Source organism: Coffea arabica, chromosome 11e, assembly GCF_036785885.1.
Source record: "Coffea arabica cultivar ET-39 chromosome 11e, Coffea Arabica ET-39 HiFi, whole genome shotgun sequence".
In the NCBI taxonomy this organism is placed as follows: Eukaryota; Viridiplantae; Streptophyta; class Magnoliopsida; order Gentianales; family Rubiaceae; genus Coffea; species Coffea arabica.
Genome location: NC_092331.1, coordinates 48628840 through 48700740, shown reverse-complemented (window position 1 = coordinate 48700740; position 71901 = coordinate 48628840). Strand labels below are relative to the sequence as shown.

Sequence of the window (71901 nt, the reverse complement as noted above, 5' to 3'; positions counted from 1 at the left end):
TTTCCTTCGTTTCTTCCTCCATTGCCGCCGCCGAACCCAGCTTCCCAGCACGACCACCACCTCGCAGCTCTACCGCGCGCCAGCCCGCCGCCAACCGCCGCTGCTCCGCTTCTCCCACCCGCTACCAGCTCGCGGCCAAGCTCCTCTACCGCGCCTCCAGGCCGTCGCCCTGCTTCGCGAGCTCCACCGCACACGCCCCTCCCTCTCCAGCTCCACCTCAGCTCCACTTCACCTACAGACCACGGTCGCACTCTTCTCACCTAGCGTCCTACCACCATCGCAAGCTTCACCCCAGCTCACCGCCACCACCTCCCTCTACTCTTTCTCCACTTCACACCAGATCACGGCCAATAGCTCCTCCTCGCAGCCCCCAGCTCCTCCACTATAGCGACTCTGTGCGCTCCACCGCTGCTCCACTGCTCCACCACCCATGGCCATCTGCTTGGTGTCTCTGGCATGCAGCAGAGGTACTTGTTTTTCCCAATTTATTGGCTAATTTTCTACGGTAAATTACTTATATTTGGGGTACTATTTCTGGAATAGATCTCTAGAGTGAATTGGACACAGGCTTTGGGTTCTATGTTGAACTTTGGTTTTCGGCTCCCTGTTAAATTATTTTACTGAATTCTTGATGCCCTATGACTGTTGATTTAAGTTGCTAAATTATTCGGGCCTCTGCTGAATTGTAGTTGGCAGAGTTGTGCATTTATTTGTTCAGTCCAGCAACTATAATACTTAGTGCATTGATTGCTGATTCATGGCCGTAGTTACTATCCCAATTCATTCATTTGGGACTTCTTTTAGCCCTTGAGATTGATATTTTCTAGACCCTCTGATAGCTATTTTATTTGGAAGTTATCGGGGGTTGACTTTGGGGGTTTGCTGCTTTTGTTGGGCGATTGTTGCGATTTTGGGTTGGGCATTTAGTTGCTGTTTCTGTGCACCATCGGTTGCAATTTCTAAGAGGTTCTTGTGGCTGATTTAATTTTGCTCTGATTCCATTTTTGTTGTGCACCATTGACTATTGGGCTTTTGTGCTTAAAGTGTTGCTCCTGCTAGATCTCCGAACTGTTGCTGGAGTTACCATCATTTTCTTGGGTCAATTGCTGATTTTGGCAGGTTGAATTGGGGAATTGACTGTCCAATTGGAGGCAGTTGTTACCATTTTGGGACCAATTGTGTCTATTTTGCTGTGATTTGTGTCTAATTGTGGGTAATTTGCTTGTTAAATTGGGAGGTGCCTATAACGCTGAAATTTGCTTATTGAAGTTAGTTGCCTCTGATTGCCTTGTTTAGGAGCATTTTATCCTTTTGGTTTCCTTTACTAAGCTATTTGGAGCACTTGTTGCATGATTGGACTGCCTTGATTCTGAATTTGACTACATTTGGACCACAGGGGCTCATTGATTGCATTTGTTATTAGTGTTGAGGTATTCGTATAACCTGTGGGTGATTGAATTGTGCCTATTGTTCATTGGGTTGGTTTTAAACAAAAAATTGTTATTACTTTGAAATTCCTGTTTCCATTATCTGTTGGCAATTGTAGTCCCTTGTGATTAGAGTGACATCTAGAGATCATGGTAAGGCCAAGATCCGCTTCTAGGTTTAGGACACCTAGACACTCGCAGCCTCCTCCTACCCCAGGGGTTGACGAATGGCACCGGCTCCAAATGCAAGTTGAGCGACTAGCGACTCGGATGACCCACATTGACGTCAACCTGCATCACATGCGCAGAATTTGGCAGCATTTATGCCCCATGCAGGCCTTGATCCTCAATTTCCACCTGAACCGCCCCTGTTTTGATGACTTCAGGGAAGTACCGTTGCCCCTCTCTTTTCTTCTGCTTTTACATTATCACATTGAGGGCAATGTGTGACTTAGGTGTGGGGGGGTCAGTTTGGGTGCTAGTATTTTTAGTTTTTAGGTTCTAGAGGTTTTTCCTTTGTTTTAGTTTGATATTTATCTCCTTTTTCGTTTATTTTCTTTTCTTTTCTTTTTCTAGTGGTCAGTCTTCATATGAATACCAAGTTTGATGCTGGATTGTTGTCTCTAATTCTGCTATTGCCAAATTTATTAATAAAAAGGTATCAAGTTGATGTGGCTGAGTTCAGGAACATCTCTTTGGTGAATATCAATAATTGCTTAACTTTTTCAATTTTTGGTTAACTTTTCTAGGCATAGGGAATGATTGTTGGCATTTTTCATGTGAATTGGTCCAGTTATTAATTTTAGTTCTCCATGTCTGGAAATTTGAGGCTGGCTGCTGTTATTCTTGTGTTGCTTTTAGATATCGTGCTACATGGTTGCAAATAAGAGTGACTGTACTCCGCTAGTGGTTACTACTGAGTAACCGGGGATCTTCACCTGAAGTGTTGATTTTCGTGTCAAAAGGTAGTAGTTGCTATGAGTGCGTGGTCTCGTAGCAATTGGAGCTGAGTAACCGGGCTCCTCCATCTGGCAAATGTTGGAGTTCGCGTCAAAAGGCTCTAAGGGCTATAGACTAAGTCTTTTGTTATTAAAAAAAAAAAGAACAAAAAAAGGATTGTGCTAGTATGTGAATAAGTCAGCTTGCCGGTTTGTGATCTTAATGTCGAGATTTTGGTTAATAGCTGGACCATTTACTGATAAATGTGAGCAACCATTCCTTTTTCTTAGATTAGTTTGCTTTAAATTGGAGGAGTTGGTGGTTGGGAAGCTAACCGGAGTGGTCTTTCTTGGATCTTAATTGTGATGCGTGATACATGTTTTTCTGGGTATTTTGGCAATATGATAGTTGGAGCAATAGCCATTGTCAAATTTTGGTGTTCAAGTGTTGTTCTTATGCTTGAGGGCAAGCATGATTTAGGTGTGGGGGGAATTGATAGGGTGTTAATTGTTAGTAATTTTATTGTTAATTTCCCCTTTTATTCTTGCCAAATATTGTTTTAATTATTAATATTTACTTATATTTGGTATTGGACCCAATTTCAGGGAGTGAAGCAGAAAACTACAAAAAAGGAAGGACTTTCTGAAGATAATTGAGACTTCAAATAAGCCACAGACCTGGCCCACATGGTGATATACGCGGACTGCATTTCTTTTTTGCGGATTAGGAGTATCTTGGAGTGTTGAAGTGTTTGACTATCAAGAGGAAACTAAAGAAAGAAGGACTTCAGAGAACTTCACTTTATGTACACTCCTTTCTCAATTTGTGCGGGGACCACGGAGAGAAGAAAGGCATTAGTCATTTGAATTGAAAGGAAACAAACGTGCAAAGAGTTGTTTTTGTTCCTTATTCGTGGGGACCACTGGATAGATAGCTTTAGTCATTTCCTTTTGGCTATATAAGGACAACCGGAAGAAAGGCTACGGAGAGTTTTTTAGCATAGTTTAGTTTTATTCTTTCTTGGTTCCTTTGATGGCCAGGGCCTCAGTTAAATTGCTTGGAGATTTTCTTATGAGGCGTGACTAAGTTTTCCTAGTCGAAGGTCAATTTGAGGACTCGGTTTCGAACATCTGTGAGATCTAATTATTTTATTTATTGGTATTTGTGTGTTTCCTGATTTAATTGCTTATGCTTGTTATGTTATTTGAATGTCAAGGGCCCGATATTCGAATTAACTTAATAATCTAATGCCAAATTAATTGATTGAATCCGTAATTGTTCAATTGGTTAATACCAGTGGCAACTAGCGTGATTGGTTTCATGTTAGGGAAACGTATGATCTAACTTAAACAAACCCTCGTAGCGCGTTTGTTGGTTAGGATTGGGTTTTTCTAATTATTAGTGCAATCGGGTAATTAAATCCTATGGTCGTACTTAGGGTTATTTCTTGGTTAGGGAAATAGTTAACGGTCGTACCTTAACTATCGAGAAATTAAGGAAAGACTGGTTGTTCATCGCGTGTATGACAACTATAACCAATCTATTAATGAGTAATTGAATTATTCTTGCATCGATGATCAGTTGCATGGACTGTGTCTGAAAAGTTGTACCTTTGGTTAGAGTCATATTAGTTATTGATTAATTTCTATTTATATCTATTAGTTGTTTTATTAGTTAGTTAATTAGTTATTTTATATTCTCCAAAAACCCCCCATACTTCGGACTCTAAAAGAAATAAATTATCCCTAATTCCTGTGGATTCGACCCTGCTTATCACTATCTACAGAAATTATATTTTGTTTGAGCAGGTATTTATTATTGCACAGGTTTGACACCCTGTCAACATTTTTATACTCTCTTGTTCATAGTAAAATATTGCTCCTCCTCCGTCTGTGGACGTCGATCAATTTAATCGAACTATGTAAATTCCTGTTTTCTTATTTTATTTATTTTCGTATTGTTATTTGTCTTTTTTGGGGTTGTCAAAAATCATTTTGTCAATTTTCTGGGTCAGACCTAACAAAAGTTACTTTGGTATTGGTCATCTATAAAGTAATAAATGTTTGAAGAAAATTGTAGATAAAATAAGTACGACTGAAAGTCTTCATGGAAAGTCTGTAGAGTGATGTTTTCCTTTATCAATTGGTATCAAAATTAATGGCACGACCACTTAATTAATGGCTGGTTGAATTAGTCCATCTCCGAGAATAAACCAACCAAAATTTACAAAGTAGGATGAACATTCTTTGCTAAGCAGATCATCCAGCAATGTTCTTCATTAAACTGGACGATTTACACACGTAAAAAAGATTTAAACTTTATGTCATGAAAACTCTTTGCAATATTTGTATGAATTTATATCTCGTTCTCTGGTGAAAACCGTGTTAACACAATACGTGGGACTTGATGAACTTCCTTGCTTTGGTTTTTTTTTTTGACTTGATGAACTTTTAAATAAGCAAAACATTTTGGTGGTTCTTAAACTATAAAAAGGTTTGAGGCTAAAAGAAGAATAAATAGATCAAGAGTTTCAAATGCGCGTTTAAAATTAGAAGAAGCAAAGAAATCCTAAATAAACAGCCATCAAGATCTTTGGCGGGCACATGTAACGTTTCGAGTTGGGTAGAAAATTGGTCAATGTGTTGGGTCTAAGTCCGCTCGTCAATGAATGTCGTGACCCACCACGAAAAATTCTTATTTTCTTGTAGACAAAATCCTTAGAGGCATATTTTGTACTGAATTAATGAAAATTTTGATTCTCTATCAATTGGTTGTGAAATTGAATTTTTGATTTACGATCCTCTCTTTTGCAATCTAAATCAATTTAAAAATTTTTTACTCAAAATCACCAAACCTATTGAAAATTTGTCAAATATCATAAACTTGATAGGTTTACATTAAAGAAGCAAGTGAATTAGTTTTCCATGAGAATAACAAAATCTAAAGCTCGAAGGACAATGCTTTGAAAAAAAAAGAAGCATGAAGGACAAAATTAATGTTTAAAAAATAGTCTGCATTGCATGATGGATAGTTACCGAAAAAAAAGAGTTTTGTATAGATTTGGAAACTTTATCAAAAAAGTTTTGTATGATATCTGTTCGTTTCTCCAAAAGAACATGTAAGTATAAAATTCCTTTATTTACCTTTTTTGAGCTAATCTATATTTTTTTCTCAACGAAGGCATTCTTTGACACTAATGTGACATCATAAAGTTTTTCATGAGTAAAATATTTTAGTGGCTTTTAAATTATAGAAAAGAAGAAGCTAAAAAAAATGAATAGACCAACAACCTAGAATGCAGATATCAAACCAAGAAAAACAAAGAAAAATTCGTAAATGTATAGCCTCCAAGATCAAGACGTCCACATATGGCATTTCAAAGGGGTTAGAATAATAGGTTTGGTGGTCCAATACTTTCACTCATTGTAGGGACCTCAACCAAATTATGATCTGTTCATGTCAGCAATTATTTGGGTCATTTTAGAATAGCGCCAAGCCACCCTATCGGACAATGCCGTTAAATTCAAAATTCTATCCAAAAACCAATCCATGTATGGCCAACAGAAAAAATTACGTATCAGTTGTCTACAATTGAAAAGTCTCCAATTAGGTGGAGATTCTCTGCAATATTGCATAATGCAATTCATCTTAATCCATGGAAGTTAACCACAAGACTTTGAAAAGTTTACGAGTATAAATGGACACAGAATTAGCTTCAAAATTTGACTTAAGCTGATGATAGCTTGTCATCCAACCTGCATCTCAAATTTATTTGTGGTGAAAATTAAACAAAGAAAAATCCAGTAAAACCAGCATTTTTAGTAGGGATTTAATTCGGTCAACTAAAACTTGGCCTTTATATGCCACATAGATAAGCCATCAAGAGTCTGATCTTCAACGACATAATTATATTACTAGGTTGTCAGTAGACTGATTGATATCACGTTTAAATGGAGAAAATGGGAATCCATGCTAACTATATATATATATATATATCTTTTTCAAGTTAAATTCCAAAATAATATTAATACTTTTTCAAAACTATTCCTCGATTTAATACTCCTTGTGAGTTGTAGACTTGCAGCAGGTGAACAAAAATATAAATTATATTGCAAAAGTTTGTAATTACAAGGACATGTTGACACAACATTTCCTCAGCCTTTTTCTTTTTTTACTACCTTGTTGTCTAACCTCTGTGCTGTCTAACTTTATCCCACTATCAGTTTTTCCATCTATTCATTACTCATCCTGCACTTTTGAACATCTCTCACCTTTTTTTTTGGGTTTATTCTAACTCAAACGAATATTGTCTTCTAGATGAAGTACTAGTACTTGGTAAAATGCATAAGTTTTTATCACATAATTTCTAATGTGATTATTACACTATTTTATTGTTAAATTACGATATACTCGAGGTGATTGCAGTTAATTTGCAATTCAATGGGGACAAAATTGTGATAGTAAATTTGGTGCAACTGATAGTAAGTTTTTGCACAAAACAAGTAACCTTTATAATTTATGTAACTTGCTATCTAAATATTAAATCTTACTGGATTTTTTCTAGCTAAAATTACCTTTTTTTTTTTTCAAAAACTCGGCATTTTTTTTAACATAAAACATACTATCTTTCAAGAAAAACTTATGACTTCATTAACAAATCTTACCACTTTTTTAGTAAAATTTACTATATCATTAACAAAATCTTCTGAACTAATGAGAGTATCTAAGTTTGGTTTCGAGTCCTTGTTTAGTGTTTTCCCGAATGTCAGCTCTCTTACTTTCACCCCTCGGGCTTGGTCAGTTTTCGAGATGTATATTTGCCCTGAAGGTGATGAAATTAGGTCTCGGATGAAGGGGTTGAAAGAGATTACTGCATGTTTAGAGATTCATGATTTTGAGACTACGCTGTCATGCATTTTCTCCATTTTGGACAACTGCTCTAACCTGTTCGAAATGAAGTTATTTATCCACCGTGATGTCGTCTTTCATGTTACAAACACTCTTATTTCAAGATGTATGATCCGTTATCCAAGAGTTATATGGAGATGGGGAATGTGGAAAGAAGGTACAGAAGATGCTTGGATTCTTGATGGCGTCTTATAAGCTTTATGGGTCCCGAAGGCTTAGTTGTTAATGTCTGATTCTGGTTGGAGAATATCTGCTTTCACGCTGGTACATATTTTATTTTACCAAAATAATAAGAACTGGCTACGCTTAGTGTATGTGGCCAAATTAAACATCCACTTTCAGTGTGACATATTTGTGCGGCTTTGGTGAATCAAGATAGGCTTGTATTGGAGGGGACGTGAAGTTGGGGAGCGATGCAGCGAGGGTTCCACCTGCTTTGCATCATCCATCTGAAACTTCCTATTTTCACCACAAAGAAACTTCCTATTTTTTGTTCAAAACTTCCAATTTTTTCAAACAAAATTAATGACTTTGTTAATAAATTTTAACTTTTTTCATGTACAGTATACCAGTAAAGATCTAAATAATGATAAGCTTGGTTAGTGCTGCCAAATGGGAGTTGGCTGGTGACTTGAATAAGAACAGTAGCAATAAACACGAATAAATACCAAGAAGACGCCCCATTGGATGTTTTTTGGTACTGGATATTTGATAAAGCTACCCCACCCTAGATGCGCGGTTCGTTTAAATGCTAGTAGAAATTGCTGATAAAGACGACTACATAAAAGTCTTCACGGAAAGTTGATCACTTGCTCTCGAGTGATGTATATATTTCATTTTTCATCAGAATTATCAGTATGGACCAGTCCATCGACGACTTGGGACAGGGGTAGTTGTCAAGTTAACTATCTTGAACGGTTTTTGTTAATATATTGAATAATAAGTTAGGTCATCAATGAAAGTCCGGATACTCCGTGGAAAATCTGTACGTTTTGTGGGGGGAAAAAAAATCTTTGGAGACCAATTCTAGATTCAATTAATGGAAACGTTCATTCCCTATCAGTTGGTTGATTTACAGATTTATGGTACCACAGAACTTCCACCCTCTTTTTTGCAATTTAAATTAATATAAAATGTTTGATAGAAAATCACCAAACCAATTGAAAATTTGTCAAATGGGAATAACAAATATTTTTTGGGGTTTGAACCATTTTCATCTTTTAAGTTTCCCTGAAGACATATTTAGACCTAACAGTTTCAAATTTTCATCAATTCTATACAGTTGACAACAAATCAAATAATTTGAATACCAAAAAAAAAAAAGAATTTGGCAAATAATGAATTAAGTTTTTGTACACTGTCAGTGTAAATATTTTTTACACTAATAGTTGTAAATGTATGCTACTTTTGAAAAAATTGAATTTCAAATTTAAAATTAAATTATGTGGCATAATCCAATACAACTCGTGCATATATTGACTGTGCATAAAAAAAAATTACACCTTAGCTAAAGTATCTTTAGTCGCCCAACTCACATTTTTTCTCATTTAGTCCTTTTCCTTTTTCTCGAACGCAAAGTAGTCTTTATTAATAATTTTAGTTTCTTCCACCATCCTTCTTCTTCTTCCATCTCAAGTTCTTCAACAATTCCTTCCACTACGGATTGGGTTACCAAATTAAATTTCATCCAAATGGTTTCGGTACCTCTGGCCTTATACCCTTCTTCTCCTTGCTCATATTAATTCTTGGGCTTGGATAATTGAAGAAATACAGCTAATAATATGCATCAATAAATTTATTTATTTATATAGATGCAAGATTTTTGTTTAGTGGATTATAATTTATAGCTTTCTTGTTTCCCTGGCCAGTCATGCAAGTAAACTTTTTTTTTTTTATGCAAGTAAACGATTAAGTATTTACCTAATGACAACACAGGAAAAGCAATCTACTTAAGATGCAAAAGAACAGGGGTAAATTATGATTAAACAACCTCAAGGGGCTAATTCCTAATTTAATAGAATTGCCAATCCCTTGTGTTCTTGACGTGCTGGGAGGGTCTGGTCGTGACTCGTGAGTCGTGACTCAGCATCGGAAATTCTTACGCCGGAGGAATGTTTATTAAACAAATTTGGTTTTAAGGAAAAAGATTCCCACTTGGTGCTTTTCTGGATAATTTCGGTGATATCTCAAAACAATTGCCAAAATTGGAAAAAAAAAACAAATTTTAATAGTTGATTTGGTTATATGATTTTATTGAAGGTAATTAATGTAGAAGTGGATGTAAAAGCCATAGTTTGGAAAAAGACGTGGTTTCTTTTGGCTGATAGCATACAGCTTATGGATTCCCGGAGCATCTCTACGTGTTTTTTATTTTTGTCTTTCAACATATTAGTAACAGGGATAAAATTGTTAGCGATGGCTCTAGTGGTAGAAAGAAAAGAGTACTAGAGAATTTTCTATCACTTTCATTTTCCCTTTGGGCACTGGTTGCTGGCCTGTGATAGTGGTAATAGAGGTAACCTTGGTGGTGGTTGTGGAGGTAGAAAAATGGTAGTGTTGGTGAATTTTGGTGGTAGAGAGAATAATATAAGGCAACATAATTACCATTCTTAAAAAAAAAAGAATGGTAATTTAGAATTTTTATGTGAAATTTGTGTCTTTTCAAAGATCTTGTTACCAAAAAAAATAAGTACTAGAGTGGTTAGCGTAATTGTTGAATTTAAAAGGGAGCTAGGTGAAATCTTCAGAGATCTTAGAAGAAGTTTCAAAAATTTTCCCGTTTTTTATTCACTTTATCCTTGTGATATTGTTTAAATATTTACCCTTGAACTTCTCATTTTTCCAATAGTCTCCCTCTAATTTAATTGTGTTGTTCGTATTTATCCTGATAATTGGAAATTCAATGCAAAAGGTGACAATTGAAAAAAAAAATCAATATTCTAGAGTATAAACATCAATGTTTTCTAATTTCTAAGAACTTTTATGCTAGTAACAAATAGAAATAATGGGTATTGTTTGTCAAAAGAATTTGCGGAAACATCAATGTTCTTAGGTTGTGGTGTTAAAGTAAAAACCAAAATATCAATGTTCTAAAATCGCTTTTTATAGGTGAACTTGAATAAAGTTACCTTTTAGCTTCCAGTTGTACATGAACAAAAAAAAAAAAAAAAATCCTCAATTGGGTTTGAAGTCGCTGCTCATTGGGGGATGGCAGCAATTGACTTTAGATGATTTGCAGCTGAACCACCAACTAAAGATTTGGAATATTTTCTGGAATTCCAGGCCCATGAATTTACGGCTCCATTTCACCATAATGAGTCGATTTTTTGGCCCAACCTGAACATGGCTCTACACAATCCTCCTCTACATTCAACTGCACGGGCCCTAAAACTCTATGTCAAAACTACTAAGGTAATGATTTTGTCCTTCTCTATTACTAATTACTATCGATAAATTAATAAAATGGCAACTCCTGTAAATGTTGAATAACGGGCCTCACAAGAAGCAAATTTTGTCTAGTTCATACTAGTTCGTGCAATTATTAGGATCACTAGGTGAGGCAAAAGAATTAATTAAAGAATAACAAACTAGTTAGAGCAAAAGAATTAATTATAGAATAATGGGATTTTTTTAATTGAAGTTAGCTGGAAGACTTGGATATATATAGCAGTGTTGGATAAGTACAGAACTTAGAAGTAGCAAGTATGTCAACATGGACGGTTTCGAGGATGAGATGGCAATAAAATACTTCGTCATGTAAGGACAAAATTGGAATAACAAATAATGATAATTGTTTTTAACACAAATTATAACTATTTGGCAAAAAAAAAACTCTTGAAAATACTTGCAAAACCTCTGATATTAAATTGCACATAATTAGTAACATAATTTAAGAGTAATTACATTTATTAAACAATTTTACAATCTCTAGTTGTTAGAGGGGGAGGGATGGATTGGATGGTAAGCGGGAACGAAGTACAAATAAGAGATCTTGGATTCAACACTTTCTACTTACATTAAAATAGAAAAATACAATAAAAATAAAATAAAGTAAGAAAATCTCTAGTTACTATGTTTGATCAAACAATGTTACAATGGCGCAACAACGTAGTCTGTTTACGATGGGAAGTTTTAAAGAAGTTGACGGTTGATTTTTTTCTTTGCTTTTGTAGATAGAAAAGCGTATTTTAGGAAAATCAAAGCAATTGATAAATGCTCATAGTAAATTTTGAGGTAAATAGGGTCTTAAACTTAGCAATTCAGCTGTTTAATTTTTATACAAGATATTGGGCAACTCCTTTTTTCTTTTAAATGCGTTTATGAGCATCAAAAGCAAGTGGGTTGAAGATGGCATTGAAATTGTGAAGACAATTTTGGTTAAAGATTGGGAGTCAAATTATGTTCTACTGAATTGTGAAATTTGAGAAATGAAAACAAATAAAGTGAATTCAAGATTGATTTCTGTATTGCTACATATTTTCCTTGACAAATCGATAATCCAAAACATAAGAACTATTTTTCTGGAAATCATTTTGCTTACCTTACTATTTTCCATTATTAACCAAACCATCAAGAATTCAGCATTTCTAAGGAATTGCAAAGCCAACAGCAAAACATGGAGTCTCTTGTTTTAATTATTCTGCATAATTTTGTTTAGTTTATGGAAGCCTCTTGTCAGGCAAAACAAAATAATAAAATTTTTTAGGCAAACTATTATAACTTTTATTGACATACAATTCATAGCAAATAAAAGGAGGTCTAATTTTCATATTACATCAGCAGATGCCAATCAAAACTAAAAAACAGCAAGCACTCAAAATATAATCATACAAAAATACAGTAAAACTACAACTGCTTCTCAAATCACATAGAAGAAATTGCTCATTCTGAGAGCCAAACAACAGCAGCAGCAAGCACTTGAATGATTGTGGGCCTATCAGATTGGAAGATAACAAAGTACTAATATTAGTAAATTTTCTCTGGCCAAGTGCCAATTTCATTTATAACCAGCAAACAAAAAAAGAGATATATGAAAAGTCAATATTGTCTGGTCTAAAATATAAAAATTGCCAAATCTTTATTCCTTGCTGTGGTGGAGGAGGTAGAAAACTAATCTAGGAAGGGCAAAATATATATCAGCATTACATGATTATAAAAATTTATTCATCTAGAATAATCACTAGTTCAAAAGCACCTAAAAACATTAATTAGTAGTTTGTAAGAGTTTTTGGGAGAAAAGCTAGATTGTAAACTAATTAGAAATTAAATAACTACATCAACTATTAGCATAAATTACTATAGAATTCTTCTGAAGCATAAAACCGTTGACAGAGAATTAGATCAGTGAACAAGATAAACAATCTAAATTGTTCGGCATCGAATATTTATTCCTTTCAAATGCTAACAGTAAAATAATTATCTTTATAATCAGTCATAAATAAAAAAATCAATGAGATTCTTGTAATATCGATTTTAATGAAACATAAGAAAGTGTAATGTAAGTATGAATAATATAAGAGAATTATTAGATTTCAAACTTTTGAGAGAGTTGAAACAATTGCTGGTAGAAAGAGAGAAAGGTTTTGGGATCAAAATTTTCAAAAGGTAAGGAAAGGAAATACTTGGTTTCCAATCACATAATAGTTTATTGGGAAAAAAATTCCTTCGAAAGCTATTGATTTGATGTTAGAATCATCTTGGTTTAGTTAATTGGTAACAGGCACCTACTAGTTTACGTTACAGTTGCTACGTTATTCTTTGTTTGAAAAAAAAAAAACTTATTAAGCTCTATCATTTTCCCATTGGATAGAATTGGGCAAGTTGGGATGCATAAAAAAAATCTTTAGAAATATTTGGAAAACAAATTACAAATTACAATAATTTTGCAAATTATCAATGTTAAGTTCTAATTAGTCCTCTGCAATCAACATATAAAAGTAAAAAGAATAAGTTAGATGAAGGAAGGCCTACAGAAATGTGAAATTTTTCAAAGAGCAAAATGAAAAACAGAGTATAAGTGCTTTTATAGGAACTTACTCAACAGAAATTCCTCCTCAGGTGAGTAGTCTTCAATGCGATCATTACCCAGATTTTGTCACAGCACTTTCTATAAACTTGAAGTATGCATAGCGCCATGACTTCTTGAAGAGAAGGACTCCTAGAACTCCCAAGAGCCCGACAGCAAAACCCGGTCCCATTCCAGCATAAAACCAAGACCAATCAGATTCGCTGTGGCCTTCATCATCATCAATAGGCCCATTTTTGGTAGGCAATTTGTTAGAAATATTTACCGTTGTTAATTAATCATATTTATTTATGGAGTTAGTGGAATTAGTGGAGTTAGTGGAATAACTAGTGGAATTAGTGGAGTAACTAGTGGAGTTAGTGAAGTTGTTAGTGGAGTTAGTGGAGTCATTGAGATAGTTAGTGGAGTTAGTGGGATAGTTAGTGGAGTTGGTTTAAACTCTATAAATAGAGTAATCTCATGTTATGAGGAATGTCAGTTTTACAAAGAAATAAACACTTGTCTTTTACCTTTCTTATTATTTGCCTCAATAATTGTAACAGTGGCATCAGAGCTAGGCTTGTGAGTGAAAACAAAAGTGAGTTGTGAGAATTGTGTTGGTAAATTAGGATGGCCACCGACAATTTTGTGCAACCAGCAATTCCTCGTTTTGATGGTCACTATGATCATTGGAGTATGCTAATGGAGAACTTCTTGAGATCCAAGGAGTATTGGCAGGTTGTCAAATCTGGAGTAGCAGAGCCAACAACCGGAGTAACATTGCCAGAGGTGCAGAAAATGGAGTTGGAAGTATTGAAGCTGAAAGATCTTAAAGCCAAGAATTATCTGTTTCAAGCTATTGATCGAGCCATTTTGGAGACAATTCTTAGCAAAGATACCTCCAAACAAATTTGGGACTCCATGAAGAAAAAGTATCAAGGAAATGCAAAGGCGAAGTGGGTGCAGCTTCAAGCTCTTCGGACCAAATTTGAGACTTTACACATGAAGTCAAGCGAATCGGTCACTGATTATTTCGCAAGAACGATGGCAATCGCTAACAAGATGAGGATCCATGGAGAAAATTTGGAGGACATCACCATTGTCGAGAAGATTCTTCGATCGATGACAACAAAATTTAATTTTGTTGTATGCTGTATAGAGGAATCGAAAGATATTGATGCAATTTCAATTGATGAGTTGCAGAGTTCTTTGTTGGTTCATGAGCAAAAAATTAACTAGCAAGAGAAAGAGGAGCAAGCACTGAAGGCTTCAGTAGAAAGTCACTCAACATGGAGAGGAGGCAGAGGCAGAGATAGAGGAAATAATGATCGTGGCAACCAACAACAACAATACCAACACCAGGAAATCAATTTCAAGGAAAAAGAAGAGGACGAGAAGGCTATCCATCAACAACTCAAAGGCCAAAATCAGCAGACAAGTCCAATATTGAATGGTACAAATGTCATAGGTATGGCCATTATCAGTCCGAATGTCGAACTAATTTAAATAGACAAAATGGAGAAAGGACTAATTTTGCAGAAAAAGAAGAAGAAGTATCTCTTTTGATGGTGTGTCACATTAGTGAAGAAACTCAACAAAACATGTGGTATTTAGACACCAGTTGCAGCAATCACATGTGTTGAGATAAGAAGGCATTCTCTGAGTTGGACTAGTAATTCCGTAGTACTGTCAAGTTTGGTGATAACTCTACAATTTCTGTTATGGGAAAAGGAAGGGTAATTATCCAAACCAAAGGAAATTCTTCTACCCACACTATTACTGATGTTCTTCTTGTTCTAAACTTAAAGACAAATTTGCTTAGCGTGGGCTAGTTGCTCGAAAACGGGTACGAGATTTTTATCAAAGATGGTGTATGTCAGATTCGAGATGCAAAGTTGGGCTTAATTGCTCAAGTTAAGATGACCGCAAATCGTATGTTCCCACTCTATTTGCTAAACTTGACTCATTCATGTTTCTCGGCAAAATCGAAAGATGTGGCATGGTTATGGCATTTTCGTTATGGCCATTTGAATTTTGGTGGATTGAAAAATTTGCAACAGAAAAATATGGTAGTTGGTTTACCTCAAATCACAACTCCTTTAGAAGTTTGTGAAAAGTGTGTTGTTGGCAAACAACATCGGGATAGCTTCTCAAAAGGAAAATCATGGAGAGCAAAAAACGTCTTGGAGCTTGGTTCACTCTAATTTATGTGGACCTATAAATCCGTCATCTAATGGTGAAAAACGTTATTTTATGACGTTTACTGATGATTATAGTCGGAAAACTTGGGTCTGTTTTTTACAGGAAAAATCTGAAGCATTTTCAACGTTCAAAAACTTCATGACTCTTGTCGAAAAGGAAGCAGGCAAATCCATAAAATTTTTCCGCAGTAATCGTTGTAGAGAGTATAATATAAATTTTTGTGAGGAGCATGGAATTCAGAAGCAACTTGTAGCAGCTTATACGCCACAGCAGAATGGGGTTTCAGAGAGGAAGAATCGTACAATATTGAACATGGTGAGGAGCATTTTGACAAAAAGTGGTGTTTCAAAAAATTTTTGACCTGAAGCTGTCAACTGGAGTATTCATATATTGAACAGAAGTCCCGCACTTGCTGTTAAAAATATGACGCCTGAGGAAGCATGGAGCAGACGAAAACCAACAGTGGATCATTTCAAAATTTTTGGATGCATTGCATATGCTCATGTTCCAGAGCAAAAGAGGACAAAGCTAGATAATAAGGGGGAGAAATGCATTTTTCTTGGTGTTAGTAATCAGTCAAAAGCTTATAAGCTTTATAATCCTATCACCAAGAAAATTGTCATCAGTCGGGGTGTAATTTTTTATGAGGAAAATTTTTGGCCATGGAGCAGCAATATTATTAAATAACAAATACCCGTTGATTTTGATGGAGTTGATGAAGAAAACAGGCAGCAGTTGACAGAACAAATTCCACCAAATGGTCCAGATGATGTATCAAATTCCCAAATAGTAGCAAAAGATGAAGGACGGCCTCAATGTATTAGAAAAAGACCTGCATGGATGATTGATTATGAGGTAACTGGAATTGATCAATCCGAAGACCCACTTACATATTTTGCACTATTTTCCGATTGTAATCCTACATTTTTTGAAGAGACTATCAAAGATTTGAAGTGGCAGAAAGCAATGGATGAAGAAATTGCGGCTATTGAACGAAATAACACATGAAAATTAACCAATCTTCCAGAAGGACAAAAATCTATAGGTGTCAAGTGGGTGTACAAGATGAAATTAAAGGAGAATGGAGAAGTTGACAAGTACAAGGCACGTCTGGTAGCTAAAGGTTATAAGCAAGAGTTTGGGGTGGATTATGGAGAAGTCTTTGCTCTAGTCGCAAGGCATGACACAATTAGGATGGTAATTGCATTGGCAGCACAAAATTCATGGCCTATCTTCCAGTTGGATGTGAAATCAGCATTTTTACATGGTGATTTACAGGAACAGGTATTTATTGATCAACCTTCTGGTTATGTGAAGGTTGGAAGTGAACATAAGGTGTACAAACTCAAGAAAGCATTATACGGGTTAAAACAAGCCCCACGTGCTTGGTATAGTCGTATAAATGCTTATTTTTCTAAGGAGGGATTTAAGAAATGTCCATATGAGCATACACTTTTCATAAAAATTGGAGATGGAGGTAAATTGCTGATTGTGTGCTTATATGTTGATGATCTTATTTTTACTGGAAATGATAGTGCCATGTTTGAGAAATTCAAGAAATCTATGATGGCCGAATTTGATATGTCTGACCTTGGAAAGATGCATTATTTTTTGGGCATTGAAGTGGTGCAATCTGCTGATGGAATTTTTGTCTCTCAAAGAAAATATGTGCAAGAAATTCTGAATAGATTTCAAATGTCGAATTGTAATTATGTTAGTACGCCAGTTGAAGTGGGTTTAAAACTCATCAAAGAACCAAGAGGAAGAGGGTTGATAGCACCCTTTACAAGCAAATTGTGGGAAGTTTGATGTATTTGACAGCAACTAGGCCTGATATTATGCATGCTGTAAGCCTTATTAGTAGATACATGGAAAGTCCAAGAGAGACACATCTTCTAGCTGCTAAGAGGATTCTTCGATACTTACAGAGAACCATTGAGTATGGATTATTTTACAAGAATGGTGAAAAATCAGATTTGTTTGGATTTACTGACAGTGACTATGCAGGCGATTCTGATGATAAAAAAAGTACGTATGGATATGTATTCATGATGGGTTCAGCAGCAATTTCATGGCGTTCAAAAAAGCAACCAATTGTTACGTTATCAACAACTGAAGCAGAGTACGTAGCTGTAACAGTCTGTGCCTGTCAAGCAATTTGGCTAAGGAATATTCTTGAAGAGTTACATTTTTAGCAAGAAGGAGCTACTACAATTTATTGTGACAACAGTTCTGCCATCAATCTCTCTAAAAATCCAGTTCTATATGGAAGAACCAAGCACATAGACGTGAGGTTTCACTTTCTAAGGGAGCTCACAAAGGATGCAATAATTGATTTTCTCTACTGCAAAAGTGAAGATCAGATTGCTGACATAATGACCAAGCCATTGAAGTTATCCACGTTTCAGAAATTAAGGAAGCTACTTGGAATCTGCGTAGTTGATAGGTCTTATTAAACTGAATGTTTGAGAAACTTTTAGTTTAAGAGAGGAATTGTTAGAAATATTTACCGTTGTTAATTAATCATATTTATTTATGGAGTTAGTGGAATTAGTGGAGTTAGTGGAATATCCAGTGGAATTAGTGGAGTAGCTAGTGGAGTTAGTGGAGTTGCTAGTGGAGTTAATGGAGTCATTGAGATAGTTAGTGGAGTTGGTTTAAACTCTATATATAGAGTAATCTCATGTTTTGAGGAATGTCAGTTTTACAAAGAAATAAACACTTGTCTTTTACCTCTCTTATTATTTGCCTCAATAATTGTAACACAATTTGTGTTCCAAGCTGTTGTTTGGGAGCGGGTTGCCACAAAGTCCATTGTTTCCTTCATAGATGGATGGATCGGTCAAGGTCTGAAGCTGATTTCCGGATGGTATTGGCCCTGAAAGTTTATTGTGTGACAAATTCAGAGAGTTCAATGAGATAAGCTTTCAGGGATTGCACCGAAGAGTTCATTCATTGATAGATCAAGTGTTTCAAGTTGCTTCAAGTTGCCAATCTTCTCAGGGATCCTTCCAGTCAATGATTTTGTGAAAGATTCAAAACATGCAATTGAACCAGCTCCATTATCCCATCAGGGATCTCGCCAACTAAATTATTTGTTGAGAGGCTTATGGATTTAACAAACCGAATGCTTTTTGGTGAATACTCAACTTCTCTTCCTCCCTTAATGTCTTGAAGGCTTACTTGTGCATAAATGCCGTAACGAATGTCAAATGTTGATACCATTAAGGCAGTAATGTTGTTAAAGCAGTGAGGAATAAATCTACTCAAGTTCAGCATTGTTAGTGGCAACCACCGGTTGTCGAACTATCGCTCGATCATGAGCCTACACCCCAATGGCAGCTATAAGACGGTGGTTATAGAGACTTGCGTAATTGATGCGGCCGAGGCCAACACGAAAGAAGAGGCGTGTGCCTTTGTGGATACGATCGTGAAACTGAACTTGAGGACCTTTTCTAGAGTTGCTGAGGATTTGGCAGGCAAAACGCAACAACAGGTTTGAAATTTTCAATTTCTTTCGCTGGTTTTTTTGTTTATTAGCTAAGTAATTAGGTTAGTAGCTAGGAAGAGAATTAGAAATTTCAAAAAACAATGAAAAGATAAAAAAGACAAAAAAAAAAAAATTTTTAAAGATTTTGGTTTCCTCTTTTTTTTTTTCCTATCTTATTTGCTGAAAAAAACATTGAAAAAACAAAAAAGACAAAAAAAATAAAAAAATCCAAAAAAGCAAAAAAGATTTTTGATTCTTTTTTCTCGTTCACTTTTCTTTAGTTGGAAAAGAATTATCAAAAAAAAATTGAAAAATCAAAAAAAGTGAAAAAAGATATTCGTTTCTTTTTTTTTTCTTTTTTATTTGCAAGCAAAAAACTTAAAACATTGAAAAAACAAAAAAATCCAAAAAAAGCACAAAAATATTTTGGTCTCTTTTTCTGTTTACTTTTTTTAAGCATGAAAAGCATTTTTGAAAAAAAGCAAAAAAAGGTGAAAAATGATTTTGGTTTCCTTTTTACTTTTTTATTTGCAAGTAAAGAACGAAAAATTGAAAAACAAAAAAACACAAAAAGATTTTGGTTTCTTTGTTCCTCTACTTTTTATTAGTAGGGAAAGAAATTTTTTTTTAAAAAAAAAAGCAAAAAATGACAAAAAAAGACATTATAGAAAATTCGCTTAGCTCTGCCTAACCTGTATCCATCAACTATGCATGAGATGTAGGGCTGCAAACGAGTCGAGTCGAGTCGAGTTTTGAGCTAATCGAGCCGAGCCTCGACTAAATTTTACTAAGCTCGAGCTCGAGATCGACGAGCCGGCAATTTTCAAGCTCGAGCTCGACTCGAATCAAGTCGAGTCGAGCTCGAAAAAATTTAAAAATACTTATTTTATTTTTTAAAAAATAAATAAAATAATATTTTTTTCTGAATAAATAATAAAATATTAAGGATATATACGTAATTTTACTATGAAAATAAAAAATAAAAATATATATATAATACACGTAATTTTATTATTAAATAAAAATAAAAAATATATATATATTTACTCAAACTCGCGAGCCGGCTCACGAGCTAATGAGCTTAATATTCTGAGCTCGAGTTTGATTCGAGCCGGCTAGAGCTCGATTAATATCGAGTTCGACTCGAGCTTGACTTGAGCCGCTCGCGAGCGGCTCGATTCGTTTGCAGCTCTAATGAGGCGTTATTGTTTTCAAAAGGATAAAAGGGTAATGCATAATTTTAAATGTACCACTTTAATGTCTCATAAATACTCTATAAGATCAGTAATTAAATTTCTGTCCTTTTGTTAACTAAACAGCACTTGATTCTTTTTTGCCCTATTTAGCCAGCCTATAAACGCTATCTTCTTAACTTTTTAACTGTTTGTGAACATTTTAATAGCCACTGATGATCACTTGAGTTCCTATTAGTATGTCTAAGTGAGTTCCTTATAAATGTGCCTAAATACCAGAGGTGAAAATGATGAGTACTTCCACTTTCAGGCATCAAAGTCAGCTAAACTTGGGAATCTGTCTAAGGCTACTTCACACGCCTTTGCACGTATAACAACTAGCCCTGTAATTGTTGACAAACTGATAATGCGACGGTGTAGCTTTTGATGTGAATGAAATACTAATTGGCCTCTTTCCATTTCTACCTTGGCTTAGAAACTGAAAGAAGTACAAGTTAAAACTTGAAATCTGCGCCTAGTGATTGGAGTTGACATCTTAATAAGTTGGTGAGGCGATAAAGCAATCAGGGGCAGGTTAGTGCCATGTATCTGTTGTGGTTCCCTGTTCGGTTGTTACAGACTAAGCCAAGTTGGGAGTCTCGCTATACCAAATAAGTGAGGGTGCAGTTGTGGTTCCCATGTCAAACATCTCCCGAGTGAGCCAGTTGGATTCTCAAGAGACCTAAAAATGAATAAGTGCAAAAAAAAGCACAAAATAGCACAAAAAAAAAGGTGCTTTTGAAAAAAATTGGGATTGCAATCGCCACAAGAGGGACAGCTTTGCAGTCAAAAAACAAAATCTATTAACAAGCTGCAGCCAAGTCCTTGCGCTCACACAGCGAGGGACAATGGGGGGAACCCCATCGCAACTATAGTGCAGGCCAACCACTGTCGTTACCATTGTTAACCCTCTGGTTCTGGTGAGCAATCCGAGATCTCACTTGGACCTTCGACTTTTAGGTATATTGGGATTTTAAACCAAAAAATTTGGTTGCGAATGGAAAGTTGAGACGAGTCTTTTGGACGTTTTAAACCCAATTCCTGTGAGCACGCCATCTTTCTTTAATATAATTGTCATATGGGCCAGTTAGTGCTGAATTCATATCAAATTATTATGCTCGAACAAATTCCCTTTACTAGGCTAGATGACATTTCATCCCTCACACATGCTGAAGATTGGGAATTAATCAATTATTGTTATTTTGATACAGTCTGCTCTACATGTTTTTGAGTGGGAGTATTCGTCAATTTTTCCTTGCATTCAATGGCATAGGGGGTATTCATTGTCCAAGATGACTTGTCCATGATCGCGAAGAGATGGCTTGTCATGCTTAGCACTAGAGATATCAAGTTTTTTAACTCCAACTGTGTTGATGCAATCCATCACACAGCCGGTCCCAAGTCCGGATGAAGGAGGAGGGATTTTTTTATGCTTTAGAAGGCAGCTCTTAGTGTACGTTCTCAAAATCCTTCTGTGCAGATTATATATGAAAGGTTGGTGAATGCTGAGTTTTTTTTTTTTTTTTTCATTCTCCTTGGTAGTGCTGAATTTCTGGTCTTCATTTCATAGTTGATCGGGATTTTAGCGTCTATCCCGGGTTATGATCCAATCACATTTCTTTCATTCTTTTACTTTGCTTTCTTTTACAACTGCACTACTTTTTCAGAGTTTGTACACTCGTTCACATAAATCTCTTACGTGTTAGAGCTGCCAACGAACTGCTGTTACTGTAAGTAATCAACGAACTTTTAAACTGGTTCTCTTCTGTTCATTGAGTCACCTGAATTGTGTTGGAATGTGTTCTTAAGCTCACTTGCTGTTGCAAAGGTAATGAACTTTGTTTTATCTCATGCTGATCTTTCATACATGTTTAGGTTATATCGGCAAAATTTGATACGAAAAAAGGTTACACTACTGATACTTCAGACACAAGTTCCACTATTTGGTGTGGCCAAAATCTGACTGTAGAGGGGCTTTCATGTCTTGAATTTCTTTCCCAAATTCATGTGCTATAGGTAGATTTCCAGCACCATTTTAGTTAGAATAGATGTTTAGAGCAAGTGATGCTGATTACTTTTTAATTTTTCAATTCTTGTATCATAGCTCCCAACAGTTAGCTATATTAGAGCATCCTGATTATATCCAAGTTTAACCACCAGGAGTTTCCAGTTAAGAGCAATTAGTAAGAAAAGAGCTACTCTCTTTTCTGTTTCTGTGGGATGGTCTGTTTACAGGGAAGCTTGAGTTGCTGGAATTTGCACTATCCATCTTCAAGTAGCTATAAATTTTGATCCGTCATCGCATTAATTTCTGCAGTAGCAAACCACATCACCATCTTTCTGAGTAACACAAAATGCTCACTTCAGCTTTGCTTGTGGAGATTATCATCACAAGCAAGGTTATCATCACTGACCTTTCTTCCCAGTGTTGGACTTAGCATCCTTTTACCAATGCCCTGAGACACAGATGTGGTTTTGAACTAACAAGCATTTGTAGAAAACTGGCACACCAACCACCACACTCTCATTAGGAATCCCAGAGTGTGGCAGAACCTCAAGCAGTACAGCAAGCTGCAAAAAGGTAGTTAGAATTAGCGCATGAAAATACAACAGCCAGGAAAAGTAAAGGAATTACATTTCTTTATGTTCGTATTTTAGCTGTTACCTCACGGCACTTCAGATCTACAATTGAATCTGGAACATCATCTTTAACAGCAGCTGCCACAATGCTAAAACAGTTGCCACGGTAAGAGAACAGATATTTTGGAACCATTTGAAGTTACTCTCACATCCTTCATCTGAGTTTCCTCAATTCCTCTTCTATTGTACCCAACTGCAAACTGTGGAACGTCATGAGTGCTTTGAGTTCTTCCAGAAGACATACTATAGACATTTATACAGCATAAAGTGAAAGGTCTCTCTCATAGGCATTCATATGCCTATTCCAAATTGCAGATGCTCATGCGACAGAATTAATGATCAACCTGCACAAAAATAAACTTCAGGGCATACCTTTACTGGCTGTGCAACTTTGTTCTTTTTATCTTTCAGAAACTGATTGACTAGCTTTGACACGATAGAGTGTACTTCCTTCTCATCTAACCTACAAGTGGCTTGGATAGGGAATATACGGTGGCACCATCTGCATCAGATGATTAAAGATGCAATTAATAACCAAATGCATCACAACCAAAGATATTCTAAAAAAAGTAAATGTTGAATGAACAGAGAACCAAATAAATGCCAGCTAAAGGAATTGGCTATCACAAAGAAAGTTCTCAAACGTGGACCTCTCTTTGTGTGAGTGCTCTGTGTGAGAATGTACACTTATGGAAGACAATTAGTTTGGGAATACCACTACAATGATTAGTCCTATGCACTATCTCTTCTGTGTCTGTTTCTTCTTTTTTTTTTTTCCTTTTTTTTTTTTTTGCCTGCTTTGGGCACTATTTTCTTTATTCTCTCCTTTTACTTTCCTCTTTGATCCCAAGAAAGGCTATGGGAGAGTTCTTATGCAGATAACAGTTGAGTATGGCAAAAGAAATAAAACCTATCCGCCCCCCAATCCCCTAACACCAACTTTCTCTTTCTTTGCCAGAATTTTTTTTCTAGGAAGCAGTTGCTTTGTCATAAGTTTACGATTTTGATGAGGCTCATGCTTCACTAGGTACACTATCTACTGCTCTCATTTATTGTGAGAAAGAATTACAAATGTATAGCCACACAAACTCTTCTGAGTAATGCATCAACTATCAGACAACATGCAATTATAGAAACAAAGAAAGCCATAAAATTTCCATAGGTTTCTGTAACATGCTTTTGCTTATCAAGAAGAAGCTTGCAGAAGATAAAATCCTATAGCAAATGAATGTGCTAACTGAAAACTATGCTATAATAGACTGCAAAAGAGGATAGGTGGAGCCAACTCAGAGGGTCTTGAGATGTAACGTTGAGTCAGTTGTTTATGCATGCTGACAACAAATTTCTCCACCTACAAAGAAACTCACTATCCAATTGAAGAAACAACATTAAAAGGAAAAAATATGTTGACAATCAGGACTTGAATTCTTTGCACAAAATGGAATCCTAATGATTAGCATTATGTAATTCCCTGGCAAGATATCACTACTAACTTTTGAAAATTAAGCATGATATGGGACTCCGGTAATAAAATGCTACTGCAATAGACTGAGACCAACAAGCAATTTCCTTGATAATCCTAGAATAGCTTAATCTGAAAAACAGATATGAAAGTGACTCAAAATGCTGTAAGCTCATATGTTATAATATCAAATCCATTTAAACAAGCACAGACTGTCTAACTTTTCCTGCTTTCTCTTTAGATTCATGGCTTTTATCTTTTGTTGAATCTTTGTTTTCCCGTTCTTAATCAAACTATGAACTCCATCTGAAGTTTAGATATACCTAAATGACTAGTGCTTTTGTCAAAACAAAATAAAACTCTCCAAAAATGTAGTACGACAAGCCAGACAGTTGGATCCCGAAAGATAAATTGTCGCCAAACAAGAAGACAAGGTCCTTGGAAACAGCCGATTGGGAGAAGAAAATCAATAATAATTTAAACCGAAATCACCAGCAAAGTCAACTCCTTCACAATAATTTTGTTTTCTGTATATGATGTAATGTATGATCGCCCTTATACTGGGAATGGAGGTGGTGGAGAGAGAAAGAGAGAGGTTGGGTGTCCAATGGACAAGATTCTTAGCCTTAAAAAAAATGAAAAATTAGAGACTTCATCTAGCCTCATCAATCAGGGTTTGGTAGGGGAAAAAGGCAGATTTAGAATGCTGCAACCATTTTTTGGTTACCTGCTGCCTAACTTCATTGCAATGATGCATTTGTATCCTCCAAGCACCTCAGTCTAAACAATTTCAGCCAGCAATATCAGAGAGTAAGTCTAATACAACAGCAAGTAATTTTGAAAGCAAAACACCATACTCTATGCTGAAATTAATCTGGGAATATTGCAAGTTAAAGAAGAAATAAGAAAAATGTGCATTTGAGGCAACCCTTGAAAACTGCGTCTGTGACTTTCCCCTATGATATATTATTTATCTTTTATTTTAAAGCTTCTTAAGATAGTAGATTTGACGCTGCAACAACAATATACCAGTAATTGCTGTGAACTTCTTGTATGTTGGTTTACTACCATAACCTTGTAGCAATATCTCCACTATGTTATTTCTTTTACATTTTTACCACATTTTCACTTGGTTCTCTTGCTATCAAATAAGCACTTTTTGTCGAACAATATAACCATGTTACAACAAACGCCATACCAATTAGAAGACATCAATTAACATGGAGGTAAAAGAGCAAACACAAGAAGGATTTGTTAAAATATGCCCCAAAATCAAAATATATGTAACAACTATTTAAAACAAATATTGTAATGCATGTCTTACAATCTCTTGAAAATAAAACAGGCTTTAAGTACAGAGATCTGGATAAAGCTAAGAACATTCAAGGCAAGAAGTAAGAATCTTACTGTGCTGACTTTAGACTCCCACTTTCCTGCAATGGAATGATGTTTTGCACAATATCAACAACGGCAGGGTCCTCCCCCTTAGGAAAGCCGAAGAGAAGTAAACCGCTCCTGGTCAACTTGACTAGCGAAAGTGTATTACTTGTTTCAGTGTCACTTATATTATCTCTAACTGAATCTGGAAGGAGCGAGAGTTTTCTGTGCATTTACCTGACACAACAGGTTGTGGTCAGTTATTTCAGAAGACGTAAAAGCAAAAGAGTTAGAATTACTATAGTCATTGTAAAGTTTGAGGAATTTTGCACTAAAATACTTATGGACGACAAATGTGCTTTCAAATATTTGTACTTTATATGATACGTAAGTGGGATGTGAGGATCCTATAGGAATTTCCCCCTTTTGTCCTTGTTCCTTTCACTCTTTTATCCATAAAACCTTATATTATTTCTCATGTTACGAAAGCAAAGAGAACTTGATGCATCCAAATCCAGGAAAGAACTTTTCAAACTTCTTTTTTGTACTTAAAGAAATAGCAAGGAAGACTACAGAAGTTTCTCATACCAATGTCAGTAAGCTGAAGGAATTGTTAGACTTGCTATTTATTATCCAGAAGCTTGCATTTCTGTCTACTAAAAAAAGATGGCAGGTTTTATTTTCTAATAATGCATTTCAATGGTGCCTAACATTAGTGAAGGTCATTTCATTGGATATTTCTGTTAATTGTTGAGACCCAGAGGTGTGAACTTTCCTATGCCTTCAGTGAAGGTCATTTCATTGGGCATTTCTATTTATAATGACAGTTTAGGACCCAGAGTTATGAACTTTCCAAATTGAAAATTATGAAGATGTTTACTTTGTTGCTTGACATTGAATTAGACTAAAGAGGACTCAATTTTTGTTTCTTTGTGTTATTTGGCATCTCAAAAATGGTGATTATGAGGTCAATAGCAGGACGATCTTATTGCTTTCAGTTTATCTTAATTTTTTCCATCATTAATTTTCTTGGATAATGAGTCACTTTTAATTTTTAATAAGCATAGGAAGAATTGAGTTATGCTTTTGGTTGAATAGAGAAAAAATCAAGCATCAGCTCATTGTTGCTGCCTCAGAATACTACATGGTTGGTTGACCAAATAGAAGTAACTATTTGTAATTGTCAATGGCAATGGAAATTATTAGTAACAGAGAGGTGAAAAGCAAACAATCTCTCTGATGCACTTCTATGCATAGTATTACCACTAAATGAATACAAGAGGAGTTACCATTTATTACAGCAATGAAAAATTTTATAGAGCCTGATGTTGAGTAGGTGCAGTCCTTGCAATACTTCTAAGAAGTTTGGATTACGTCAAAACAGTCATATTCTTTTCTTGAACACTAACTTTTCGTGCATGTTTAACTTCCAGAATAACTTTAAGCTGCAAAAAGACAGAGAAAGAGAGAATGATTTATAATATTTCAAAAAGACTTATGGGTAGTGGAAATCCATGGTACCGATTTGTTACGCAAAAGATGCAAAACAGCAAGAGTAGATAATGTGAAAAAGAAAAGAATGATAGATTGTTCTGCTCCAGTTCTCAGACCATACAACAACATGGGGCTGTTGAAAGAAAGAATAGACAATGGAAATAACACAATTTCTTCTACAACTTTTTTAGAGTACATTCTGTTCATTCATTCATTAGTTTTTCAAAGGGAAGTTCCATTTCATCTTTTCTCTACCTGCTAATAATTTTAATTGTGCCTTGAACTCTACTCTTGTAGTAAGAAGCCAAAACCTTCACAGATAAATACCTCTCACATAAACTATTTGTAGCAAAGTGGGTACACAGATAATTTTTGCTAAAGGCCCAGTCGGGGATAGGGGGTTGGTGTTTAAGCACATGGGCAGTATTAGAGCCTTTTACAAAGTCAAACTAGGCTAAATAAGTATGTCTCAGGGATGCAGCTATCATAAGGTATTTTCTTTACTCTTCTCCTTCTATTTACTTCTCATTCCCTGTTTTTATAGTCACATATTGTTTTAATAAACTTGTTCTTATTGTTTCATGCATACAATTCATATTACCTGTTCTTACAGACAAATCCCCACCCTCTTCATTTTCTTTGTAGATTTGCAGATAGTAATACATGTTAATTTGCATTATCTGTCCGAGCATGTATATAAACTAAAATACCAGACTTCAACTATTACCAGGTTCTCCAAAATCATCGGCCGTATCTTTCTTCGCCAAACTGTTGCCAAGTTTCTCCTCTGTACTTACAGATATTCTACTCTTCTTAGCTGACATATTCACATCCAAACTTTCAGAACCTTCAGCATTAGAATACTCAAAGATCTGACAAACTGCAAAGCATATTTAATCGTACAACCAGTCAACATCTCACAGAACATAAACGCGGCTTCAATTAACTTATTTAGTTTTACATACACAACAAGGTATGTAAAAAAATGTAAAACAAATTCACTTTAGTCACATTCCGCCAGCCTTTTTTTTTTGGTCGGCTTATGTAGCTAGGCCACGGGATGCTGAAGCATATTAACTTTAGTCAGATTCCGCCAGCCTTTTCCTTTTTTTGTCGACTTATGTAGCTAGGCCAGGCTTTTTTTTTTTTTTTTTTTTTAACTTTTTGCAGGTGGGCTGCCGGGCTTTTCTTTGACTAAGCCCGGCAGCCAGTGATCTTTTTTTAAAAAAAAAAAAATTGTGTCATAGCCCGGCACCAATAGTTTGAGACCACACCCCTATCAGAACCCTAAGTGTCCGACTTTTCTTTTTTTTTTTTGCCAATATTCTAATTAATTAGCCCAAAAGGTGATCCTTATACATTCCCTGTGGTTAAGCACTTTTTAAGATACATTGTTTGTAGCTACACATCTCATGCTTATTCTTGTCATCTACCTCTGTTTGAGTAAATACTACAGCAACAGGGTCAATAAAGAAATTAGCATGCTCCCCAGGCTTGATCTCAAGTCACTCATCTAGTTCCTTGTTATCAGAAAAACCATGTTCCTTTGGTATACTAAACAGCAAAACTAGTAAAGATGTTTAGTATATACAGTATGGTTGATTCGGAAGTCCTTTGGTACACTAACAACAAATGATCAAACATCCGAGTTCATCAATTTCCCAAATGCCAACCATGAATATGTGCAATTTCAGAACTGAACTCAAACAACCTTCCTCACCACGGACCACCACATATGCACATCTGCTTCTGATTGAGGCAATACTACATCAATAGCATCAATATAAAAATGAACATGCTCATCTACCTCGAGTTCAAGACTTGTCTAATTCAATGTTGGGAACAAAACAAGATTCCTTCTTCATCTTCTTCCTATAAAGAAGTATCATTTTCCTTCTTCCCCTCCCGAAGAGGGGCAGCAGAATGCTCCTCCTCATCGGGTGAAGTGGTGAACACACTCAACCTAGCACAATGTGGTGGTTTTTGCCCCACAGTTGCGAGGCAAAGGGTAGCAAACTTATTTGGTCCAATTCGCTGTAAGGGCATTGGACTATGACCATGATATTGAGGAGGAAAAAAGTGGTCAGGCAATCCCTCAACTTTACCATAGAAAGGAGCAGGTCCTTGAAATAAACTCATGTCAAATACACGACAGGCAAAAATACTGATGCCGAAATTTGTGAACAAGTAATTCCCTTCCACACAAAAGGGATAATAATGAACCGATCGCGATCATCGACAAACCTTGAACACTTTGTCAATCTCCGATTTGTAACACACAAGAACAACTTGATCCCCAGCACCGATAGGAAACAGGACGTAGTGCTGAGAGTCAAATTTTTTATCCAAGGGAGGGAGGGAGAGATCTTTCAATGGGAGGTTCACCAACATGAAATTTACAACTCAGAGGATGCCGCTATGGTTGGCTAAATGACTGATCCAAATACTTGCCCCATGGATTGCCTACCTCATTTCCTAAGGACATAGATTCTACTACCCCTGACTTTTGAATCACCCGTTCTCAAGCTTGGAAGGGCTTGGAGGTGCCGTAAAAGTAAACCGTGCAATCCTCTTCATCATCAGGCTTCATGACATAATTAGAACCATCTTCAGTAGGGTGAAAATAGAATCCTCCTAAACCATAAATTAGGGAACCACAGGAACCAAAACTCACCTCTAAGCCTAAAGCTGGCATTTGGTTCTCGAGTTTCCGAGCCCAGAGTTTACCACCACCACCACCAGCCTGTGATAAGTTAACTACATACCAAACCAACTCAAATTCTCTGCCAAACCGACTACATACCAAAATTGGTACATAATTTAAGTTCTTTGTTTTTCTGGTCAAATTTATGTTTTAATCCTCTGCGAATAGAAGAAGCACAATCATATTTTGTTAGCTTTTCAAGTTAAATTGCTTTTATATTTATAAATTTTTTTTTTACAGTACAAAATATTGCATATCTTCTATACATTGTTTCTGTTTTTTTTTTCAAAGAAAACAATGCAAAGCTTCCGTATAATTAAGGTCAATTTTTCCTTTACCCGTATGAGATAAGTACTCAAGCTTAAGCTAACTATGTATCCATATGCCTCTTCAAGTTCAAAGAAAATGGTAACTCATTCATATATACACACTGGAAAGCTATAGGTGATAAAGAACTTAACCAGTGTTACATTGTGGATGACGAAACATGTCATTTACTCAAGAAGGCACAGCAGACTTAAGCGGAGTCACTTGATTGAACCAAGTGACAAATGACAGAGTGTGAGCAAAGCAAGGTGAATAAGACATGTAAACAAGGAATAAACCATATTAATCTGTGACCCAGCAATGCACTAATTACAAATAAATAGGTGAAGTGGAAGATCATAAGCAAAAAAATTTAAAGCCAGCTACTAGACTCAGATGTTAATAACCTATTGGCAGGATAATTGACATCTTATCCTTCTGTTTGTCTGCCAACTGAAATCTTAATCAAGTTTAGAACCCAAAAATGATAAACGTTTTTCCTAAACTAAGTTCAACAGATGGAAACAGTGTTGACTGCATTCTTTTGCCATTTTTCTCACAAATGAAGACCATTAGCATTACACTTCATTTCCATACATTTATCACATTTAAAACAGAATACAACTTCAGTTTCTTTGTTTTTTCCCCCTTCCTTAATACCTAATACGTTTGAACAACACAACATGCCTGCACCTACCTTCTGCATTGCTCACCCAGTTCTCCAAACTTCATGAGTTTTATCTATTGTTAGTCGCCATCCCATTTGCTGTTTACTTATGCTTAATCATTCAAACATCTATTCCATAACATTGCTACTCTTCATCTTAAACCAAAACAATTACAGCTGCAAACACATTATACCGGTAATTCAAGCCCGCTATGGTCTTATTCACTTACAAAAACCCCAAGTTCCCAACCTTGCCAAGAAATTAAGAATCCCACCAAAACCAACTTCAGTCAACCAATTCAACTGTCCTGATTCTCAAGTCAGCATGAATTTTCTTTGTCTAAAATTTTCTTATTTTGACATTATTCCCAAAAACTGACAAGAAACAAAACCAGCAGAATTCATTACCTCTTCTCCCTCTCTACATAAACAAAGGAAGCATTTTTATCAATCACCACACTGCCCAAACTAACCCAAACAATCAAATTGAAAATTTTCAAAAACCCAGAAGCAAATTACATAAAAAAGGCGAATAAAGTACAAAAATAACAAAACAGAAGAGTAAAAAAGAACATAACTTTCTGCACAGAAGAGATGAGAAGAGAGGCCTTACTGACGAGGCAGGTGATGAGGAAGCCGGAGTGGGAATGATTGAGGAGAGAAGAAGAGGCGTCGTAATCAAAACGAGGAATGCTGATCACAGCAGAATGCTGCTCCCAGGACCTCAGCTCCTGCTTGGTTTTCAGTTCCACTTTCATAGCTTCTTCAGCCAATTTTTTTGCTTTTTCTTCTGTTTTCGGTGTCCCGAGTTTTTCAGCCATTCTTTTCTGAGTCTATTAGGTGGCGGTTGGCAAGAGTGTTTCGGAACGGAAAATCGGAATAAACCCCATAATTGTTTTTTGGATTACTATTATCAAAATCAAAATTTTGAAATTATATCTAAAAATTTAGAATTTTTCAATTTTCTAGTAACTTGGAGGGTTTTGGACAAAACTCTTTGATTCCCGTTTAGAACAGTAGTATTGTCACAGACGTCGATAACAATAATAGCTAGTTTGGGAGGAAGGAAATGAAAAGAAAAGGAAAGTTTTGAAAGGATAAAAGTTTTTCCATTGTTTGGGAGCAAAAATATGAAGGAAAGGAAAAGATTTCGAAAGATATCTTTTTTCCTTCTAAAGGAAAACTTTCTGCCCAAAATTGGGAAGGAAAGTGTGGTAGTCTCAAGTAAATTTTCAAATATGACAAAACTATCCTTAAAATCCTGATATAAAAAATTTTAATTTCCGATGAATCCTCTACTATAAAAACCCTCACCAAAACATCTCCTTTCACTTTATAGAAAGGATAAATTTGTAAAATTACTTGTTTAAAAATCTTTTTTTTTTCATTTGTATTCAACTCCCAAACAAAAGAAAACTATTTACCTTATTTTCTTTCTTAAACTCCCAAACAACTTAAATAGAAACTTAGATCCTTTCCAATCATTTTTTTTTCTAACTTATCCTTTCTCTTGTTTTCTTTTCTATTCTAAACTCCCAAATTAGCTATTATACAGCTAGTTTGGGAGTTGAGATTCCAACGGAATCGAACAGAAAGTGGATTTTATTACGTTTGGGACTTTCAATTAAGGTGGAAAAGAAAAGAAAAGAAACAAACGAATTTTGAAGGATGCCAAGTGCTGCTACAATTTTTCTGACCAAAAAGGGGGGGAAAGCAAAGGAAAACTGATGGAAGATTATAAAACTTTGGGATAATTGCAGAAATCTCCCCTGACTTTTATAGTAATAGCATTGACCTCCCCTATCAATTTTGAAATAGCACTGAGCTCCCCTATCAAAAGTTGGAGGCAATTTAATAGGCAAAAGTGGGTCAATTTACTAAAGTATCCCTGACATGATTTAATTTTACCAAATGAATGTGATGAGTACTTTCATCAAACCCAACAAAACATTTGTTAATAAAAATTACACTAAATTAACTATTTCTGCATAGTTTAACTAATTAACTAATTAACTAAATAACTAATAATCTGATTATTTAATAACTAATTATCTAATTAACTATTAACTAATTAACTAATTATCTAATTGTTAATAGTTATTAACTAATCAAACTATTTCTGCATAATTAAACTAATTAACTATTAACTAATTATCTAATTAACTATTAACTAATTAACTAATTATCTAATTAATTAATTAACTAATTAACTAATTTCTGTTTATCTAATTAACTAATCTCTATTTATCTAATTATCTAATTAACTAATTAACTAAAGCTGTTGTCTGTTCGAAACTAATAAACTATTTGTATGTTAAACTAATTAACTAATTAGCTGCTTAACTAATTAACTACCTAATTATCTAATTAATTAATTAACTAATTAACTAATTTTTGTTTATCTAATTAACTACTTAACTAATTATCTAATTAACTAAAGTTGTTGTCTATCCGAAACTAACAAACTATTTGCATGTTAAACTAATTAACTAATTAACTGCTTAACTAATTAACTAATTAACTAAAGCTGTTGTCTATCCGAAACTAACAAACTATTTACATGTTAAACTAATTAACTAATTAACTACTTAACTAATTAACTAACTAATTATCTAATTAATTAATTAACTAATTAACTAATTTCTTTTTATCTAATTAACTAATTAACTAATTAACTAAAGCTGTTGTCTATCCGAAACTAACAAACTATTTGCATGTTAAACTAATTAACTAATTAACTGCTTAACTAATTAACTAACTAATTATCTAATTAATTAATTAACTAATTAACAGACTATTTGCCCCTTTGTATTTTATCCGGTTTGTATTTTAAATAAAAAAACTTTTAAGTCTGAAAACAATAATAGTCATAAATAAAATGCTAAAACCCAAGCATATTAACCATCAAATTTGGTAAATTTGAGTAAATTTCCAAAGTACGATAAAATGCCGAGGTAGCTACTTTTTTGACTGAAGCACTTGATTTCTAATTTACATATGACAAGAATCAAACAAATATGTAGTTAGCCGTGTAAAAACTATGTTAATTTATTTCTTAAAAAAGGAACATTGCTCAACTTAATATTAAGGCTTGCTCTTTCGGCATTGTGATTAAAGGAGAATTAAAGAGGACCCATTGTTGAAAACAACAAGAATTAATTGGTCTTTTCAGCAATTATATTATGTCACCGGAGACACAAGTTGCAAGTTGGCTTACTAATGCAATGTGTGGCGATAAGTTGTCGCCTCGCAACTTCCAATGGTCATGTTTTCCATTGAGTTAATGGACTATAATTTGTATGGCAAATGAGATTTATATTTATTTTCCCCCCTTTTTTCGGGAGCAAATGGGGTTTTAATTCTTCCACTTACTTAGTTTACTAAAATGTAATTTAAACTAAATGATTTAGTCCTTCCACCCAAATTTCTACCCAACAGAATTTTCCTACACATTACTGCTCTCACAATTCATAAATAAGTTATTTTAACAATTGAATCTATTAATATATGTCAGTTGGTTTAGACCACTGTGTGATATCAAAGGTGAAAAAAAAAAAAAATTACACGTGTGCATAAAAGTAAAACAAAAAAGGTGTAGATTTTTCTTTTGAAAACTGGGTGAATTGTAGTTTTAGTCTCCAATTTTTAGCATATGTGCTAAATTAGTCTCTCATGTTCCCACCAAAATAATTTTGGTTCTCAAAATTTCTGATATTAGGTGCATTAAGGACATTTGACGAAAGTTCAATAATGACAAAGGGTTAAAATCAAATTACCACTATTTAATAGTTTTGACTTTGCTCTTTTAATCCCTATTGTTTGAAATTTTAATCATTTTAGTCGCTTAAGTTTTCATTAGTGATATTGAGCGTATTTGGATAAAATAAGATGCAAATTACAGTGCAATTGTCTTAAATGGGTGCTAGCGATTCTAATTAAACTTTTTATTTTTATTTCATTTATTCATGTGACTAATGTCTCATATACTTCTTCCTTTTTGCATAATCGGTCTCAAATTTGGTATAATATATGTAACTATTGTTTTATACTATTAGTAATTAATTGATAATTAACCATAATGAGTAAAAGCACTTCATATTGGTATTTATGTTACTAGTTTTTATAATTACAATTCCTAACTCTAACAAATTAAGGACGCTATGCACAATTCATGCAAGAACTTGTGTAGTAGACTAGTGTGAATGCTAATAAATTACATATTAATACTAGAATTCTCCTTTTCTTTTTATTTTATATATTATGTATATATATTGTCATCCAGTTGTAACTTATTTAAAAAAAAAAAAAACTCTTTAAGTTCAACGATGCTATTGTGTTGACATAAAGTGTTTTTATGAAATTGTATAGGGATTTATGAAGGCATTTGCCACATCTATAATTCAATTCACCAATTTTTTTTTCATTTTAAAGCCGCTGGCTATGACTACTTGAAACTAAAGGGACCATATCGATCATAACCTCAAACATTAGGAACTAAAAATGTAAAGTCAAAATCAAAAAATTTGGAGAATAGATTTATTTTGGCTAAAATATTCGGGATCAGTTTGATATACAAGTCAAATATTGAGTACCAAAACATATAAATTATATTCCTTTGGCAAATTCTTATATTCCTAAAATATAAATTATGTAGATGGGGATGGGTGGGGAAGGCCACTTGCAAAAATTAATGGGAAACTTTTGACTATGGCCCATGGAGACTATTGAATCGTCCTTTGCACTCTGGAAAGCATTACTGGAAGAGACAGCATCACAAAAAGCAGCGATAAGGTACCTTCCTTTTTCTACTGATCATTTGCCACTGTGAAGTCTTGGCCTGTCGACTCTTGAGAAATTTGATTGAGCATCATGGCAGAGAGTGTCGTAGGTTTTTTGATTAAACAGCTCTCAACCTTGCTTTCCCATGAGATCACACTTTTGGAGGGGCTTAAATCAGATGTTCAATTCATCAATGATGAACTCGGGAGCATGAAGGCTTTCCTCAGAGAAGCTGAAGCAAAGGAAGACAATAATGATTCTCAACTCCAAGAATGGCTAAAGCAGGTTCGAGAAGTTGCTTATGATACAGAGGATGTTCTCGATGATTTTACCTTCCGCTTTGCTCGTGGTTACATGGATGGATTCTGTGGCAAGGTTGGAAAGATCTATAACTCAATGAAGAATCTGAAAGCTCGCCATCAAATTTCTTTGGAGATAAAAGACATCAAGGCCAGAGTTGGAGAGATTTCAGCAAGGCATCAGAGGTACCAGTCCCTATATGGTACTCAAGAAAGGGGCTTCAGCTCTTCCCGTCAGGTGAATGCAGATTTTGACATTCGTGCTCAATCACTCTTCATTGAAGAAGCTCAACTTGTTGGGATTGATAAGCCAAAAGCAGAGCTCATCTCAAAAATCCTTAATGACCATTCCCAATTGAAAGTGGTTTCGGTTGTGGGAATGGGGGGACTCGAGAAGACTACCCTGGTGAAAAAAGTCTACGATGATGCTGCAGTGAAGAAACAATTTCAGAGCCATGCCTGGATAACTGTTTCTCAAAATTTTCAGTTCAGCGTCATCATCAAGAACCTGATCCAACAATTGTAAAACGAAATCAGACAGCCGGTCCCTCCCCAAGTGGAATCCATGGATGTTCTTACGCTGAGTGAATTTGTCAAAGACTTCCTCCAAGAAAGAAGGTACATTATTGTCCTTGATGATGTGTGGAGTATAGATGCCTGGGCAGCTATCAAATGTGTATTGCCTGACTGCAATATCACTAGTCGTGTTGTGTTGACAACACGAATAGCTGATGTAGCTTCTGCGTCTTGTTTAGGATCACTTGACTTCATCTATAAGATGAAGCCTCTTACTGATAAAGAGTCTTGGACTCTATTTTGCAATAGAACATTTCAGAGCAATGACTGTCCTCCAAATCTTGAAGAAGTTGCTAAAAAATTATTGAAAAAATGTGAGGGCCTACCGCTTGCAATTGTTGCAATAGGTGGTGTTTTGGCTCTAAAGGACATGGAAAAGACAGATGAATGGGAGATGATTCTTCATGGTTTTGGCGGCGAGGCAGATGGCAGTGGTAAGCTTGACAGGATTAAAAGGGTACTCTTACTTAGCTACAATGATTTGCCTTACTATCTTAAAAGCTGCGTATTATATCTAAGCATCTACCCTGAAGATTATCCAATTGATGTGGATGATATACTTCTGAAATGGATTGCACTAGGATTTGTAGAAGAGAAAGAAAGAATAACATCCACTGATATTGCTATGAGATATATGAAAGAACTCATCAACAGAAGCTTAATCCAAGTTAAATCCTCATTTGCCGATGGCAGATTGGAAACATGTGGTCTCCATGATTTTCTACGTGAAATCATTGTTTCAAAATCCAAAGAGCAGGACTTCACGACTGTGGCCACCAGATATTACACAAGATGGCCTACAAAAGTTCGACACCTAGCAATCCACAACTTCACTGATAATCCACAAGAATTTAGTGGCTTAAAGTGTCTTCGGTCTGTGGCAATATTTGGGTATGAAGATCCTTTCACAACTACATTTTTATCCGAGTTCTTAAGTGGTGATCCCAAGTTGCTAAAGGTGTTGGATTTGCATGGAGCTGAATTGGACAACATCCCAAAGCAAGTCTTCAAACTATTTCATCTCAGGTATCTTAATCTCAGTGGAACTGGAGTTAAAATTATTCCAAAATCTATTGGGAAGCTTCAAAACCTTGAAGTTATAGATCTGATAGGAACGAATGTAACAGAGTTGCCTGCGGATATTCTAAATCTAAGAAAACTCCGTTGTCTTTGCTTAGGTGGAGTGGGTGATTATTCAAATGAGTATGCAGTTTGGGGCTGCAAATCTCCAGATGGAATTGGAAAGCTTGTTTGTTTGGAGGATTTGTTTGGTATAGAAGCAGACAGTGATAAAATAGTAAGGGAGATTGGAAAGCTAACGCAATTGCGACGATTAGCCATCACAAAGCTGAGAAGAGAAGATGGAAAAGAGTTGCTGTCCTCCCTCTTGAGGCTGACCAACCTTCGAAAATTGGTCATCTCCTGTATTAAAGAAGATGAGATCCTTGATCTCCAACATTCCGTCTCTCCAAAACTTGGATTCCTCACATCTCTGTTGTTGAAGGGGCGTTTAGAGAGAGTACCGCAATGGGTGACATCACTTCAATCCTTGAGAATCTTACAGTTGGACAATAGTAGGTTGAAAGAAGATGAGAATGTAACAGAAAGAAGATGAGAATGTAACAGGCTCCCTCGGACATTTGCCCAATCTGGTATCACTTACTCTCTATCGTGCTTATGAAGGGGAGACACTGTGTTTCGAGGTTGGAGGATTTCAAAAACTCCAGCACTTAGAGCTTGTGCCATTAACAAGACTGAAATGGGTGAGTGGAAGAGGAATCAATGGCTACTCTCAGAAATCTGCAATTAATGGGTTGTAAACTGATGCAGGAGTTGCCTTCAGGCATCCAAAACTTGACCGGACTTCAATTTCTTGGGTTCTTTGATATGTCTGATGAGCTAATGCAGAAAGTACAAAATTTAGATCAACAAAGTGAAGATTATCAGACAATTTCTCATATCCCTCAAGTTTTCACTGGTCACTGGATTGATGGTCATTGGGAAGGCACGTTCCTCTAAGAGAAGAGAAGCTAAGAGACAACTCTTTGCAGCTTTCAACATTAATTGATATTCAGTCAACTCATCTCTTCTATAAGTCTCAGGTTGCTTACTAGCTTTTCCCTTATTTCATTGAGTTCTCGTTTACTTTTTCCTTTCTACTGCTTACTACATTTGTATCAAATCATATCATGAAATAGCTACAATCACCTTCAATTCCTCGAAATAGTTTTTTATAGTTGGCTCCATCAAACTTGCTCTGGTTAAGTAAAACAGAGAAGGCAGTCTTCATTAAGTTAATTTTGAAGTGTAATGAAGCAGTTAGTGAAATTAGCTTGGATGTATAACACCTTTTGAAGTCCAAAGTCCAGACTTGAAGGTTGTCATGGCAAAATAAGGGATTTCGCAAAAGTAAGGAGTTCTCATGGCTTCTACTTTTTCAATCCTCTTGGAAATTATGATCATTCCTTTTCATGTCTTGGTATTTACGTGGTCTTTTGAGTTTTTGCCTTCATCACCTTTGGCATTTCTCTTCGTTCTTCCTGTGTTTGATATGTTTTGTTTTTGGTTGCAAATTGTTGTTTCCTTTGGTCGTTTGTTTTAGCTGTACTTGTTGTAGTACTTCTGCAACAACGGCCAACTATACTTGTTATGGCGCTTGTGTTCTTGGACTTGAAATGTATAAACTCCATTTCATCATGATGTAAGATCTTCATCTGATTTTACCCCAAAGGGCCAAGCAATGTGATTGAGAACACGCCATTAATGCTGGGATCGATGTTTTCCAAAATTGAATTTGAATCCTCCCTCGATTTTTGAAGTAAATAACTCTAAGCAATTCTCTGTCATTATCACAACACAGAAACTTGACAGGGTTGCAATGAACATGTTTCATTTCATGCGATTAGACACCACAGGCCATGTAAAACTGATGGAAGAGTTGCACTCTATAATATATCTGTTGAGCTAATGCACAAATGAGGGTAATGGTGGCAAATGATCCCAAACTTCAATCGGCTGTCCATGACCAAAGGTAATTTGGGCGGGATGTGTTTAATATATATGGGAATCTTTTGAGTTTTTGTAACAAGTAATTTTATATTTCTGAGTAAACACATTTTTGAATTATATGCTTAATGCACGCAAACTTCCATGGTACAAAACTAGTTCTTTACCTCATTTTTTCCTCTACTTTTAATACATAGCAATTTGTACAAAGATCTAATTGACTACAAAAAACTATCATGTTAATCTTGATTGTCGAGTAATATGAACAAATATAGCACCCTCCGTATGATGAAATGCCTAGTGATTTTTTCTTTTAGTATGATGAAATGCTTAGTAGGCAAAAATTTGAAATTTAGAATATGGATTTCTTTGGTAGGTTTTACAAGTCGTGGAAACATCTTATTATATTCTACAATAATCAACCATTTTGTTATATCCACAATAATTTATTTGGGCAATTAGTGGAAAAAAATAGGGGTAGGATATTAATCTGAATTGATTTTTTTCTGGTAGAGTATACTTGAAGAAAGAAGGGATGTAATACGGGCAAATGATTTGAAGATATTAGTTTGTTCATTTTGTTTTCTCTTAGTCCTAGTTAGCAGGCATTTGTAATGTACTTATATAAGACTCGTTCTCACGTATCATACAAAAAACTCCATATTTCCTAGATTTCAAAAATACTTAGCAAAATACTCATACTTTTCAATTAACTCTATGAAACACACAATAAATTTTTGTCATGTATTGAGATACACAGGCATAGTTCTGCTCATCTGATTGAGCTCTTTGAGACCTGAGTTTTCACTGACCAGTACACAAACTGATTATTGTATACCAGCATTTTTATAGAGCTTTAAGAAATTTTCAGAATTAACTTGACAGTTTTACTGATTTGACATAGCCAAATTGCAGATTGAAGGGGGCAAGATTTTGTTGTTCAAACCATCAACTTGATCTACTAGCTTGTAGCTTATTTTCAAACCTGCACATATAGTTTTCGTTTAGTCCAAAACTGAGCCCATTTTTAGTACTAGTACACACAAATGATGGCCATTTTCCTGCTCCAATAGTCCCAAAAAAGTTCATATGCCAATGTCACAAATCTCATGCATAAAATGCAGGTTTTAAAAGAACTATTTGACCAAATAAACTATTCAAATACTCGGAACACTTGTAACAAACATGGGAATCATTACTCTACAAAATGTTTAGTCTAGCTGCAATATTGGGCCAAACTATATATAAGCATAACCAAACATTACAAGATTTTCCAATGACTACTTCTTTAATAACTTCTTGGAAGAAGAACAGTGAAACCAACAGATACTCCAAAGAGGAGGATGAGCAGGACAGTGAGGTTGACCATCAATGCTTCTTGCCCTCTTCCTAAGCCCGTGAAGATGAATTTCTCAATCAAGCCGGTCACAGCACTCAATATTGCCATGAAAAATATAACCATGCCAAGCAGGACATGCCATGGTGCAAAATTTGCTCTAGTCGTGGAGTCTCTGGCTCAGAACCAAAAGGTAAAGAAGCCAAACAGCCACTGACAAAAACACTTCAGAATCTTCCATTAGAATCTGGATCTAGTTGTTTTAATAAACTTGTTCTTATTTTTTCATGCATACAAGTCGTATTACCTGTTCTTACAGACAAATCCCCACCCTATTCATTTTTTTTGTAGATTTGCGGGTCGTCATACATGTTAATTTATCTGTACGAGCATGTGTATAAACTAAAATACCAGACTTAAACTATTACCAGGTTCTCCAAAGTCGTCGGCCGCATCTTTCCTCTCCAAACTGTTGCCAAGTTCCTCCTCTGTACTTACAGATATTCTCCTCTTCTTAGCTGACATATTCTCATCCAAACTTTCAGAACCTTCAGCATTTAGAATACTCAAAGATCTGACATACTGCAAAGCATATTTAATCGTACAACTGGTCAACATCTCACAGAACATAAACGCAACTTGAATTAACTTATTTAGTTTTACATACACAACAAGGTATGTAAGAAAATGTACTGCAATTACAGGTAACAAGACACCAAGCTGATTTCTACACTTTACACCTTTTAGATGCAAGCAGGTTTCCCATTGAGATAGTTCAGATATATGAAATTGGATGAATCAATCAGATCATCTATAAAAAAAAGAAAAAGAAAAAAGAAAAGATGGTGAAGAAATATCATGCATGCTGATTCTGCACAAGTTCAGTAGCATAAGTATATAAAAGCCATAGGCTATTATCTTCAAGAATTACATTTCATTAAACTGCAATTTCTCTACTAATAATCATATCAAACAATTATGTCAGAATTGCTCCCAAACTCGAGTATTCTGCCCCCGGACCATCTGTTGTACCATAAATTTCTGATTATCCTTGTGCTAATTGTCACTCTTTTAACCAAGATTTCATAAATTAATACAGCTATCAAGATAGAACCGGGTTAGCAAAAAAGTTGTAGAAAGAAGCATTCTTCTAAGATCAGAAGTGCTAAAAGTCAATCAAGTTTTGAAAAAAAATTAATGAAAAGAAAAAGTAAAGAATGACAATAGATCACCACCAGCTAGCCAGACTCACTTCATTTCTCCACTATTTTCCAAGAGGAAACAGTTTACATAGAATAGCCAGTAAGAAAAGATTATCTATATTTGACACATAATTCTATTATCTCCATAGGAGGATTCAGAGGGATTCTCATCTTTAAAAGTCAATAGTTCGATTTGGTAGCAGATATTTCTGTTCTCATGGAATTCTTCAGGTTTCAATCAGCAATCAGGATATAAAAGTCTTCTATAGCTGCAACTGATGGAAGTAGAAGAATACAGATAGTTATTGATGCATATGAAAATAACATGAGATTTGGAGAATATGCAAGGTTGTCCACTGTAGGAGTGATGTATCAGATCTCTATGTTGGCAGTTTGAAAAGGAGAACTGGTACAAAATAGTATCCCCATGGACGCAACGGTTTCTAAATTTCTTCTTCCCTACTTCTGTTCTAATTTTCTGCACTGATTGTATCCTAGAGCCCTATTTAGTGCACAAATTCAGCAACTCAATATTCCAACAACATAGAGCATGCTTCCAGATAACAAAGCACTTCCCCAGCTTTTGAAATCCATTAGAAGTACACTAAAATAGCTTCTGACTCAGTAAAAACGTCCTGAACTCTTTTAACTAATAGCAGCAAACTCATTCACACAAAATTTGAACACAAGCTTTTAACACTGAATGTTATTTGACAGTGGGGAGGACAGGTTGAACTCTTACTTTCACATTGGTGTATATTCAAGGACGGGAAAAGAAACTACCACATGCAATGGAAGATGAGAGTAAAATGTCAGGAAGAAAGCCACATATGACACAAAGGTTTAGGACATCACTTCCAAGACAAAGATGCATAAAAAATTCACCAGTGAATAACTTAAATAACTCCTTCATGGATGGCCTAACAAACCTGGGTCTGTGGGGTGTGTGTACAATAGTACATGCAATATGTACTGGGCTTCAGCTCAGCCCTGGGGACCAGAATATCTTATGACAGGAAATTGAGGTGATGAATCCCAACATTCCAATTAAAAGCCCTTCCAACAAAGTCAACGAATAAGCCTATGGTCTCAAACAATGGCCGAAGTGTCCTCCACTGTCAGTTTACCCAATACCCATAAGCTACTAAAGGACCATAAATTTTAAGTCTACTGAAATATGTAGAATTTAAATTTTTATTAAATAATCTAGATCCTAAAAAGATTACCCATTCTTCAAAGTGGGTAAATTGGATCTTCAGCCAAGTTCCCAAGAATATTAAAATTTACTCTTCCCTTAAACTCTTCATTGGTTGCATCAGTCGTGAATATTGATGGCATTCATAAAAAACGAATGGAACGCATAATGTATCAATATATCAACATCAGTTTGAAGCCCTAAGAAAACATTCAGCACACACAGCTTTTATAAAAACTCCGTGAAGTCAAAGGAATAGAATCTTGCAAGCACTAGATGCACACCTCCCCATTCTCCAAGTTGGTTTATCATTTGTCTTCCCTTTGCAACGAGAGAGGTCCAAGAAATAAAAACGATACAGGCTTTGGAGAGGACTTCAAATATAACTGAAACTCATTCATTTCTTTCACATAGTGATAAGCCTCAGCAACGCTTGGCCTCTGGTGTAAATATATCCAAAAACAATTCCAAACAAGTTGTCTGCCACAAGATTTTAAACTAACTCTAAATTGTCCACTTATTATTTGGGCCCTAGAAGAGTGCAACATCTCATGCCTATACAAGTCCCTTTAGGTATGAATGAAAGACAATTATCTAAAGCTGCTGCAATGGAGAATGCCTTTTTGATATTAAAAGCAAACTGAAGCTTATATATCTATTTCTTGAGAACTCAAAATAGGTGATTGGCAATCAGCTATATATTTCATGCATATAATATCTGATGTCTCAAATGCCGAACAAAATTGGACTAATGGTCTTCTCCTTCCAGAAATATGATCACTTAAGACCATGTCATTCTTTAGAGAAATATAACGATACACTTATTAAATTGCTTTTATATTTAAAAAAATTTTCTTACGGCAGAAAATATTGCATATCTTCTATCTATTGTTTATGATTTATTTTCAAAGAAAACAATGCAAAGGTTCCATATTAGTAAGGTGAATTTGTGCTTAACCTGTATCAGTTATGTACTCAAGCTTAAGCTAAGGTTACTATGTATCCATAAGCCTCTTCAAATTCAAGGAAATTGGTAAGTCATATATATATATATATATATATTCTGGAAAGCTGTGAGTGATTAACCAGTGCTGCATTTTGGATGTCGGATCATGTCATTTACTCAAGAAGGCACAGCAGACTTAAGCAGTCACTTGATTGAACCAAGTGACAAATGACAGTGTGTAAGCAAAACATATTGAATAAGACTTGTAAACAAGGACTAAACCATACTAATCTGTGACCCAAAAATGCACAGGCTACAAATAAATGGATGAAGTGGAAGAGCATATGAAAAAAAATTTGAAGCCAGCTACTAGACTCAGATGTTAAAAACCTATCGGCAGGATAATTGACATCTTATCCTTCTGTTTGTCTGCAAACTGAAATCTTAATCAAGTTTAGAACCCAAAAATCATCAATGTTTTTCCTAGACTAAGTTCAACAGATGGAAATAATGTTGCGTGCATAATTTTGCCATTATTCTCACAAATGAAGACCATTAGGATTACACTTCATTTCCAAAAAGTTATCACGTTTAAAACGGTAAACAACTTTAGTTTGTTTGTTTTTCCCCCATCAACACCTATTGCATTTGAACAACACAACATGCCTGTGCCTACCTTCTGCATAGCTCACCCAGTTCTCCAAACTTCATCAGTTTATCAATTTGTTGCCATCCCATTTGCTGTTTACTTATGCTTAATCATTCAAACATCTATTCCATAAAATTGCTACTCTTCATCTTAAACCAAAACAATTACAGCTGCAAACACATTACACAGGTAATTCAAGCCCGCTACAGTCTTATTCACTTACAAAAACCCCAAGTTCCCAACCTTGCCCAGAATCTAAGAATCCCATAAAACCAAGTTCACTAAACCAATTTAACTGTCCTGATTCTGAAGTCAGCATGAATTTTCTTTATGTCTAAAATTTCCTTATTGTGACATTATTCCAAAGAACTGACAAGAGACAAAACCAGCAGAATTCATTACCTTTTTCAAAAATTGACATGGCTTCTTTTGTTGCACTTTTCTCCCTCTCTACATAACAAAGGAAGCATTTTTATCAATCACCACACTGCCCGGACTATCCCAAACAATCAAATTGAAAATTTTCAAAAACCCAGAAGCAAATTACATAAATAAATGCCAATAAAGTACAAAAATAACAAAAAAAACATAACTTTCTGGACAGAAGAGATGGGATGAGAGGCCTTACTGATGGGGCAGGTGATGAGGAATCCGGAGTGGGAATGACTCAGGAGAGAAGAAGAGGCGTTGTAGTCAAAACGAGGAATGTTGATCACAACAGAGTGCTGCTCCCAGGGCTTCAGCTACTCCTTGGTTTTCAGTTCCAATTCTTTTGCTTTTTCTTCTGTTTTTGCTGTCACAAATTTTTCAGCCACTCTTTTGAGTCTATCGGTGTTTCATTCCCAGTATTATTGAGTTAATGAATTGCAATCTGTATGGCAAAGGATATTTATATTTATATTTCGCCCCCTCTTTTGTATGGCAAATGAGGATTTATACCCTAGTTCTTCCACTTACTTTACTGATAAAATGTGATTTATACTAAATGATTTAGGCCTTGTTTGATAATCCAATTTAACACTTAAACTTAATGGATTCAGATCTGAACATCTTCAGATGTATTTGATAACCAAAAATAGAATGTCTAAATTAACTAAGTGGCATTGAATTTTTTTCGCAAAACTTGAAATATTAAATTTGAAGTCTGAATCAGATAAGCTATTAAATTGCGAAGTACTAAATGTGACACATTTGAGTGTATATCAAAATGAAATATTAAATTTAAAGTCTGAATCTATTAATTTATTGAATTGTTAAGTACTAAATGTAATACATTTGAATGTATATCACATTAAGTGATAAATGAATAACTTATCACCTATTTTTTGGAGCAAGTTTTACCTGGAAATTTAGTGTCATTTTATTTTTCGAACCCAATTTTGCCTAGAAAATTCAGTGTCATTTAATTAATTCAAATGTACAATTTTTTGGTTATCAAATGCGTTTGAACATGTTTATATCTAAATCCATTAACTTTAAGTGTTAAATTGAGTTATTAAATAGGAGTTAATACTTAACAATTCAACAACTTAATTTAATGGAATTCAGACTTCAAACTTCAATTTTCAAACTTTAATTTTACCAAATGCACTATCCTTTTACCCAAATTCTAACAAACAAAATTTTTCTACATATTACCAGCCTCACAATTTACAAAGTCATTTTGACAATTGAATCTATTAACCGATGTCAGTCGGTTTGGACCATTATGTGGTATCAAAGGTGAAAAAAATCACATGTGTGCCAAAAATAAAACCAAAAAAAGGTGTAGATTTTTCTTTTGGAAAAAGGGAGAATTATAGTTTTAGTCTCCAATTTTTAGATTAAGTGCTAAATTAGTCTTTAATGTTCTGATCAAAATAAATTTGGTTCTCAAAGTTTTTGGTAGTAGGTACATTCTACAATGACGAAAACTCAACAATGACTAATAGTCAAAATTTAATTATTGTTATTTAACAATTTTGACTTTGTACTTTTGGATTGAGATTTTAATCATTTTAGTTGCTTAAGTTTTCACATAGTGATATTGAGGGTATTAGGACAAAATAAGACGCGAATCACAACGCAATCGTCTTAAATTGGTACTAGCAATTCTAATCAAACTTTTTTATTTTTTACTTCATTTATTCATGCCACTAATGTCTCATGTACTTCTTCCCTTTGGTATACTTGGCCTCAAACTTAGTATTATATATGTAATTATTGTTTTACCCCTTTCTTACTCATTTTGAGAGGGAAACGGATTAGCATGAAAATCTGAGGCAATCCTTCTAGGACTATCAATGGGGCTTAGTCAGTTTGAACTCGGCTCCGAGAAAAAGTCTAATGAGTCTAACTGTCATTGAATTGGATTGAAATCAGATCTAAATATTAGTTCCAAATTAAATTTGAGTAGAGTTTGGGCCTTATTAGGGGCAAACCCGATATAGGCTCGACCCTTTAATATGCATATATATATATATGTATATAATATTCATACTTTGATATATATAATTATATATCTAATTATATAATACTAATACTTATGAGTTATTTGTCAAAATATATTAATATATATATATATACACGACTATTACATATACAAAATTATGTCAAAAGATTTAGAAGGACAAATCTTAGTATGAGCAAATTGAGGACCTTTGAAGATATATTAACTATTGATCATGTTTTATTTCTATTTTCCATGTACATTGAATTAATTGGATATATTATTGTTGAAAAATTCTTGGTTTATATACTTTTTAATGAGTTGTTACCGATTCTTGTATAGTTTTAATGTTGTGGTCCTATGGATATTAAATTAGTTTAAAACTTAATAATTATAGTAATTACATTAAGGAAATTAAGGAGTTATAAGTGAGTTTGAGTTAAATCCGAATTAAACTCACAATTTGAATATTTTGTGAGTCAAGTACGAGTTTCATATTTATCAATCCAAAACTCATAATTCGAAATCCAAAAGTGGTACTAACTACTAACTATAAAAGCGAACCTGAGTTTGTTAAACATCGATTCAAATGGTCCAATTGACAGGCCTAAGTCCTTTCCGTCTTTTGATTTAAATGAAATTAAATTTAAACCTATAGTTTAGTACTCATATTCCTTTGTACCAAAACAGCCTTTTGACCTTTGAAAAAAAGTACCCAAAATACTACAAGTTATCTTCACCTAGATTAGAATTATTTCAAGTAATCTTGAAAGTCAAGTCACATAATTGATTTTCTTGTCTAGGTTCTATTTTTCTTTTTTAGTTTTTTATTCTAATTGTAAAAAAAAAGGTTCTAATCGCAATACTACTATGATTGATCATGGAAGTATATTGTTTGGATTGCATTTTTTGGAAGGGTATATTGTAATACTTTTTTAGATATGATATATATAAAATAAAAAGTTCATTGAAAAATGTATCAAGGAAATATTCCCAAAAAACATGAAAATTTTGTCCAGAGAATGGCAATCAAAAAAAAGCCAGTATATTGGCATACTACTGCAAATTGTCCTCTTTTCTACAAATATATTATTTTTAATAACTTAAACTATCCAAAAAAAAAATCTCTAATCAAAATATTGAATTGTTATGTTCAAACTTGTAACATCATGTTTCTAATAAAACAAACAAAATAATGAAAAAGATCAATCTTTAAAAATATTACCTATGGAAGATAAAAGCAATTGACAAAATTCAAGAATTCTTCCAGACTTGTGGTTTTCAAATATCATTGATTTCCTCCAGTTTCATGTGATCTAGTAGGCCCTTGCAATTTTAATCTTTTGCCATTGCTAGAAAATGTACAATGGTAGGGAAAGAACGGTTTTGGTAGTGAAGAAAGAGGCAAAGGAACTCTTTTATAGCAACTGTGAAGCTTTAGGGCAATTGCAGTAGTTAACGAATAGACACAACCGATAAATGGACAATATTGCCTTTTTACATAGTAAAAAGAAGAGAAAGAGTGCGCGAGACCTTTTTTTTGGGAATGCTAATATTATTTGCCTTTTGAAAACTCCAAATTTGGGAAAGAATGGTTTCAACTTTCCTTCTCTCATTTGTTGCTATTGAGAGAACTCCAATAGGTACCACCTTGTCACACAATATGAAGGGTTGTTTTTAGGTTCTTCTTATTGTTTGCATTGTAAGTATTGAACCTGTAGTTAAAACTCTACCAGATTTTGATTAGTTGGGATTTACAATGTGTTCATGCGTTCGTGATTCTTGGGTTTCTTTCTGTGCATCTTAAGTCATGATTACGATAAGAAGATTTCGTTTGATTACTTTTGAGGCTATAGGTACGCAAGTTTTAGTAGGGTTCTTCATTGAAGAAACCTTTTCTTTTTAACTGAGATTGGTAGTTCAGAAAATTGATGAAAAGAATTTAAGCCTGACATGAATAGAAGTTATTCAAACATTTCTCTTCTTTCCATTTTTAAATGAAGTTCTTTCTTCGCATGTAAAGAAAGAAAAAGCAAGTTCAAGAAGTATGTTCACCATTGTTTAAAAAATCAATTCAAAAGGTTTATTCTTTTGAGAAAATCAAAGAAGAGATAGTGAAATAAGGAAGAAACGCAGTTTTGATTCCTAATGTTTAGCTTGCGTACCAAAAAGATCCTTAATATTTTGACAAAAAAAAAAAATCTTCTCCATAAAATTTGTGATTTTAGGCAAATATAGAACAACTGACAAAAATCAAATTGGTTTAATCCATTGACAGGCACAACTAACCCATGACCACAATCTCATAGTCCATTTCTTCAAAAGCAACTTCATTCAATTTTTTTTTTTTTTAATCTTTAGCAACTTGTAGGTCGATGTCATCATTATTTTGCAGATTCTGTGCCTTGTCAAACTAATATAAGATTAAGTGATTAATCAAGTTTTCTTCTTACTTGCAGAATGCTCGTTGATGCATGTTGATGTGTTATTGAACTCAAAGACACCACTTCATAACCTTAGTAGAAGTTGGGGTCCAAAGTCTACCAAAACAAATAGAAAAACACACAAATAAACAAAAAAAAAAAAAAACTTGCAAATCTATTATACCAAGAAAAAATTAAGATAGCTAAGAAACTACATGTAACTAACAGTTCATATTATATAAACGAAAAGCATGCTGTTTATTTGTGATAATTGTGCCATATTTCTAGTACTTTGCTCATATACTGCATCACATTTTTTTAAAAAAGGAAAAGAAACTCCATTGCAAGTTGCTTGCAAACGTTTATGGTAGATGGGCTCAGGCAAATGCCTTTACCTGTTGAAGTCTTACACTGGTGGTTATGATAAATGTGGCTTTGAACACTTTCGGACTTTTGAATATGCAATTTTCGTGATCGGTGGACATTGAGGCTTTTAAGAGAGATGGAGCAACGAGAGTGGGATGGAGTGGTGTGAAATATGAAACAGATGTTTGAAGCTAGTTTCTTGACAGTACTTTTCAGCCGAACAAGAAAAAAATCTATCTTATAACTTGGCTGTCATAATGCTGCAGTGCAAAAACAAGATCCATAATTAGCATACAGGGTAAAAAACTATGCACCTGCCTCTGGTGGGTAGGTCGGTTGGGACTGGTCGTCTGTAATTACAGCAAGGTCCTAGATTCGATTTCCATGCGCTACCATTGTTGGGTATCTTTGGGCCAAAAGTCTGTCCAGCCTGGGGGAGGTAGCCTTCAGACCCGGAAAAAAAAAAACTATGAAGTTTAACCTTTCAAAATATTCACATAATCTCTACTATAATTTTATATAAAGTGAAAATTTGACATAAAGGAGTCTTCCTACAATCGTTATTTGAAATGTTTGTATTGCCCTTACTTAGGTACCAAACAAAATATTGGGGGAGGGAAGGGGGAAAAGGGGAGGAACAACTTTTCATAAAATTCTTGGGAAATTTTGTAGATATATATGAAATAATAGAAGGATTAAGTAAATATTATAACTTCATTACACGTGTTCCTGGAGCGCGTTTAGGTCATTTGTTATGATTGGAGTTATTTTCTTCTCAATTTCCATTTTATATAAAACTATATAGATTTATATGGTTATGTGATTATATATGAAATAGAGAGAGAGGGGGGGGGGGACTTTCTGCAAAAAAGCACGTTCTTGTATACAAGTTTTTTTGCAACTGCCTATAGATGTTTTACTAAATACACTCCAAATATTTCAGTTTCCAATCTCCATTGGCATTTGAAATGAAATATGATGTGGTTATTATCATGCTAAAATCCTTATAATTTGTAGATCGTCTTTTCATGTCAACTTTTTCTTTTCAGCCGGTTTTATTTAGCATATTAGCTACACGTTTGGAAGCCAATCAAAACAACATAGAAGGGGAGTTGAACATTTCTCAAGAATATTGTTAGATTGACTATGACAAATACCTTGCTTTCCAACTTAACTAATCAAAATTTTGTCATTGCCTTTCTTAGCATGAGAATATGTGTATTCTAATAAACTTGGCCCATTTCTTAGGTTATGCTCAATATGCTTTCGTTGCAGGTAGGCAAATCTTTCTTTGTTTCGTTACAATGAATTTATGTTACTTTGCAAGTTTTACCAAAGTGTCAATTTCAAGAACGATCTTCGGGCATAAGAGACAAATCAAGGCTTTTACCTTTACGTGATTATCATCCATACCAAAGTAAGTTGGATCTTAGGGACAACATATTTTTTTTTTCCTATCTATTAGTTTTACTTAGAATCATAGCTAGCCATTTCTTTTTGGAGCAAATTAAGAAAACATTAGAAGGGAGCTGAACATTATCTGAAGATTGTTAGATTCCACATGACAAATGCCTTCCTTTCCAATTTAAACAATCAAAAGAAATCCAAAATTTTCTCTATGCCTTTCTTAGCCCAAGAGAATAGTTATTCTTTACCTATTTTTTTAGGTTATGCTCTGTATACTTTTTCTTTTGAGTAGACTGACATCTCACTTTTTGACTACAATAACTTTTGATATGTACTACCAAAATGCCAAATATGACTCCTTGTTTAGGGAAAAAAAAGCATACGTTCCCAAATTAATATCATTCTTGAACAGCTATTCTTTCAAATTCATATAATTCTAGAGTTTGCTAGCTCATATAAACCGCATCCTCTTTACCACAAAAGAAAGAAAGAAAAAGAAAAACAGCATAGTTTCTGAAATTTGGAACAACTCTCAAAATTTTTTTGATAAGAAAACTGATTCTTGAGAAATTTGACTTGGCATTATGGCAGAGAGTGTTGTAGGTTTTTTGATTAACCAGCTCTCAACCTTGCTTTCCCAAGAGATCACACTTTTGGGGGGGCTTAAATCAGATGTTCAATTCATCAAAGATGAACTCGGGAGCATGAAGTCTTTCCTCAGAGAAGCTGAAGCAAAGGAAGACAATGATTCTCAACTCCAAGAATGGCTAAAGCAGGTTCGAGAAGTTGCTTATGATACAGAGGATGTTCTCGATGATTTTACCTTCCGCTTTGCTCGTGGCTACAAGGACGGATTCTGTGGCAAGGCTGGAAAGATCTATAACTCAATAAAGAATCTGAAAGCTCGCCATCAAATTTTTTTGGAGATAAAAGACATCAAGGCCAGGGTTGGAGAGATTTCAGCAAGGCATCAGAGGTACCAAGCCCTATATGGTACTCAAGACAGAGGCTTCAGCTCTTCCCGACAGGCAAATGCAGATTTTGACATTCGTGCTCAATCACTCTTCATTGAAGAAGCTCAACTTGTTGGGATTGATAAGCCAAAAGCAGAGCTCATCTCAAAAATCCTTGATGACCATTCCCAATTGAAAGTAGTTTCAGTTGTGGGAATGGGGGGACTCGGCAAGACTACCCTGGTGAAAAAAGTCTACGATGACGCTGCAGTGAAGAAACAATTTCAGAGCCATGCCTGGATAACTGTTTCTCGAAATTTTCAGTTCAGGGACATCATCAAGAACCTGATCCAATATTTGTACAACGAAATCAGACAGCCGGTCCCTCGCCAAGTGGAATCCATGGATGTTCTGATGCTGAGTGAATTTGTCAGAGACTTCCTCCAAGAAAGAAGGTACATTCTTGTCCTTGATGATGTGTGGAGTATAGATGCCTGGGAAGCTATCAAATGTGTATTGCCTGACTGCAATACTGCTAGTCGTGTTGTATTGACAACACGAATAGCCGATGTAGCTTCTGCGTCCTGTTTAGGATCACTTGACTTCGTCTATAGGATGGAGCCTCTTTCTGATAGAGAGTCTTGGACTCTGTTTTGCAATCGAACATTTCAGTGCAATGACTGTCCTCCAAATGTAGAAGAAGTTGCTAAAAAAATACTGAAAAAATGTGAGGGCCTACCGCTTGCAATTGTTGCAATAGGTGGTGTTTTGGCTCTGAAGGACAAGGAAAAGACAGATGAATGGGAGGTGATTCTTCATGGTTTTGGTGGTGAGGCAGATGGCAGTGGTAAGCTTGACAGAATCAAAAGGGTGCTCTTACTTAGCTACAATGATTTGCCTCACTATCTTAAAAGCTGCCTATTATATCTAAGCATCTACCCTGAAGATTATCCAATTGATGTGGATGATATACTTTTGAAATGGATTGCACTAGGATTTGTAGAAGAGAAAGAAGGAATAACATCCACCGACATTGCTATGAGATGTATGAAAGAACTCATCAACAGAAGCTTAATCCAAGTTAAATCCACGTGGGACGATGGCAGATTGAATAAATGTGGTCTCCACGATTTTCTGCGTGAAATCCTTGTTTCAAAATCCAAAGAGCAGGACTTCACGACTGTAGCCACCAAATATTACACAAGATGGCCTGAAAAAGTTCGACACCTAGCAATCCACAACTTCACTGATAATCCACAAGAATTTAGTAGCTTAAACTGTCTTCGATCTGTGGTAATATTTGGGTATGAAGATCCTCTCACAACTACATTTTTATCCAAGTTTTTACATGGTGATCCTAAGTTGCTAAAGGTGTTGCAATTGGATGGAGCTAAATTGGACAACATCCCAAAGCAAGTCTTCAAACTATTTCATCTCAGGTATCTTAGTCTCAATGGAACTGGAGTTAGAATTATTCCAAAATCTATTGGGAAGCTTCAAAACCTTGAAGTTTTGTCTCTGATGGAAACCAATGTAACAGAGTTGCCGGTGGAAATTCTAAAGCTAAGAAAACTCCATTCTCTTTGGTTAGGCGGGTGGGGTGATTATTCAAATGAGTTTGCAAACTGGGGCTGTAAATGTCCACTTGGAATTGGAAAGCTTATTTGCTTGGAAAATCTGACTAATATAGAAGCAGATAGTGATAAAATAGTAAGGGAGATTGGAAACCTCATGCAGCTGCGGCGATTATCGATCACAAAACTGAGAAGAGAAGATGGAAAGGAGTTGCTCTCCTCCCTCTTGAGGCTGACCTACCTTCAAGAATTGGTCATCTCCTGTAGTAAAGAAGATGAGATCCTTGATCTCCAACATTCCGTCTCTCCAAAGCTTGAATTTCTCACACGTCTGATATTGAAGGGGCGTTTAGAGAGAGTACCACAATGGGTGACATCACTTCAATCCTTGAGGATCTTATGGTTGGACAATAGTAGGTTGAGAGAAGATGAGAATGTAATAGGCTCCCTCGGACATTTGCCCAATCTGGTATCACTTTCTCTCTATCGTGCTTATGAAGGGGAGACACTGTGTTTCGAGGTTGGAGGATTTCAAAAACTCCAGCACTTAGAGCTTGTGCAATTAACAAGACTGAAATGGGTGAGAGTGGAAGAGGAATCAATGCCTAGTCTCAGAAGTCTGCGCTTAGGTGATTGCAAACTGATGCAGGAGTTGCCTTCGGGCATCCAAAACTTGACCAGACTTGAATATCTTGGGTTTTATGAAATGTCTGATGAGCTAATGCACAAAGTACTGAATTTGGATAAACGGAGTGAAGATTATCAGACAATTTCTCATATCCCTCAAGTTGTCATTGGTCAGTGGATTGATGGTCGGTGGGAAGGCACGTTCCTCTAAGAGAAGAGAAGCTAAGAGACAACTCTTTGCAGCTTTCAACATGAATTGGTATTCAGTTAACTCATCTCTTCTATAAGTCTCAGGTTGCTTACTAGCTTTTCCTTTTATTTCATTGAGTTCTCGTTTGCTTTTTCCGTTCTACTGCTTATTACATTTGTATCAAATCATATCATGAAATAGCTACAATCTCCCTCAATTCCTCGAAATAGTATGTGTTTATATATCGATTTAGATTTCCTTTTTATAGTTGGCCCCATCAAACTTGCTCTGGTTAAGTAAAAGAGAAGGCAGTCTTCATTAAGTTAATTTTGAAGTGTATGAAGCAGTTAGTGAAATTAGTTCGTATGTATAACACCTTTTGAAGTCCAAAGTCCAGACTTGAAGGTTCTTGTTGCATTTCTTTTCTTTTCTGATTTTACCCCAAAGGAGCTACCTTAACAGGGTTGAGAACACGCCTATCAATTCGATTATGTGAAATATGATTTGACAAATTTTCCCCTCAAAAATAATGTTGTTCTTTTAATTTTTTTTTTCTAGCACATTGTTTAACGTTTAGTGCTAAGTTTATGCTCTTTTTGTTCGCTTCAACATTTTGTTTAACATCAGCGCTTACTTCAGGTTTGGTCATCACTGATTCAGGGACGAAATCCTACCGCTAAATCTCCCATATGAGTAGTTTCACAAGCACATTCAATTGACTTTGGCCACCTTTCTCTTTCGCAATTGCCAAGACATTGCTGCATACACCATCAAAGCAGCAGATGACCCAAGGACTCCGAACAAGAGTGTGTACATTACACCCCCTGCCAACGCCTTGTCCTACAACGAAATAGTATCATTGTGGGAAAGAAAATTGGCAAGACCCTCGAAAAGATCTACGTTCCAGGGGACGAAGTTCTTAAGAAAATTCAAGGTCATCTAACAATAAGAAAAAGTGCACAAGTTGCTAATTTTTAATACAATAGCATCTACTATTCCACGTTCTAATCAAATTGCTTTCTTTTCTTGTATCTTTCGCAGAGGCTTCAATGCCATTAAAATTGCTCCTGTCTTTGGCATACACATTTTTCGTGAAGGGAGAAATTGCCAACTTTGAGATCGAGGCTTCTTTTGGCATGGAGGCAACGGAGCTCTATCCTGATGTTAAATACACCACACTTGATGAGTACCTCATCCAGTTTGTATCAAATTAGCTTAGATGCTTTCAGATTAGCTCTACCAGATTTTTGCAGCAGTTTCTTGTGTACTACTAGATTTTGTTCTTCTTCCAGATGAGGATTGTCATGAAGATAGAAATAAAATCTGTCCTTGATTTGTATCCTGTCTTTGCGTCAATAGCGTCAATATAGAAATGAACATGCTCCTCTACCTCGAGTTGAAGACTATTGTCTAATACAATGTTGGGAACAAAACAAGATTCCTTCTTCATCCCCTTCCTATAAGAAGAATCATCTTTCTTCCCCTCCCAAAGAGGGGTAGCAGAATGCTCCTCCTCCTCAAGTGGTGAAGTGGTGAACACGCTCAACCTAGCACAATGTGGTGGTTTTTGCCCCACAGTTGCGAGCCAAAGGGTAGCAAACTTATTTGGGCCAATTTGCTGTAGGGGCATTGGACTATGACCATGATATTGAGGAGGAAAAAAATGGAAGCCTCCTAAACCATAAATTAGGGATCCACAGGAACCAAAAGTTACCTCTAAGCCTAAAGCTGGCATTTAATTCTCGATTTTCCGAGCGCGGAGTTTACCACCACCAGCAGTCTGTGATAAGTTGCCTACATACCAAACCAACTCAAATTCTCTGCCAAACCGACTACATACCAAAATTGGTACATAGTTTAAGTTCTTCGTTTTTTTGGTCAAATTCATGTTTTAATCCTCTGTGAATAGAGGAAGCACAATCATATTTTGTTTGCTTTTCAAGTTAATTAATGAACAATATGTCCTCTATTCTTAGTGCATTTTGATACTTTTTTTTCTAAACATGATTTCAGTAATTTTGATACTCATAGATAACTTAATAATCAAGCCCTAGCTAGTTGAATGTACTGTGTGATCAAAGATATTTTGCTCCACTATCTACCTTAATGGGGAAGTTAAGACACCATAATATCTACATGTTTTTATTGTAAGTACCGAATTACAATATCTTTCTTATTCTTTCATCACTTTTGTGATAAAGAAAAGAATTGTTTGTTGTTCTTCTCCAGTTCTCACACCGTACAACAATATAGGGCTGTTGAAAGAAACAATAGGCAGTAAAACAACACGAGTTCTTAAAACTTGTACGACTTTTTTAGAGTACATTCTGTTCATGCACTCACAATTAATTTTCTAATGAAATGAAGCTATCTGTTAGTTTTTTAGAGGGAAATCCCATTTCATCTCTTCTCTGCCTTCTAATATTTTGGATTGCACAATTTTTCTCCAGCAATTCTTTGTAACTTGCAATCCACCAAATCTTGCCTTGAACTCTACTCTTGCATTAAGAAGCCAAAACTTTCACGGATACACACCTCACGGATAACTAAACTTGTTCATATTATTTCATGCATACAAGTCATATTACCTATTCTTGCAGACAAATCCCCAGCCTCTTCATTTTCTTTGTAGATTTACAGGTACTTATATATATATATATATATATATATATATATATACAGGGACGGAGCTAGAAATTTATTTTTGGGGGGGCCGAAGTGTATTAAAAAATTTTTTTTGTGACGAAATAAATATATTTAATAAGTAAAATTTAGAATCAATAATTATAAAAATAATAAAAACATATAATTATATGGAGAATGATTAAAAATGGTAGCTCTGCAGGGAGGATCTGGGTATGTTCGAGGGGTACGATATCAGAATGTGAGAGTAGATGACGTTTCAAATCCCATTATCATTGACCAATTCTATTGTGATTCGCCAACGCCTTGCCAGAACCAGGTATGATTCACCCTCTAGCTTCATGGTTTTCCAGAATAGCTGGTTAATTGGGAACCAGACGGACTTTGTATTTTCTGCTCTCTTTGGTGAATAAACTTTGAATGATACTAAAATTCGACCAAAAAAAAAAAAAATGCAGGCAATTGTTTATCTACTCATCCTTAAAATATCCTGACAACGACTTTTTATATCCAGAGTTCTGCAGTTGAAATAAGTGAAATCATGTACAAGAACATTAGCGGGACTTCCAAAAGCAAAAACGCCATGAAATTTGCATGCAGCGACACGGTTCCTTGCAGCCACATTGTGCTGAACAACATCAACCTAGAATCTAGGGATGGTACCGTAGAGACTTATTGCAACTCTGCCATAGGGTTTGGGTATGGATACGTGCAACCCTCTGCGGAATGTCTGACCTCATCAGACAAAGAAAAAATCATCAAGCAGGAGCCTGAGCTTGCCCTCTGCGGAATGGCTGGGCTGGCCGCCGGAATCCCCTATATATAGGGGGTTTTCCGGCGGCTTGGGGGGGGCTTAAGCCCCCACCAGCTCCCCCTTAAATCCGTGGCTGTATATATATATATATATATATATATTTGAGGGATTTGCAGGTACGTAGTTATACATTATAATTTGCATTATTTGTAGAAGCATGTGTATAAACTAAAATACCAGACTTAAACTATTATCAGGTTCTCCAAAGTCATCGGCCGCATCTTTCCTCTCCATACTGCTGCCAAGTTCCTCGTCCGTACTTACTGATATTCTCACCCCTTTAGCTGACATATTCGCATCCAAACTTTCAAAACCTACAGCATTTAGACCACTCAAAGATCTGAAATACTGCAAAGAGTATTTAACCATATAACTGGTCAACATCTCACAAAACATAAATGTGACTTAACTTGAATTAACATCTCACATGTAAGAAAATGTACTGCAGTTAGGTAACAAGACACTAAGCTGATTACTACACTTTACACCCTCTAGATGCAAGCAGGCTTTCCCATTGAGATAGTTCATATATATGAAATTGGATGAACCGATCAGATCAACTAAACCCCAAAAAAAGGTATGACGGTGAAAAATATCATTCATGCTGATGCACAAGTTCGGTTGCATAAGTATATAAAAGCCAAAGGCAATTGTCTTCAATAACTGGATTTCATTTAACTGCAATTTCTCTGCTAACAATCACATCAAACAATTATGTCAGAATTGCTCCCAAACTCGAGTATTCTGCCACTAGACCATCTGTTGTACAATCAGTTTCTGATTTATCCTTGTGCTAATTGTCACTCTTTTAAACAAGATTTCATAAATTAATACAGCTATTAAGATGGAACCTAATTTGAAAAAAAGTTCTAATGCAAGATGCATTCTTCTAAAATCAAAAGTGCTAAAAGTCAATCAGATTTTGTACAAATTAATGGAAAAACAAACCGTCAAGAATGACGATAGATCACCATCATTTTTGATACTAAAACTAATGATTCACTGCACTCGTAGCATGAGCCTCTTCCAGTTGTTATCTACCACTTCTGTATATATCTCATTTTTCAGTCATTTAAAGATTTAATTTTAATAACTTTTCCAGTGATATATTGTCCCTTTTTAATGCCAACATTGAGTCGTCCGATTGACGATCAATATGCTTGTACAGGGAAATCCACTTGCAAAAATTAATGGGAAACTTTTGACCATGGACCATGGAGACTATTTCATTGTCCCTTGCATTATTGGAAGATACAGCATCACAACCGTTCCTTTTTACATTGACCATTTGCCACTGTGAACTCTTGGCCTGTCGGCTTAGGATAAGAATCCAAGACCTTCAATGGTTGGTTAAAAGAAATCCGTGAATTATTTATTTCTCTTGTTATATTAGGAATTGGTTAGTACAAAGATTATTCTTATTTGAAAAGATTATTTTTATAACTCATTACATAATTGATCAATGACCAATATTGAAAAAATATACAAAGAAAACAAAAAACTGCCTTTTTCATTAATTGTAGCTTGCGAGCTTTCGACAATAATTGTACTATCAAAGTGCCAAGTAAAACTCATCGTCTATATGACCAAAAAAAAATGCATATGTTCCCAAATTCATAAAATTCTAGAATTTGATTGCTCATATAAACCACATCCTGTGTACTACAAAAGAAAGAAAAGAAAAAAAGAAAAACAGCATATTTTCTGAATTTTGGAACAACTCTCAAAATTTCCTTGATAAGAAAACCGACTCTTGAGAAATTTGATTGAGCATCATGGCAGAGAGTGTCGTAGGTATTTTGATTGAACAGCTCTCAACCTTGCTTTCCCAAGAGATCACACTTTTGGGGGGGCTTAAATCAGATGTTCAATTCATCAAAGATGAACTCGAGAGCATGAAGGCTTTCCTCAGAGAAGCTGAAGCAAAGGAAGACAATGATTCTCAACTCCAAGCATGGCTAAAGCAGGTTCGAGAAGTTGCTTATGATACAGAGGATGTTCTCGATGATTTTACCTTCCGCTTTGCTCGTGGTTACATGGATGGATTCCGTGGCAAGGCTGGAAAGATCTATAACTCAATAAAGAATCTGAAAGCTCGCCATCAAATTTCTTTGGAGATAAAAGAGATCAAGGTCAGATTTGGAGAGATTTCAGAAAGGCATCGGAGGTACCTGTCCCAATATGGTACTCAAGAGAGAGGCTTCAGCTCTTCCCGACAGGCGAATGCAGATTTTGACACTCGTGCTCAATCACTCTTCATTGAAGAAGCTCAACTTGTTGGGATTGATAAGCCAAAAGCAGAGCTCATCTCAAAAATCCTTGATGACCATTCCCAATTGAAAGTAGTTTCGGTTAAGGGAATGGGGGGACTCGGCAAGACTACCCTGGTGAAAAAAGTCTACGATGACGCTGCAGTGAAGAAACAATTTCAGAGCCATGCCTGGATAACTGTTTCTCAAACTTTTCAATTCAGTGACATCATCAAGAACCTGATCCAACAGTTGTACAATGAAATCAGATGGCCGGTCCCTCGCCGAGTGGAATCCATGGATGATATTATGCTGAGTGAATTTGTCAGAGACTTCCTCCGAGAAAGAAGGTACATCCTTGTCCTTGATGATGTGTGGAGTATAGATGCCTGGGAAGCTATCAAATGTGTATTGCCTGACTGCACTACTGCTAGTCGTGTTGTATTGACAACACGAATAGCCGATGTAGCTTCTGCGTTCTGTTTAGGATCACTTGACTTCGTCTATAAGATGGAGCCTCTTTCTGATAAAGAGTCTTGGACTCTGTTTTGCAATAGAACATTTCAGAGCAATAACTGTCCTCCAAATCTAGAAGAAGTTGCTAAAAAAATACTGAAAAAATGTGAGGGCCTACCGCTTGCAATTGTTGCAATAGGTGGTGTTTTGGCTCTGAAGGACAACGAAAAGACACATGAATGGGAGATGATTCTTCATGGTTTTGGTGGCGAGGCAGATGGCAGTGGTAAGCTTGACAGAATCAAAAGGGTACTCTTACTTAGCTACAATGATTTGCCTCACTATCTTAAAAGCTGCCTATTGTATCTAAGCATCTACCCTGAAGATTATCCAATTGATGTGGTATCTATACTTCTGAAGTGGATTGCACTAGGATTTGTAGAAGAGAGAGAAAGAATAACATCCACCGATATTGCTATGAGTTATATGAAAGAACTCATCAACAGAAGCTTAATCCAAGTTAAATCCACATTGAACGATGGCAGATTGAATAAATGTGGTCTCCACGATTTTCTGCGTGAAATCCTAGTTTCAAAATCCAAAGAGCAGGACTTCACGACTGTAGCCACCAGGTATTACACAAGATGGCCTGAAAAAGTTCGACACCTAGCAATCCACAACTTCACTGATAATCCACAACAATTTAGTAGCTTGAAGTGTCTTCGATCTGTGGTAATATTTGGGTATAAAGATCCTCTCACAACTACATTTTTATCCAAGTTCTTAAGTGGTGATCCCAAGTTGGTGAAGGCGTTGGATTTGGATGGAGCTAAATTGGACAACATCCCAAAGCAAGTCTTCAAACTATTTCATCTCAGGTATCTTAGTTTTGCAAGAACTGGAGTTAAAATTATTCCAAAATCTATTGGGAAGCTTCAAAACCTTGAAGCTATAAATCTGAGACGGACCAATGTAACAGAGTTGCCTGTGGAAGTTCTAAAGCTAAGAAAACTCCGTTTTCTTAGGTTTGGCGGCAGGGGAGATTATTCAAATGACTATGCAGTTTGGGGCTGTAAATGTCCACTTGGAATTGGAAAGCTTATTTGTTTGGAGGAGCTGTATGGTATAGAAGCAGATAGTGATAAAATAGTAAGAGAGATTGGAAACCTAACGCAATTGCGGCGATTAGACATCACAGGGCTCAGAAGTGAAGATGGAAAGGAGTTGCTCTCCTCCCTCTTAAGGCTGACCAACGTTCGAGATTTGATCATCTCCTGTATTGAAGAAGATGAGACCCTTGATCTCCAACATTCCGTCTCTCCAAAACTTGAATTCCTCACATCTCTGTTATTGAATGGGCGTTTAGAGAGAGTGCCGCAATGGGTGACATCACTTCAATCCTTGAGAACCTTACGGTTGTTTAACAGTAGGTTGAGAGAAGATGGGAATGTAATAGGCTCCCTCGAACATTTGCCCAATCTGGTATCACTTAGTCTCTATGGTGCTTATGAAGGGGAGACATTATGTTTCAAGGTTGGAGGATTTCAAAAACTCCAGACTTTAGAGCTTGGGCAATTAACAAGACTGAAATGGGTGAGAGTGGAAGAGGAATCAATGCCTAGTCTCAGAAATCTGCGCTTAGGTGATTGCAAACTGATGCAAGAGTTGCCTTCGGGCATCCAAAACTTGACCAGACTTGAATCTCTTGGGTTCCTTGATACGTCTGATGAGCTGATGCACAAAGTACAGAATTTGGATAAACAAAGTGAAGATTATCAGACAATTTCTCATATCCCTCAAGTTTTCACTGGTCACTGGATTAACGGTCGGTGGGAACCCAAGTTCCTCTAAGAGAAGAGAAGCTGAAAGACAACTCTTGCCGTTCTCAATGCTAACTGGTATCCAGTTAACTCATCTCTTCAAAGTACGACGTCGCTTTTCCTTGTGTTTCGTTGAGTTCTCGTTTGCTTTTTCCCTTCTACTGCTTGTCATATTTGTATCAAATCATATCGTGAAATATCAATTCCTCAAAAACGTGTATGTGTACATACATAGATTTAGATATTTACCAAAAAAAAAAAAAAATAGATTTAGAATTTCTTTTCAAAGTTACTTCCATCAAACATAGAGCAGGTCTTTATTCGCTGTTGGAACAGTTTACTTATAATAGTTAGGGAAGAGCCAGAGAAGAGTTTTTAGAGTTTTTTCCATTGAATTTAATGCAGGTTTTGGATCTAGTCATTTTATCGGCTTCGGCTGTTAATTTTCTTCATTTTCATTTTAGAAATTTTCCTCTCCAAGATTTGAAACCAAAACTTTTTGCCAGAAAGAAAGAACAAGTAGTCACTACTAGTAGTAAGCTGTTCTTGTCTTAAATGTGGGATGGTCTCTCAAGTTTTGACGAGTCAAAAAGAGAGCAGTAAATAAATAATAAATCCAAACACTATATTCATCTCGTACATCAAACTATTTAAGCACAAAAAATTAAACCTCTATTTTTAAGTTCAATATATGATTGGTGTTAATGCGCAAATTAGGCAGTTTATTTGTTAATATTTTCCCCTTCATTTTGACCAAATGTTGTGATAATTTGCTAGATTCTACTTATAATTGAATTTTTGTGTGATTTCTAGGAACTTCAAGTTAATTGAGGCAGAAAAGGAGAAATCGAAGCCTAATTGAGGAAATTCCATTAAGAAAATCTTGATACAAGTTTCTTAGTTGATACTAGAAAGCACGCATCCCATTTGATAGGGAATGAAGCAGAAAACTACAAAAAAGGAGGGACTTTATGGAGAATATGGAGACTTCTAAGGGCTTCAAACCTTGGGCCCTTGAATTGGTGGGGGACCACAAAGCTAGTAAAAGATATTTGGTCATTTGGGCTCTTCAAAGAAAGCAACGTAGAGAGACTTGGAAGAAGAAGTAATTTTGGAGACTTTGTCCACATGTGTGGGGACCACCGGAGATAGCTTTTAGTCATCTTACTTTTGGCTTTTTAAGGGGAGGACGTACAGAAGCAAGAGGACACCTCTAGTTTAGCTTTTTAGTTTAGTTCTAGTTTCCTTTCTCTTGACTGGCCTCTGACACACGCCAGGTGTTCGACAATATTCCCCAACGGGAAAAACATCTTTTATTCCTTGCTTTCTAGTAAAAACGCAATGCCTTTGCAATCCATTACTTCGTGTGGTGATTTAATCATGAGGCGTGGCTAAGTTTATCTAGTCAGAGGTTAAATCGAAGCTTTGGTTCGACAAAACTGTGAGATCGAATTCATTTGCCTACGTTCTTTAATTTGCAAGTATTTATATATTTCCTGTTCACTTATGCATATGATTATTTCTTGCAATTAAATACTTGATCACTGTTTAATTGTGTGAGTAATTAACAGCCATCTAAGAGTGCTCAATCCGTAATTGTTGGGTAATTTTAGTGCATGTGGCAAGTGACATGATTCAATTGTAGTAGAAACTTTTGAGTTGTTGTTGTGGAAATATATGATATAGCCTAAATAAACCGAGCATGTGTGTTTGTTGGTTATAATTGGTGGCCAGTCTAATGATTAATGCTGTCAATAGGTTAAATCCTAAGAGCGTGTTTAGGACTGCTTAATTGGCTAGGGCAATAACTACAGAGCTTGTTGTGGTTATCGAATCAGGAAGGTTAGGCAGGTTGTCAGAGCTTGTTGACAACCATAACCAGTTTATTTGTAAATGAAAGATTTTATCTCTGCATCTGTGATCAGTGATTCGAACCATTAGTGGAGATTATACCTTTGACTAGAGATTTTCCTTCCGTTAATTTACTTTATATTTATTGTTATTTATTTTATCTGCGATTGTCTTATTTTTAATTTGAGCAATTAAATTAGACAGTTCCATATCAATTCCCCCCATTTTTATTTAATGTTACATTCATTCAAAATAAATTCCCAAGTCCCTGTGGATTCGACCCTGCTCACTGCTATATTCGAATTTTGTCTTTCACGTAATTAATATACTTTGGTATATCGGATCAAGCAAACTCTGGCACCAGGGTGAAGCTAGTAACCCATTGCACAGCCTAAGTCCCTGCTCCAGTACCATAGTGGACTTAATTCGTGACTTAAGAGTAGGAATTTTATTTTTGCTGGTTTGACACCCACCAAATTTTGGCGCCGTTGCCGGGGACTTGGTGTCAAAATAAATTTATTTTCTTTGAATTTTATTTTCTTTGTTTATTTTTTATTTTTATTTTTATTGTTACTGGTTTATGCCTAGATCTTCTCGTACAGGTGAACTGCAATATAATCCTGAGATAGAGAAGACTGCTCGTGCATTGAGAAAAACAACAAGAGAACGAGCAGAGGCATCCTCCTCATCTACTGGACATAATTCAGTAGTAGATTTTGTGGATTCATTTAGTAAGACGGAAGAGATAGATAGCACCATGGCTAATGAACGGACATTGAGAGAATTGGCTGCACCAGATTTAAATCAACAGCCACTATGCATTACTTATCCTACATTAGAGGTTGCATTTGAGTTAAAATCTGGACTAATCCATTTACTTCCTTCTTTTCATGGCTTACCAGGTGAAGATCCCCACAAGCATCTCAAAGAATTCCATGTGGTTTGCTCGACAATGAAACCCCAGGGAGTCACAGAGGAGCAAATTAAATTAAGAGCCTTTCCATTTTCCTTAGCCGATAAAGCTAAGGATTGGCTCTATTATCTGCCCTCTGGGTCAATATCCACATGGACAGACATGAAGAAGCATTTCCTAGAAAAATTCTTTCCTGCATCCCGAGCTGCAAGCATTAGGAAAGACATCTGTGGAATTCGACAATTCAATGGAGAGACTCTACATGAATATTGGGAAAGATTCAAGCAACTATGTGCTAGTTGTCCTCATCATCAAATTCCTGACCAACTCCTCATCCAGTATTTTTATGAGGGTCTGTCCCAAACTGACAGAAGAATTATTGATGCTGCCAGTGGGGGCTCCTTAGTGAATAAAACACCCACGGAGGCAAGAAATTTGATATCGAGTATGGCTGCAAATGCTCAACAATTTGGAGACAGGCAGGATAACACAACTCGTAGAGTCAATGAGGTAAGTAATTCTTCAATAGAGCAAAGATTAGATTGTCTAACTTCTTTGGTTGAAAAGTTAGCTATAGGACAAATGCAGCAATTGAAAACATGTGGAATCTGCTATGGTTCGAGTCATCCAACAGATATGTGCCCCACACTCCAAGATGATTCGACTGAGCAGGCTAATGCAGTTGGATTTCCAGGACCACCTCAGAGGCGGTATGATCCCTATGCAAACACCTATAATCCAGGATGGAGGGATCATCCTAATTTTAATTATGCAGCAAGGCCACCAGGATTTCCACAACAGTCACAATATCAACCTAGACCTCAACTTTCACAGCAACAATCTACTCCTAAATCAGGTATGTCACTTGAGGATATTGTGAAATCTTTGGCTACTAACACTCAACAATTTCAACAGGAGACGAAAACTAGCATTCATAATTTGGAGAATCAAATGAGCCAGTTAGCTTCCACAGTCAATAGATTGGAGTCCCAATTATCTGGAAAACTACCTTCGCAGACAATTGTCAACCCCAAGGAAAATGCCAGTGCCATCACATTAAGAAGTGGCAAAGAGTTGCCTGAGCCGAGCAAGAGAATTTCTGAACAAGCAATCGAGGAAGAGCTCAAAAAAGAGGGGAATGTGTCTCAACCTAGGGCCTTAGAACAACCAGATTTTGGAGAAAAATCAACACAAGTGGTTACACCTCTGCCTCCATTTCCTAGTCGACTGGCAAAGTCCAAAAAACAAGAACAAGAACAGGAGATTTTGGACACTTTTCGAAAAGTTGAGGTAAATATCCCTCTTTTAGATGCAATTAAACAAATTCCTAGATATGCTAAATTTTTGAAGGAGTTATGCACTGGTAAGAAAAAGTTGAAAGGAAATGAGAAAGTGCATATGGGAGAAAATGTCTCGGCAGTTCTGCAGAAAAAATTGCCTCCTAAATGCAAGGATTCGGGTATGTTTACTGTCCCTTGCAAAATAGGCAATATTAAAATTGAAAAAGCTATGTTGGATTTGGGTGCTTCGATAAATGTTATGCCTCGTTCTATTTATAATTTGATGAACGTTGGGCCTTTAAAAGAGACGGGCGTAATAATTCAACTTGCTGATCGATCAAATGCCTATCCTGATGGAGTTTTGGAGGATATTTTAGTGCAAATTGATAATTTGATTTTTCCTGCAGATTTTTATGTGCTTGATATGGAGGATGATAATTCTAATTCATCTCCAATGCTGTTAGGGAGACCATTTTTGAAAACTGCTAGAACAAAAATTGATGTTTTCACTGGCACATTGACTATGGAATTTGATGGTGATGTTATTAAATTTAATATTTATGATGCTATGAAATATCCTGGTGAATCTCATTCAATTTTTGTTATAGATGTAATTGATTCTTTAGCGCAGCAAAATTTTGAATTTAATAATGACGATGCGTTGAAGGTTGCTATTTCTACTGGTCTCTGTCAGGAAAATTTGCAAAAGATAAAAGGGAAGTTTGTTTTTCCTTTTGAATTGCAGGAAGTTATTTTTGAATTGAATTCTCTTTGTCCAGAATTTTCCAATGTGTCTTACTTGGAATTACCTTTGTCTCATTCACAGCTTTTGCCATCTATTGTGCAAGCCCCGAAGGTGGAATTAAAGCAGTTACCGGATAATTTAAAGTATGCATTCTTGGGAGATGGAGATACACTCCCAGTAATAATTTCCAGTAAATTGACTGCTTTAGAGGAAGAAAAATTAATTCGGGTGTTAAAGGACCACAAGGAGGCAATAGGATGGACAGTGGCTGACATAAAAGGATTAAGTCCAGCCACTTGCATGCACCGCATCTTGTTAGAAGATGGTGCTAAGCCTTCGAGAGAGGCTCAAAGGAGATTGAACCCACCAATGATGGAGGTAGTGAAGAAAGAAGTTTTAAAACTTCTTGACACAGGTTTTCTACAAATTCCAGTGGCGCCTGAAGATCAAGAGAAAACCACATTTACTTGCCCTTTTGGTACATTTGCCTATAGACGAATGTCTTTTGGTCTTTGTAATGCGCCTGCTACATTCCAAAGGTGTATGGTTAGTATATTTTCTGATTATGTGGAGAATATCATAGAAGTGTTTATGGATGATTTTACTGTCTATGGTAATTCTTTTGATGAATGTTTAACTAACCTCACAAAAATTCTTAAAAGGTGCATTGAGACTAATCTTGTCTTAAATTATGAGAAATGCCATTTTATGGTAGACCAAGGCATAATTTTAGGCCATGTGGTATCTGCAAAAGGAATTGAGGTAGATAAGGCTAAGGTAGAAATTATCAAATGTTTACCTTACCCTGCAAGTGTGCGGGAAGTTCGCTCTTTTCTTGGCCATGCAGGTTTTTATAGGCGTTTCATCAAAGATTTTTCAAAGATATCCCATCCTCTATGCAAATTACTTCAAAAGGATGTGGTATTTCATTTTGATGATAATTGCAAGAGTGCATTTGACACGCTCAAGGGATCATTGACTTCAGCACCAGTGGTTCGACCACCAAACTGGAGTCTTCCTTTCGAGATAATGTGTGATGCCAGCAATTTTGCTGTTGGTGCAGTACTCGGCCAGAAAGAGGGCAGAGCTTCTTATGTCATTTATTATGCCTCGAGGACCTTGGATGGTGCCCAGTGCAATTATTCGACTACGGAAAAGGAGCTTTTAGCTATTGTTTTTGCTTTAGAAAAATTCTGTTCTTATTTACTTGGCACTAAAGTCATTATTTATTCTGACCATGCAGCTTTGAAATATTTGCTCAACAAGAAAGAGGCCAAACCACGACTTATAAGGTGGATTCTCCTACTCCAAGAATTTAATCTGGAAATTAAAGACAAAATGGGTGCTGAAAATATGGTTGCTGATCACCTCAGTCGTTTGATCAATAGTGAAGGACCTGCTCCCTTGAAGGATAATTTTCCAGATGAGCATCTTTTTGTAGTTCAAAAGACAACTCCCTGGTATGCTGATTTAGTGAATTATCTGGTTACTAGAACGCTACCTAATGATTTGTCTAGAGCTCAAAAGGAAAAAATTAAAAGTGATGTTAAATATTATGTGTGGGATGAACCATACTTGTGAAAATATTGTTCTGACCAAATTATTCGCAGGTGTGTGTCTGAAGAAGAGGTTCCATCAATTTTATCTTTTTGTCACTCATATGCGTGTGGTGGACATTTTGGCCCTAAGCGAACTGCAAGAAAGGTTTTAGAGTGTGGTTTATTTTGGCCAACTTTGTTTAGTGATGCATACTTATTTTGTAAATCATGTGCAAATTGTCAAAAGACAGGTAATTTAAGCCATAGAGATCAAATGCCTCTTACTCCCATACTGGTTTGTGAAATTTTCGATATATGGGGTATAGATTTTATGGGTCCATTTCCTTCCTCTTTTGGTAATGTGTATATATTACTTGCAGTTGATTATGTCTCAAAATGGATAGAGGCTAAGGCAACTAGGACTGACAATGCTAAGGTTGTAGTTGATTTTATTAAATCTCATATTTTTGTCAGGTACGGCACGCCAAGAGCAATTATCAGTGACCAAGGGACACACTTCTGCAATCGAGTAATGGAAGCATTAATGAAGAAATATGGCGTCACTCACCGGGTTTCTACGTCCTATCATCCGCAGACTAGTGGTCAAGCAGAAATCTCCAATAAAGAAATCAAGTCGATACTTGAAAAGACGGTGAATCCCAATAGAAAGGATTGGAGTTTACGCTTAGATGATGCACTTTGGGCTTACCGTACAGCTTTTAAGACCCCCATAGGTATGTCTCCTTACCGATTAATTTTTGGCAAACCTTGTCATCTACCTGTGGAATTGGAACATAGGGCATATTGGGCAGTTAAAAATTACAATATGCGGATGGATGAAACTGGAGAACATAGGAAGTTGCAATTGCAAGAGTTGGAGGAAATCCGAAATGATGCATATGAGAGTTCTAGCATTTATAAGGAAAAGACAAAAGCATTTCATGATAAAGCAATTTCAAGGAAAATTTTTTGTATTGGTCAAAAAGTACTTCTTTTTCACTCTAGACTTAAACTTTTTCCTGGTAAATTGCGTTCTCGTTGGATTGGACCTTTTATTGTGACTAATGTGTTTCCTCATGGTGCAGTAGAAATTCAAAGTCTTCACACTGACAAGATTTTTAAGGTTAATGGTCATCGTCTCAAACCTTTTTATGAAGGATTTGAAGTTAATAATGTTGAGGAGGTGACCCTTGCAGTGCCTGAACCCTCTGATTGAAGCATTATTTTGTCTAGCCAAAGACATTAAAGAAAGGCGCTGCGTGGGAGGCAACCCAAGAGTTATTGTTTTTAGTAGTTTGATTGTGTTTGTTGATTTGTTAAAAGTGATTTACGTGATATAATTTCATTGTGATAGGTAGGATCAAATTAAGCAACAGATGGATCGACGTTTGTCCCGCATGGGTCATAACCTGGCAGCTTATTTCGAGCACGTTCGTTTCCAGCCTCCTTTCCCACCGGAAACTTAGTATTTCTTCAGGGGAGTATTTCTTTCTTTCTACACTTTATTTTTATTTTTTCCTTGAGGACAAGGCAATGTTTAGGTGTGGGGGAGGGAGATCATGTTGGTTTTTAATTTCTAGTTTGTTTTTTTAAAAAAAAAAATGAAAAAGAGAAAAAATTTTAAGTATTTTTGGTCAGTTTTTGAGTTAATTCGTCTAGTTTCTGATTTTTCAAGACTTTTTGAGATTCGTATTGATTCAGTCAAGATGCAAGTGTGAATGGTATTCTATTGCTAGTGCAAGTAATGTGTTTTCTTGACTATTGATTCAAATGAAGGGTATTTAAAAATTTGACCTATTTTCATTTTTTTTTCTTTGTGAGCTTTTGGGCCTAATGAGCATTACATTTATAATTGCTCTATTTGCTTTGAATGAGTGATATCACACATGGTTTGATATTCTAGAACTTGCTTTGTTATGCATGTCGAGACCACGTTTGAATTTGAGGCATTAATATGAGAAGGGCAATTAGGTTTAACCCCTTTTGACTTTCTAAAAGCCTACCTTGATCATATTTCACCTAGTTAACCAATCTAAGCCTTGACTGTTTCTTTGTCTGATACCCAAATTTGCACTCTAAGCCTTTTTATTGAACCTTGAGTCAAAAGAATGCCTGAGTTTTATTGCGTGAAAGTTATCAAGTATTGCTACAAGGATTTGGCAGTTGTGTTTATCTTTCAAGTTAGTTCTGTTCTGCTGCAGACAAAAAAAACAAAAACAAAAACAAAAACAAAAAACAAAACAAAAAAAAAAAGAGAAAAAAAAAACAAAAAAAATATGGAAGTGTCCTTGTAGTAGTGTTGAGAAAGTTGGGTTGATGCCTGTGTAAAGGTTCTTATGTTGAGTTGGCTTCGATTGTTGATGTGCCTTGGAGTGAGGGGATTGAAAAAAAAAGGGGCGATTCATTTCATGCAATGAGCTATTGGTATTTCTTTTGACATTATTAGCCTAAAGGTCCATTTTGTCTAACATTTAACCCAAGCCCCATTACATCCTTATTAAAAGACCCTTTGATTTTTGTATCAAGTTCATTAAAGTGATGGAGATTTGATATATTAGCAAGCATATGGTAAAATCATTCCATGTTGTTGATTTGAGTGATATAAACATCCTTTCCATATTTTGAGTGGTTGAGTGTATACACTGCTATCCATGTGAGCTTTGTCAAGTTTTTAACATCCTAATTTTGGTGAAATTGTTGAGAAGATGTGACACTTGTGCAAGTTTATGGAGCTATTCAAGTATTTGTGATCTTGACTGTGATTTTTGGGTAGTGAATGCTTGA

At 35.6% G+C, this 71901-nt stretch overlaps 4 protein-coding genes, 1 long non-coding RNA gene and 1 pseudogene across 17 annotated transcripts; 4 read left to right on the top strand and 2 right to left on the bottom strand.

Annotated features, from left to right (window-relative positions):
- Nucleotides 1-22253: 22253 nt before the first annotated feature.
- On the bottom strand, nucleotides 22254-32014 carry LOC113717699 (uncharacterized). Of its 11 annotated transcripts, none has more exons than XM_072072843.1 (7): nucleotides 31466-32014; nucleotides 27903-28055; nucleotides 26971-27126; nucleotides 25712-25918; nucleotides 23215-23344; nucleotides 22868-23042; nucleotides 22254-22773 (listed from the first exon to the last, which is right to left on the bottom strand). In XM_072072843.1, exons 1-3 carry the CDS (start codon nucleotides 31671-31673, stop codon nucleotides 27122-27124), a joined length of 366 nt encoding a protein of 121 aa, XP_071928944.1. In that variant the 5' UTR covers nucleotides 31674-32014; the 3' UTR covers nucleotides 22254-22773; nucleotides 22868-23042; nucleotides 23215-23344; nucleotides 25712-25918; nucleotides 26971-27121. The 11 variants fall into 11 exon arrangements, with proteins under 11 accessions (XP_071928944.1, XP_071928942.1, XP_027098287.2 ...); XM_072072841.1 differs by lacking the exon at nucleotides 26971-27126 and adding an exon at nucleotides 24129-25084; XM_027242486.2 differs by lacking the exon at nucleotides 26971-27126 and adding an exon at nucleotides 25032-25084.
- Nucleotides 32015-35517: 3503 nt separating this feature from the next.
- On the top strand, nucleotides 35518-38978 carry LOC113717698 (disease resistance protein RPM1-like; annotated as a pseudogene).
- Nucleotides 38979-40651: 1673 nt separating this feature from the next.
- Nucleotides 40652-45697, bottom strand: LOC140021603 (uncharacterized). 2 transcript variants are annotated; one of them, XR_011825496.1, is made up of 4 exons: nucleotides 45469-45697; nucleotides 45243-45290; nucleotides 41277-41430; nucleotides 40652-41061 (listed from the first exon to the last, which is right to left on the bottom strand). It is a non-coding gene; the product is annotated as an uncharacterized lncRNA (long non-coding RNA). The 2 variants fall into 2 exon arrangements; XR_011825495.1 differs by having other exon boundaries at nucleotides 40652-41430.
- A 6256-nt stretch (nucleotides 45698-51953) lies between these two features.
- LOC113718361 (disease resistance protein RPM1-like) lies at nucleotides 51954-56150 on the top strand. Of its 2 annotated transcripts, none has more exons than XM_072071638.1 (3): nucleotides 51954-54877; nucleotides 55448-55742; nucleotides 55850-56150. In XM_072071638.1, exon 1 carries the CDS (start codon nucleotides 52049-52051, stop codon nucleotides 54827-54829), a length of 2781 nt encoding a protein of 926 aa, XP_071927739.1. In that variant the 5' UTR covers nucleotides 51954-52048; the 3' UTR covers nucleotides 54830-54877; nucleotides 55448-55742; nucleotides 55850-56150. The 2 variants fall into 2 exon arrangements, with proteins under 2 accessions (XP_071927739.1, XP_071927738.1); XM_072071637.1 differs by having other exon boundaries at nucleotides 51954-54912.
- A 1488-nt stretch (nucleotides 56151-57638) lies between these two features.
- Nucleotides 57639-58277, top strand: LOC140021333 (probable polygalacturonase At1g80170). The gene is made up of 2 exons (XM_072072095.1): nucleotides 57639-57770; nucleotides 57966-58277. Exons 1-2 carry the CDS (start codon nucleotides 57639-57641, stop codon nucleotides 58275-58277), a joined length of 444 nt encoding a protein of 147 aa, XP_071928196.1.
- A 1542-nt stretch (nucleotides 58278-59819) lies between these two features.
- On the top strand, nucleotides 59820-64147 carry LOC113715430 (disease resistance protein RPM1-like). Its single transcript, XM_072073027.1, has 2 exons — nucleotides 59820-62894; nucleotides 63604-64147. The coding sequence occupies exon 1, from the start codon at nucleotides 60041-60043 to the stop codon at nucleotides 62819-62821; it is 2781 nt and encodes a 926-aa protein (XP_071929128.1). The 5' UTR covers nucleotides 59820-60040; the 3' UTR covers nucleotides 62822-62894; nucleotides 63604-64147.
- Nucleotides 64148-71901: the final 7754 nt, after the last annotated feature.

Excerpts from the sequence above, each read along its gene's own strand:
- LOC113717699 (XM_072072839.1), bottom strand. The coding sequence starts at position 25,914 with ATGCACAGAAAACTCTCGCTCCTTCCAGATTCAGTTAGAGATAATATA. Across the intron at positions 23,345-25,711 it reads GGGAGTCTAAAGTCAGCACA|ATGGTGCCACCGTATATTCC; the intron begins GTAAGATTCTTA and ends CATCTGATGCAG. Across the intron at positions 23,043-23,214 it reads AAGTTGCACAGCCAGTAAAG|TTTGCAGTTGGGTACAATAG; the intron begins GTATGCCCTGAA and ends GACGTTCCACAG.
- LOC113718361 (XM_072071638.1), top strand. The coding sequence starts at position 52,049 with ATGGCAGAGAGTGTTGTAGGTTTTTTGATTAACCAGCTCTCAACCTTG.
- LOC140021333 (XM_072072095.1), top strand. The coding sequence starts at position 57,639 with ATGGTAGCTCTGCAGGGAGGATCTGGGTATGTTCGAGGGGTACGATAT. Across the intron at positions 57,771-57,965 it reads CAACGCCTTGCCAGAACCAG|AGTTCTGCAGTTGAAATAAG; the intron begins GTATGATTCACC and ends TTTTATATCCAG.
- LOC113715430 (XM_072073027.1), top strand. The coding sequence starts at position 60,041 with ATGGCAGAGAGTGTCGTAGGTATTTTGATTGAACAGCTCTCAACCTTG.